Source organism: Myotis lucifugus, unplaced genomic scaffold (genome assembly GCF_000147115.1).
Source record: "Myotis lucifugus unplaced genomic scaffold, Myoluc2.0 scaffold_142, whole genome shotgun sequence".
In the NCBI taxonomy this organism is placed as follows: domain Eukaryota; kingdom Metazoa; phylum Chordata; class Mammalia; order Chiroptera; family Vespertilionidae; genus Myotis; species Myotis lucifugus.
Window position 1 is genome coordinate 3050349 of NW_005871190.1, and position 72089 is coordinate 3122437.

General features: G+C 37.4%; 1 pseudogene; it reads left to right on the forward strand.

The window, feature by feature from the left end:
• The first annotated feature begins 22585 nt into the window (after positions 1–22585).
• LOC102427981 lies at positions 22586–24019 on the forward strand (annotated as a pseudogene).
• The last annotated feature ends 48070 nt before the right edge of the window (positions 24020–72089 follow it).

Genomic DNA, 72089 nt, shown 5'->3' on the forward strand with positions numbered 1-72089 from the left:
AAATCTATTCCAAGGAAGGAAGCCCAATGTATAGCTTTTATGGGAGAATACTGGTTCTACTAGTAGCAGTGAATGTCTGTGGATGAATCACATTAGAACTCCGATAGCTGGATACATGTCATTTGAACAAATGATAAGTATCCAATTGAGTTACTTTATGGGCCCGCTACAGGAGTGGGATAGCCTGTACTAGTATTGCTTCAGAGAAGAAAATCATTCATAAAAATTCAGCAGCCTGAGCTTTAATACAGATACTCTGTAGCAGTAAAAAACAAAACATTTAGAACAACACACACACACACACACACACACATACACTCCACCTTGGTGAGCTTGTTAAACTCTAATGAACCTCAGGTCTGGCATCTTCAGAGAATATATCCCTTTGTGGATTTAATATATCCCTAGAGTTTTTGGATAATTCAAGATGAATCTATGCAGGAATAATCTCAAGAGGGAGTTGTTGGAATTCTTAATGAGAATAAAAATAAAAGATATTCAATCTTACTTGTACCTGGAATTATAAACATTTTACAATTGATTTAATTGGATATGATACTTGCATAAGAAGAACAATCAAGAAAAGATAACATTTATAAAAAATATAAAGCACAGTCTTTGGGCTTAATCATATCTGAGTTTGAATCATTATCACTTACTTTGGATAAATTATTAAACCTAGAGAGTTGCCTTTTGATAAATAAACTGTTACATTAATATAATGAATTGGAGATTACCTTAAGAAAAATCAAGATTCTGAGCCAGACTATTAAATGGAAATATTTTTTAAAAAATACTTCTTTCTCAAAGGGGTGGGGCAGACATGGAAACAGAAAATTAAAAATTGAGTCACAGGGGACACTGTAGCTGTGTGCAGACAGTGTCTGAGATGCCCAGGAAGAGTAATGTATTCATTTCAACTGTACAGATTGCCTTAACCATGTTTTCAGCTTCTGTAAATTTGATGTTTTACATGCACCCTATGTACATAATCTGTACATGCTTTGTCGGGACGACCCAATATGCCGCAGTCGCCTCATCTTGGCATTATGCCCCCTTGCCTCCCTCTTCAGGAAGCATCCTCCTCCTGGGGTGTGCTTTTCAAATAAATACACACCGACTAATCTAGAGCATATACTCCAACTCACTTCTCTTGTGGGGCCCTCATTCTCTGGGTCATTATACTATACCTTCCCTAGTCATCCTAGCACCAGACAGAGCCACTGAAATTATTCAAACTAGCCAATCCTAAGACTGTTGTTTACCCCCGTTTGCCTGTTCATTCCTTTGAAAACCGCAACAAACATTTTGCCCACAGTTTCCCCAACCTGAATGCCACCAAACTTGCTTTTGTCCTATGTGGTCCTTAGCATCGCGTGTCCTTGCCTTGTGGGAAATATGACTAATAAACTGTATTTTCAATGGAAATCATCTCCTGATCCATTGACCTTACTATTTCTTAAAATTTCTATTAATACTCTATATTTTAAAAGGATATACTTTTAGCCATTGATGTACATCAAGGGCTATAAGGAAAATGAAACAAACCCCAATAATCCAAATTTCTTGTTCAACTTTGTTTTTAATTTAACTTCACATTTAGTTTGCTCATAGCTAGACAATGAACTAATTAGATTTCTGGTCTACTAATAGTCATTTTTCTTATTATATATTTTAACCATTTTTCTTATTATAGTGGCCCGGTACACAAAATTTGTGCACATTAAAAGGAAATTAACTAGAGGAAATACTTTAATATTGCTATTTGCCCTTTCTCTATAATAGAAGTGTCCAGCTGGCCCCCCAAAACAACATTTGGTGCTGTGGATGGCAGAATCCTCTCCCTTTCCCTTTGTTTTTTCTGCTTTTCCCATGAACCTATCTGTGCTCTGCCTCAAAATCAACACAGAAGACAAAATCAGATGCTGTAATCTGCATTTTATAGTGCCATTTGAGTACAAAGAGGTGTTTTTCAATCTTTACTTTTTTTTTTAATCAATGCAGCTCAAACTTGCGCCCAACATTCCAGGAGCCAGGCCAACAAGGTGCAGACACACCTTTGCTAGGTGCTGTCAGGCTTCAGGGAGGGGGCAGGGAACACGGCAGGTGTTGCTGGAAATGAATCAGCTCTCCTCTCTACATAGCAGGAGTCTTTTCATTATAAACTGCAAAGCAGCAGCCGTTTTCCATTACCCCCAACCCCAGCCATCCTCACCCAGGGGGTAGGAAGGGGCTGGGAGGATATTTACTCTTGGCTCTTTAATTTCTCTTATTTAACGGAGCCCAGTGACAGCTGCTTCTCTGAGCGCAACGCCAGCCGGCTCAGGGCTAGCCGCACCTGGAAGGCAAGTGGCAGAGCTGACCAAGGGCTTTGACCAAGGGCTTTGACCAAGCCCGAGTGCGCGGGTCACAGCAACCTTGGCAGGTGGGCTGCTCCTGAAGACTCTAGGCCCCTCCCAGCTCCCTGCTCTCCCCCTTTCACCTACAGGCATCACCGGTGTGGTGTGCCCCAAGGCTTGGTGTGCAGATGCCAGGGTTTCAGGTTCAAGATGCTCTGCCTCCTCCTGGCACTTTGAGGCATAAGTGCCAGCAGGGACCTTTCGACTCGGTCTTGGTCTTTGGTCACTTGAGGTTTTCTGGACTCTCTAGTCCAGGGACAGCCAGAACCTTTGCCTCTGACCAATGTCGTGCCTGCATTCTGCCTGGGGTACCCCCAGCCCCAGGAAAGCATGGGGGCATGGCCAGCCTGGGTGAGGAGCCTGAGGGGGTGGGGGATTGGCTAGCCACCACACCCTCAATTGCAGTGGAAGAGGCTGATCAGGGATGGGGCCAGGGGAGGGGTTGGACAGGGCAGCCATCTTGTGACAGCATGAGGGTCAATTTACATATTACCTCTTTATTATGTAGGATTATTAGCTTCTATTATTTTATATTGGTTTCTGTGAATTAAGCTAGATATGTTTGCCCACATGAGACTGACTTATCCCAATAGTTAAGAATTCATTTTGGCTGAGGATCATTTGGATAGTGGCAAATTAACCATTACTACCACCTTGGGGAAGATGTCTGGCAGCCTGCTACATTCTCCTTGGTTCATGGCAAGAACTTCTATTAAAACTATTTTAGAAATAATTGAGGTAAAATTGGTATTATTGCTGCCCAGAATAAGCATTCATTATCATGATCCTCATCACTATTACTGCTATCTTCTATGTGGAATTAAGGTATCGATCATATTAGCTCTAAGCTTTCTTTACTTCTGAATAGTGCATGTGATTATTTACTAAGTAATTTCTGTGGGAAGGTTGGTTATTCTGATCTAAACTGTCATTAGTCATAAGTACATCAGACTGGCTGATTTTCTAATATAACATGAAATGTGTTTCTTACATATAAATAGAAAACATATATATTTATTTACAAATATAACCACAAACAATATCAGGGAAAGTAATAAACAATCAAAATTCAATTGTGGATTTCAATGTTGACAAATCAAATAGAATCAGGTGATTTTCAGTAATAGAAAATATAATGTCTGAAATGATTTAAAATAGTTTTCATTAAAGGTTAACCTCTGGAAATATAAATGTGACAATTGAATAAGTATCTTTTAAGCATAAATTTCTGCCAATGTTTTAAAATTCATTATGTAACTGTATATCATATGTGTAAAATCACTATATACATTATATGGGCCCAGTCAATGTGGCTTAGTGTGGTTGAGCATTGACCCATGAACCAGGCAGTTCCTGGTTTGATTCCCAGTGGTCAGGAAACATGTCCAGTTTTAGGGCTGATTCCCCAGTAGGGGCATGCAGGAGGCTGCCAATCAATGTTTTTCTCTCATCGATGTTTCCATCTTTCTATCACTTTTGCTTCCCCTCTCTCTGAAAAAATCTATAAAAATATATTTTAAAAATAATTATATAGATAAAAGATAGATTATTATTTATGAGAAACAGGAACAGAATTTGGCCATAAATATTGGCTTCTGTTCTTATATTTAGTACATTTAATTTCTCCATACTTATATTTAAAAAATACATGCATATTTTAATGACCAAAATTGTGGAGCATCTTATAGATATATAAGTAGTTCATTGTACTAGCAAATAGTGAAGTGAAACACATAAAATATTATTCAGACACTACTTTAAAATTATATTTTGGGGGCATTTATACATGACCTTTCTATGATAACATATACATAACTTGGATAATAAACTTTGAATATGTTCACCCCACTCTAAGAGGTTAATAGAACATGGCACTCTCATGATGGAATAACATTCTTTAATTGTTTTTGTTGAATTTACCACTTTATCTTTGTTCATAATTTTCTATCATATTCCCTCAATTGCTTTTATACGTACATCTTTTTTATTAAATATTTTTATTGATTTCAGAAAGGAAGGGAGAAGGAGAGAGAGATAGAAACATCAATATTGAGAGAGGCTCATTGATTGACTGCCTCCTGCATGTCTCCCACCAGGGATCAAGCCCACAGCTGGGCATGTACCCTGACTAGGAATCGAGCCATGACCTCCTAGTTCATAGGTCCATGCTCAATTACTGAGCCATGCCAGCTGGGCTACATACATCTTTTTTCCCTAGTGTCCTTATGGTTTCTCCTACAGTATACACACACACACACATACACACACACACACACACACACACACACACACACACACATGAAACATAAAATTCTTATAAAAATGCATGAAACAAATATGTAGAGTTTAAAACATGTTTATAAATCAAACATCCATTTAGCTACCATTGAGATGAAGAAACAAGATTATTTTTTCACACAGGTAGCCTCTCCATGAGATTTATAATACAGCTAACTTGGTACTTCCAAAATCAATTTTGAAATAACAACTCCTTAATATAGCAGTTGTATCTCCAAAACGGCCTCTCTTTTTTATTCATGTAATTGGTATTTTGACTTAATGCAGGTATCTCCAAATTTGAAGCAGCCACAACAAACCTAAATTTCTTTAATGATTTTAAAAACTATATTCACTTTTAGCTCTGAGTATTACAGTGTTAAACTTCTTGTCTTCTTAGATGATCTGTTTTAAAGTCAAATTGGACTCATAATGAAGTAAAAAATTCAATATGGGAAGAGTATCTTCTCATTTTGGATTAAAAGAGTCACAAGGGTAAACACAATTTTGAGAAAATTAGAATAATATACACCACACAAGTTTGACAATAATGAGTAAACTAAAAGAAAAAAAAAGGGACTATATAGCAGAATGAGAGCTCCTGCCCTCCAAAAGTAAAGAACAAAGATGCTCTTTAGAAAAACTGAATTAAATGTTGCCACCTAAAATAAAAGTACTTTAAAAATTTATTCTACTATAACTGGCTTTTTTTAAGTTGTTGCAAATAACTTTTTTTTTATTGCTGAGTAATAGTCTATGATATGAATATACCACCATTTGTTTAAACACTCAACCAATGAAGGACATTGGATTGTTTCCAGTTTATGGCTGTTATTATTTTTTCCTTTTTATTGAATTTATTGCGGTGACACTGGTTAACAAAATTATACAGGTTTCATTTGCACGATTCTACAGCACATCATCCATAATCTGTACATTATACTTTGAGTGTTCAACACCCCGAGTCAAGTCTCCATCCACCACCATTTATCCCCCCTGTACCCTCCTGAACCTCCCTACATCCGCCCTCTCGAAGGCAATCACCACACTGTTCTTTCATGTCCATGAGCTGATTTCTCTCTTTTTCTCTTTTGCTCAATAGAAAGCACATGTTGTAAATAAATTTATTTTGACTAAAAATTAATGACTTTTTAAAATTTGTAGAATTATATTTTTGAGTAGAATACTACCTAAATCATGTTTAGATTATGTAAAGTAATAGATTATCTATAACAATAAAAGCATAATATGCTAATTAGACTGGACGTCCTTCTGGACATCCTTCCAGACAACCTTCTGGATGAAGCCGCAGCGGGCGGGGGCTGAGGCAGCTGCCACGGCTGTGGGGGCCAATCCCCTTGCACAAATTTTGTGTATCAGGCTTCTAGTAGAGATATAAATAGAAAATGGATAGATGGATGGATGGATTGATAAATACATAGACAGATAGAATTACATATTGAGTTCTTTCAACCTTTCTGTGTTTCACATTGCTTGATATGACACATTTCAGTGTCTATTAATAGAGTTCCCCTTTACCTGCACTCTATAATCTTCTTCATAGTAATAAAAAAGCAATTTTAAATGCAAAGCACATATGTAAATGTATCAAATAAAATGTCCAAAGCTGAGTATGTTTGTATTGAAGAGTGGGGTTACGTTGCCGACATGGCCGACTCCAATCCCCACTACTCTCCATCGAGGACGACTTCAACTATGGCAGCTGCGTGGCCTCCACCAGCACACACATCCACATGGGTAGGTGGCACTCCTGTGGCTCGCCAGGCTCTGCTGCTGTGCAGTCGCCCCGGGGAGGCAGATTTCCGGGTTCCCAGGGATAGTGCCCTCTGTGTCGGACTCCCAGGGAGAGTGGGGACTGGAGAAAAAGCACTTCGCTCCGCCTCCCTTTGGGGCTCCCAGGCCGGAGCAGAGCGCCCATCCTGCACAGGGCTTGGAGGGGAGAGGCGCCCTAGGGAGGCCTCTTAGCTGGGTGCTGAGAAAATGAAAATGGTACCCTTCCTCCTTGAACCCTGTTGTCTTCCGTGTAGAAAGGGACAGATGAAAGCCTCAGCAGCTTTACTGGGGCATCTTTAAGTGAAGATGTTATTTTTTGGTGAAAATAAGTTTATTGTGTAATCATTGTGATGATGATTTTTGTGCTGGAATATTTGTTCTTTAGGGCATATGAATGCATTTTATTTGATGCAGCCTCACGTCCCCCAGCCTCCTGCATCATGCAGCCACACACACCCGCTCCAGCAGGTCATTTCTGTGAAGGCAAATTTGCATATTCCTGCATTATATATAGACTAGTGGCCCAGTGCACAAAATTCGTGCATGGGGGAGGGGGTGTTCCTCAGCCTGGCCTGCACCCTTTCCAATCTGGGACCCCTCAAAGGATGTCCTACTGCCAGTTTACAGGGATCGGGCCTAAACCGGCAGTCGGACATCCCTCTCGCAATCTGAGAATGCTGGCTCCTAACTGCTCACCTGCCTACCTGTCTGCCTGATTGCCCCTAACCACTCTGCCTGCTGGCCTGCTCACCCCCAACTGCCCCCTGCCACCAACCTGCTCACCCCCAAATGCCCCCCTGCTGGCCTGCTCACTCCAAACTGCCCCCCCTGTCCTGATCACCTCCTACTGACCCCCACTGACGGCCTGCTTGCCCCCTCCTGGTCTGTTACCCCCAACGGCCCCACCCCCCACCAGCCTGATCACCCACAACTGCCCTCTTCTCTTGGCCTCTAACTGCTTCTACCTCGGCCCTGCCACCATAGCTTTGTCCAGAAGAACATCTGGAAGGTTTCCTGGAAGGTCTCCCAGTCTGATTAGCATATTACCCTTTTATTAGTATAGGTAGAGGCCTGTTGCACGGGTGAGAGCTGGCTGGTTTGCCCTGAAGGGTGTCCCGGATCAGGGTGGGGGTTCCCTTGGGGCATGGGGTGACCTAGGTGAGGGGCCTGTGGTGGTTTGCAGGCCAGCCATGCCCTGATGGGGTGAGGGTCCCCTCTGGGGGTGTGTGGCCAACCTGAGTGAGGGGCTGAGGGCTGTTTTCAAGCTGGCCACACCCCCTTCATGGTGGGGGTCCCCGCTGGGGTGCCTGGCCATCTTGGGTGAGGGACTGATGGCTGTTTTCAGTCTGGCCACACCTCCTTCAGGATGGGGGGGTCCCACTGAGGTACCTGGCCAGCCTGGGTGAGTGGCTGATGGCCGTTTGCAGGCTGGCCAAGCCCCCCAGTGGGGATCCTCACCCCATGAGGGTGTGGCCAGCCTCAGTGAGGGGCTGAGGGCCTTTTTCAGGCTGGCCACAGCCCCTTCAGGGTGGGGGTCCCCACTGGGGTGCCTGGCCATGCTGGGTGAGGGGCTGATGGCTGTTTTCAGGCTGGCCAAGGCCCCCAGCAACCCAAGCTCCCAGCCCCTCGTTTTTTTCTTTTTTTTTTTCAGCGCCTCCTTGAGCAGAGGGAAGCAGGTATCTGGGATTTATTTATCTTCTATAATTGAAACTTTGTAGCCTTTGGCAGAGGTCAGGGCTGGCCAGGGTGGGCAGGAAGCTTGGCTTCCTCCATCGCCACGGGCAACCCAAGCCTCCTGCTTGTTCCAGCTCCATGGCCGCCGCTATCTTGGTTGTGTTAATTTGCATGCTCGCTCCTGATTGGCTGGTGGGCGTGGCTTGTGGGTGTAGTGGAGTGACACCAATTTGCATGTTTCTCTTTTGTTAGTGTAGATGTTTATAAAGTAATTTTCATATTTTTGTTAAAATTAAATAAGTACTCAGATTTAAGAGCATCTTAACCTAAAAAAATATGCTTTTAAGTGAATATTATTATATTAAAATTAAAAATTATTAGATAGCTCCTTAGCAATATAGTACTAGATGAATTTTTGAATAAATGCTATTTTCCATGGTAAGAATTTTAATTCCCTTAGAAACATAGTCTTGAATGCAAATTTTATAGCCTCCTTAGAGAAAAAATAGGAAAACATATAGGGAGTAAAAAATATAGAATTTGCCCACATAGACTTAATTTTATAAAAGGAAAATTATTATATCAAAAAAATTCAAGACATCCCTTAGAATTATAAGTATATACAAAGCAGTAAATTCATAAGCCACTTTTGTGACTACAAAGTGAAATAAGATATACACCTAATCAATATAAAACTATCAATGCTTTTATTTATAAACTAGAGGCCTGATGCATGAAATTCATGCAAGAGTAGGCCTTCCTTACCCCGGCTGCTGGCACCAACTTTCCTCTGGCACCCAGGACCCGGGTTTCCCTCACAGCCCTGGCTTCATCCAGAAGGACATCCAGAAGGACAACCTGTCTAATTAGCATATTATGCTTTTATTATTATAGACCAGAGTCCCAGTGCACAGATTCTTGCACAGTGGGGTCCCTTTGCCTGTCCTGCACCCTCTTGCAATTTAGGACACATTGAGGAACGTCGGAGAGCCGGTTTTGGCCCTACACCCACAGGCCAGGCCGAGGGACCTCATACTAGGCCAGGCCAAGGGAACTTGAATCCATGCACTGGGCCTCTAGTATGCATATAAGATCTTTGGTTAATCTCTTTCCAACCTCCCTGCTTCCCTCTGAGATTCATCAGTCTGTTCCATGTTTCTATGCCTGTGGTTTCCGCTCCTGTGTTGAGTGTTTGCCTCCTGATGGTCAGTGCACATCATAGCTACCAGCTGGTCAGACCAGTTGGCTGGTCAGCCAGTCACTTAGGCATATATATATATATATATATATATATATATATATATAGAGAGAGAGAGAGAGAGAGAGAGAGAGAAGAAATTGGTATAGTTCTAGATGCAAAGATTTGCATCTGTACAAAATTTATCAAGCAAATCCCAATAAAATGTAATTGTAATATGGATATGAAGTAAGGTTTAATTGTACAAACCAGGTCTTTCTGTCAAGAGTTTCATAGCCCAGTAAAATTACAGAATATTTTCATAATTTACTCCATTGAAAGGACAATGCTAGTAAGATATTATTGCTGCAACAACTTTAATAAGAAGGGAATTAAATAGTAGGAAAAGTATCTTCACAATTCTCTTTTACAGTATTCTTTTGATATGCAAACTTGCATTCGTCTGTGTCGGATGATATCACAGCATGTAAATAATGAATATATAACTAATTAAATATTATTAAAATATGATATTAATAAAGAAATAATTATATTATTTTTATTAATATAAATAATAACATCATAAATAATGATAGAAATTAAAAAAAATTTGTTCAACTCTCATTTTCTCCTCAAAGGAGTAATACCTATAAATGGGAGAATTATTTTGTCACAATATAAAGTTTTTAAGATGCCTATTGAATATTGCCAAATTGCTTTTCGGGGAGGTTGTACATCTAAATTGCCAACAAATATGAAAGTTAGTATCTATTTTGTTATACCACATTAACATTTCTTTGCATATAAAATTTAACATGTGTACCTCTTAGAATATTAAACAAATGAGAATTTTATTAGGTACTTAAATTTCTTTAAGAAATATCCTGTGTTTATTTCTGTGCTTAATTATAATATTTTTATTATTATCATTGGATTTTGAATGTCCAAACTTTGTTATAATTGCTGAAAAATTAGAGAATGCTTTTTAAAAAAAAATATATTTTTATTGTTTTCAGAGTGACGAAGGGAGAGAGGGAGAGAGATAGAAACATCAACGATGAGAGAGAATCACCAATTGGCTGCCACCTGCATGCCCCACACTGGGGCCTGGGCTGCAACCTGAGCATGTGCCCTCTCCAGGAACTGAACCTCCTGGTTCATAGATCGATGCCCAACCACTGACCCACCCTTTTCATATGATTTTAAGATATATAATTTAGAAGATAATGAACCATAAAATTTAACACTAAATTAGAACAAAGAAAATAACATTTAAAAAATAGTATGACCAAAATGATTATGCTTCTTTATGCTAGCAACAAACCCTTAGAATTCAATATGGAAAATTAGTCTCTTTAAAGTAGCAATAACAAAAAGAATAAAATAAAAGTAATATATGTGCTAATAAATGAGCAAGAATTACCAGACCCTAATATATATTAGGGAAATTTACAAAGCAGTGACAATTATTTAAAAATATTTAGAAAAATAAGCATGCAACAGAGAAGAATAACAGAGCACCATAATACTCAACGTCTAGATTTAACAATCATACCTATACTTCACTAAACAATTTTATTTATTTTTTCTAAAAACTCTTGTGTTCAATGAAAAACTATCAAGTAACAAAGCATTAACTTTAATTGAAAATATTATAATAAGTACTACCACAACTATGAAGTCCAAGCAATTGTCACTGATTAGAAAATATTAAAACCAAGCAACATACTTAATAGAAGTAGTAAACAATAATTGGAAAGTAAATTAAAACACTTTGTATATAAAACATAATGTAGTGATAAAACATAATGGCTAATAGTGAGTGGAAGAAGGTTATGAGGAATATTATTTAAATTATGCATTATTTTATTGCGTTATTATACAATGTTTTCTACATTGACTTTTTTAGCTTACAATAGACTCAAAGTTATTTTGCACTTAAAATGAACTCAAGAATAAAGCTTAACACAGAAAAACTACCCTTAGGGCAAAATAAGAGCTAAACAGCAAGAATATTTTGTAATGCATAAAAATGGTACATATGGAAAATGAACTGGAAAGTCATGTAAGTTACCATTTCTCCATCCCTTTCAATTGGTCTAAGTATGCAAAGCACAACATTCTGTATTTATGTGAATACAGTACACAATCAAAATATGTCCCATGTGATATTTTCTGATAAGAAACTGGTATGTTGAATAAATTGGAGAGTGTGCTTATTCCTGATGCTCAACTCTTAAAAGGTGATTTTTAAAAATTTATTGTATTTGGGAGTATAAAAATTACATTTGTTTTTTAAAAGAAATCAAGAGGAATTTATGTTTGATTAAAAAGCAAGTTTTTAATCGCCACATTTTTTCAATTTATTTTACTATTTTAAATAGGGTACCAAATATTATGACACTTCACCAGTATGTAGTTTGCCATGCACCTCCAAAAAACTCTGACAAGTTTGTATAAACAAAATACATCTAATGTTCTTAAGACTACTTTGATACTGTTATCTAATACTAGAGGCCTGGTGCATGAATTTGTGCACCAGTGGGGTCCCTCAGCCTGGCCTGTGGAATCAGGCCAAAGCTGGCTCTCTGACATCCCCTGAGGGGGTCCCAGATTGCGAGAGGGTACAAGCAAGCCCTAGGGACCCACTGGTGCATAATCAGGGCCAGGGAGGGACATGGGAGGTTGGAGAGCTGGGGAAGGACCACGAGAGGGCTCCAGGGCATGTCCAGCCATCTTGCTCAGTCCCAATCGACCAGACCCCAGCAGCAAGCTAACCTACCAGTCAGAGCCTCTGTCCCCTGGTGGTCAGTGCACATCATAGTGAGTGGTTGAGTGGCCTTAACATATTATTAGCATATTACGCTTTGATTGGTTGAATGGATGACCAGACAACTGGCCACCTAGCATATTAGGCTTTTATTATAGAGGATACAGTCTTATACTAACTTTTCCCCAATTACCCCCTCAACTGCTTTTTAACCATTTACTTCAGTAGTGGTATGTTGCCTATTGGAATATTTGTTTAGTAGAAAGAGGTTAGGCTTCATTGGATTTCCAGATGTCAGATCTAATATGAGTGAGCAAATATTATAGGCAGGCATATTTTTTTTTCCAACATTGGGATTACCTGCCTTTTGAAATAATGAACTTCAATTATTTAAGCAAGATATGACTTTGCTACCCAAAGGAAGAGACAATTTAATTGAAAATTAAAATAATGGGAGAGCATTCATCAGACTAACATTAATCAAAACAATGCTAGAATGATTATATTAATAACGGAGTAAATTTCTGAGCAAATGTACCAGATCCCATGGACACTGAAAGGATAGTAAAAGAATACTATGAACAACTCTGTAACTTCAAATTCTTAACCCAGATAAAATAGATCAATTCTTTGAAGGACACAATCTTCCAAAACTTACACAAGAATAAATATATAATTGAAATATACTTCTGTCTAATAAAGAAATTGAATCAGTAAATAATAATCTTTCAAAAACAGAAAGCACTAGGATGAGATGGGTTCACTGGTGAATTCTACAAAAACATTTAAGGATAAAATTATACCAATTCTCTAAAATCTCCTTTAAGAGATAAAAATCAGAGGGAATGATTTCTAACTTACCCAATTTGGCCAGCATTATCTATCCTAATACGAAAATCAGAAAAAAAAAAGACTTTACAAGAAAAGAACTATAGACCAATCTTTCTTGTAAATATAGATGCAAAAATCCTCAACAAAATATTAGCAAAATGAAACCAAGTAAATATAAAAAGACTTATACATATCCAAGTGGGATTTATTTCAGTTATGCAAGGATGTTTTAACATTCAAATATTAATGTAATTCATCACATCAACAAACTAGACATGAAAGTTTATACAATATCAATAAAAAAGTATTTTTTAAAAATTCAACACTCATTCATGATAAAACAACCAGCAAGCTAAAAATAGAAAGGTATTTTCTCACTTATTAAAGTCTATCTACAAAAAATGTGTATACACAGCATCTACCATACTTAGTGGTAAGACAATTGAATTTTTGCTATTAAGATCAAGTACAAGGCACCCAGCCGGTGTCGCTCAGTGATTGAGCATTGACCTATGAATAAGGAGGCCATGGTTGATTCCAGGTCAGGGCACATGCCCAGATTGTGGGCTCAATACCCAGTAGGGGGCATGCAAGAGGCAGCTGGCCAATGATTTCTCTCTCATCATTGATGTTTCTCTCTCTCTCCCTCTCCCTTCCTCTCAGAAAATAATAGACATATATATATTTTTAAAAAGATCAGGTACAAAGCAAGAATGTCCCCTCTCACAATTACTTTGCAACTTCTCAACAAAAAAAATTAAAAATTTTTAAAAAACCTCCTGGAATTAAAAATAAATTATAGCAAGCTTTGTTGGATAAAGGTTAATATACAAAAGTTAATTGTTTTCCTATGTATCAACAGTGAACAAGTGAAATTTGAAGTTAAAAACACAATAACATTTATATTAGTATCCAAATAAATGAGTACTTAGGTATATATCTAACAAAATATTTATAAGGTCTATATGAGGAAAACTACAAAACTCCAATAAGTTAAATAAAAAAAGAATAAATAAATGGAGAGATAGTTCATGTTCATGGACAGGAAGAGAATATTTCCAAGATGAGAGTTATTCTCAAATTGATTTACAGCTTCAATGCAATTGCAATTAAAATCTCAACAAGTCATTTCATCAATATACTGATCTAAAGTTTACATAAGAAGGCAAAAGACCCAAAATATCCAAAACAATACTGAAGAAAACAAAGCTGGAAAATCAACAGTCCACAATTTTAAGACTTGCTATAAAGGTACAATAAACAAGAACATGTAGTAATGACAAAAGAATAGACAAACAGATCAATAAATATAAGCAACTGATCTTTGACAAATGAGGGAAGGCAAGACAATGGATTAAACATAGTTTCATCAACGTGTTTTGCTGGACCAACAGGACATTCACATGCAAAAAAGTGAACCTAGATACTGACCTTAAACCCTTCAGAAAAAATAGATTACACATGTAAAATGAAAAACTATATAACTAACAGAAGATAACATAGAAGAAAACCTAGGTAATCTTGGGCATGGTGATGGTTTTTAGATACAACACCATAGACACAATTCATGAAAGAAATAATTAAGTTGGACTTCATTAAAATAAAAAGTCTTCTATGTGAAAGACAATGTAAAGAGAATGTTTAAACAAACTGAAGACTGGGAGAAAATATTTGCAACACATATTTTTCATAAGGACTACTAATCTATATATATAAAAGCCAAGTGACCGGAATGACCGGTTGCTATGATGCACACTGCGGCAGCCAACTGGTCTGATTAGAGCCCCAATCAGCCACCCAAACCTCCCGCGGCCCCTCCCCCCAGCCATCCTGGCCCCCAATTGCCCCCCCAATCGGGGGGGGGTGCTGGCTGGCCAACTGCCTGTGGCAATTCCTCCCTGCCGACCCCATCAGTCCGCATAGGGGGCGGGGCCGCCAGCCCCCACCCATGCACAAATTCATGCACCAGGCCTCTAGTGAAAATATAAAAAGAACATTTAAAACTCAGCAGTAAGGGGAAAAAAAGCACAACCCTATTAAAAGTTGAGCTGAAGACCTTCACAAACACCTCACCAAAGAAGATATACAGATGGCAAATATACATATAAAAAGATAACCCACATCATATATGATCAAGGAAATGCAAACTTAAACAATAATGAGATGCCACTACATACCTATTAGAATGGTCAAAATCCAGAACAGTAACACCACCAAATGCTGGCATGGTTCTTATACCACAAGAACTGTCATTTGTTGCTGGTAGAAATGCAAAATTGTGCAGCAACTTTGGAAGACAATTTGGAGGCTTCTTACAAAACTAAACATACTCATACCACACTTAAATATAAATATAGTCTTATCTAAGAATCATTCTTCTGGACATTTACTCAAAGGAGCTGAAAACTTATGTCAACACAAAAAACCACACATGGATGTTTACAGCAGCATTACTAATAATTGCCAAAAGTTAGAAGCAACCAAGATGTTTTGTGTTACATCCAGACAATCAATTATTTTTCATCACTAAAATGAAATGAGCTACCGAGCCATGTAAAAAACACAGAGGAGCCGTAACCAGTTTGGCTCAGTGGATAGAGCGTTGGCCTGCGGACTGAAAGGTCCCAGGTTCTATTCTGGTCAAGGGCATGTACCTTGGTTGTGGGCACATCCCCAGTAGGGGGTGTGCAGGAGGCAGCTGATTGATGTTTCTCTCTCATTGATGTTTCTAACTCTCTATCCCTCTCCCTTTCTCTCAATAAAAAAAAAAATAATAATAATAATAAATTATATTAAAAAAAACACACAGAAGAAACTTAAATGTATATTACTAAGTAAAAACAAACAAACAAAAACAAAACCCCACAAATCTGACAAGACTTCATACTGTTTGATTATCCTATCTAATAAAGAGGGAATATGCTAATTAACCCTCATGCCATCACAAAGATGGCAGCAACCACAGCCAATAAGGAAGGAATATGTTAATTGACTGCCCCGCTCTCAAATATGGCAGTGCCCACAGCCACAAGATGGTTGCGCACGGCGCCCATTCCCCTCAGCCTCACTGTAGTGGCAGGTGCGTGGCAAGGCCAGGCCCACCCCTAGGCAGGCCCGGCTGCTCCACATGCCTGCCTCCAGAGTCCCCCAGTTCCCTCAGCCCTCCAGCCACCCAGGGCCGACCTGAGGCACAGGCAAGCCTTGGATGGCAGCTGCCCAGCTGATGCCCGAGGCACAGGCAAACCTTATATGTCAGATGCCCATCTGCCCAGGGCCGCCTGAGGCTCAGGAAACCAGGTCTGGCCGAGGCTTGCACTGCTGGGAGTGGCAGCAGCAGAGGTGTGATGGGGTGTCGCCTTCCCCTGATCTCTGGGTCACCTCCCGCTCCTGAGGGTTCCTGGACTGTGAGAGAGGGCAGGCCAGGCTGAGGGACCCCCCCTCCAGTGCATGAATTTTCAAGCACCGGGCCTCTAGTAACTATATAACACTAGAGGCCCAGTGCATGAAATTCGTGCACTCAGAGAGGGGGTTCCCCACTTGCGAGAGGACCCCAACAGTGCACGATCAGGGCTGGGGAGGGATGCAGGAGGTTGGGCATGTCTGGCCTGTCTCACTCAGTCCTGATTGGCTGAACCCCATCAGCAAGCTAACTTACCTGTAGGAGCATCTACCCCCTGGTGGTCAGTGCACGTCATAGCAACTGGTCGACCAGTTTACTGTCTGCCCCCTGGTGGTCAGTGCATGTCATAGTGAGCAGTGGAGTGGCCTTAGCATCTCATTAGCATATTATGCTTTGATTGGTTGAATGGTACCCGGACGACTGGACACTTAGCATATCAGGCTTTTATTATATAGGATTCCAGAAAATAAAAATTATGCAGACAGTAAAAAGATGAGTATAGAGGGCACCCGGAAGAGCACCTGAGCAAGGGTCATCGGCTGAGTCCAGTGGTGTTGGCAAAGCCATGTCCTGGAAAACATACCTTGCCAAAAGGCAAGAATGTTGTCAGTCCTGACCTATAGCTCAGGCTCCAGGTGGTGGGTGTAATTATCTAAGTTCATCCAGCGCCAGGTTTGGATGCAATCATCAGGGTCCAGTCAGGCCTGACGACTACAATAAGCCACAAGAATGAAGAATTGCAGCTTGATCTTTAAACATGATTTCACATAATTCCCTTTGTCTTAAACTTTAGTAAAACTTCCTGGCATTATGCTGTATATAATAAACGCGCTTCACTAACTCTGGGTCACTGTCTCTCCATTCAAGAACAGTGTCCCACCTGGTCCCAGCTTTACCCACTGTCTCTATCTTTTTCTCAATCCCCAGTCATCCCTACTCAGGACTCATTCGCTCTTTAGCCATGCTGTTCTTGGCTAGAGAAGCCTCATAGATGAGTGGTTGATAGGGTTTGGAGTTGGGGAGAGATAAATAGGCAAGATACAGAGGATTTTTAGAACAGCAAAAATAATCTGACACATATATCCTAAATAATAAAGGAGAAACATGTAAATTGACCGTCCCTCCACTATACTCACCAGCCAATCAGGAGAGTATTCAAATTAACCCAACAAAGATGGCGGGTTAATTTGCATATGCAGGCGCCGAGCAGCCTGGGTCCTGGGAACATCCTCAGGACCCTGGCCGCTCCTAACCTGTAGGCCTGCACATAGGGCCTGAGCAGCCAGGGTCCCAGAACGCCCCCAGCCACTCCTGGCCTATGGGCGCAGGTGCCAAGCAGATGGCGGGGCGAACAGAATAGGCCTCCCTGCGATCACTGGCGCGGTGAACAGGCCAGGCCTCCCTGTGATCGCTCGCAGGGTGAACAGAACAGGCCTCCCCACGATCCCTCACAGGGCGAACAGAACAGGCCTCTCCGCTATTGATCGCAGGGCAAACAGGCCTCCACACGATCGCTGGGGGGGGCGAACAGAACAGCATCCCCATGATTGATCGCGAGGTGAACAGAACAGGCCATGCCTCCCCGTGATCCCAGGCAAAGAAGCTGTTCTGCTGACCAGCCTACACTATGGACCTGTTCGGGTGGGTGGCGCGGAGTCCAGGGCCTCTAGCCTGCAGCCACGGGAAGTCTCCCTTTCCCTAGAGTTAGGAGCACCAGCCAGGTCCACCCAGCGCCAGGTCCTGACTGCGGGAGTGAGTTCCTGCAGGCTGGGGTTTGATCCCTAAGCATTAACAGTAGGAGACCAGTGCCTTTGTTATTGCTGTGTGTCCAGGTTTTAATTGGACAAATGCCCTGTGGTCCCGGATGCCAGCTTAGCAAAATCTTTTAGGAGCAGAATTCTGTCTGGGTTTCCCCAAAGTCCCTCAGTCACTACTCACCCCTCTGTAAAGTCGCAGAACAAGTGAGGCCCCTTAAATAAAAATCAGAGGTCTCTAGCAACGGTGGGCCTCTCTCATCACAGTCATTTGGACTGGATGGCATTTGAGTATTTATCTAGGCACCATGACAGGGAACACACAAGCTCAAGTCATGATCTCTGCCCTTAAATAATTCACAATCTTATTAGAGCGAGTGGATAATAAAAGTGCAGTAATGATATCAGAATGTAAGGCAACAATACAGAGAGGAACAGAGGCAATTGCTAGGATGATTTTCCAACAATTAGTACAAAGAGTATGTGCTGTGAATTAAATAAAAAAATATGTGTGGAAGTAGCTGCTTCACGAGTATAGGATCTCTTCCTATTTTAATGGAAACTGAGTTCCATGTGAACTGTGTACTATGCTATGATATCTGAGGCACAGGACAAGGGAGACCCTAAGTGTACTATGCTTTGATATTTGAGTCATTCATTATTGTTCAATGTGATTTATTTCTGCACGCCTCAGTTTTGTAATAGCTAAGTTACTAGAATAATACATCTTGCTATAAAATATTACTAGAAGAGCAAATGATCAGGTGACATTTATTGTTATTTTATATAAATGAACACCATCTCTGTTATGCTAAAGTGATAGGTATTATAGAAATATTCAGATAGGGAGACCTAAAGGCTTGATTACAAGTGAGGCTTACTATCACAACCCAAATTTATTGCTTAAAAAAAAAAAAGCAGGGAGCCAACTAGAAACTGAACCAAATATAAGCCCTTGAAGGGCAAATGTAAATTGGATAAGCTTTGCTATTACAAGAGCAAGAAGAAAAAATTCAGATGCAAGAATGAGAAGCACATTGAATTCACTCTAAGTTGCTGTTAAAGAAAAAGAATGATATACTATGAAAATACTTAATACAGATTGTAAAGAGAGTTGTTCAAAGAGGATTTCCTACAGTAGGTGGTATTTCCATTAATTTTTTTAAATGTGAAGAGGTTAGCTAGATAAGAAAAAGGTGTAGGGGTCCTAAACAAATTGCAGAGGGTGCATGCAAGGCTGAGGGACCCCCCCACCCCTGTGCACAAATTTCATGCACCGGGCCTCTAAAATATATATATATATATATGTATAAAATAAAAGTGTAATATGCTAATTAGACTGGACGACCTTCTGGATGACTTTCTGGATGAAGCCACAGTAGAAGGGGCTGAGGCAGAGGCCACCACCATGGCAGCGGGGGCTGAGCCCCTTGCACAAATTTAATGCATCAGGCCTCTAATATATATATATATATATATATATATATATATATATATATATATCCTATATAATAAAAGGGTAGTATGCAAATTGTCCCCTTGACAGGGAGTTCATCTGGGAGTTCGACCAGGGGGCAGGGCCGGCTGGGCGAAGGGAGTACCCAGCCAGCAGTTGGCAGCTGCTAGGGACCCTACCAGTGCATGAATTTTGTGCACTAGGCCATATATATATATATATATATATATATATATATATATATATATATATAAAATTATACTTTTGTCAAAACCCACAGTGCACAACACAAAGAGTGAACCCTAAAGTAAACTATGGACTTTGGGTGATTATGATGTATCAATGCAAGTTCAACCTTAATTAAAGAAAAAATAATTACAATTCTCTATGAGTGATATTGATACTGGGTGAGGCTATGCCAGTTGAATATAGGAAATACCTATGCTTCCATCTCATTTTTTGTGTGTAAATATAAAAGTGATCTACAATTTGTCTTAAGAAATCAAACATATAATTCATCATTAGTATTAATTTGCTAGGTCTTCTATATCAAAATACCACAGATTAACTGGCTTAAATACAAAAAATCTATTTTTCACAGTTCTGGAACTTGGCATTTAAGCTAGGTGTCTACAAGGTGAACTCAAAGAGGCTCACACCAGAACATATCATAATTAAAATCCCAAAGGTTAAAGTCAAAGAGAGAATCTTAAAATCAACAAGAGAAAGACAGTTAGTTATCTACAAGGCAGTTCCCATAAGACTGTCACCTGATTTCTCAACAGAAACATTGCAGGCCAGAAGGGATTGGCAAATATGTATTTGAAGTGATGAAAAGTTAAGGACCTACAACCAAGATCACTCAACCCATCAAAGCTATCATTTAGAGTCGAAGGACATATAAAGAGCTTCCCAGACAAGAAAAAGCTAAAACAGTCCATCACCACCAACCAGTACTACATGAAGTATTAAATACATATCTAAAAACAATTACTTAAAATGCAAATGATTAAATGTTCCAATCAAAAAACATAAGGAGACTGAATTGATAATAAAACAATACCCTCACAGGTGCTGTCAATAAGAGATTCACTTCAGATAGAAAGACACACAGAATGAAAATAAAGGGATGCAAAGAGATGTTTCAGGAAAATGTAAGAAAAACAAACAAAATCTGGTATAGCAATACTAATGGAAGACACAATAGACTTAAAAAAATAAAAGGCTACAACAAGAGATAAAGAAGGATCCAGCAACTTCACTTCTGGGCATTTATACAAAGAAACCCAAATACTAAATTGAAAAGGTATATACATCCATATGTTTATTGCAGTATTTTCAATAATCAAGATGCAGAAGCAACCTAAGTGTACACTAATAGATGAATGGCTAAAGAAGAAATGTTGCATAATACAATAGGATATGTTTCAGTCATAAGACTGAAATCTAACATCTGCAACAGGATGGACCTGGAGGGATTGTGCTTAGTGAAATAAGTCAGATAAAGACAAAGGCCAGATTATTTTACTTACATGTGGAATCTAAAGAACAAATAAACATACAAGCAGAACAGAAAAAAACTCATAGATACAGAAAGCATATTATGGTTGGGAGGGGAGTTGGGGGAATGAATAAAAAAATGAAGGGATTTAGAAGTATAAATTGGTACTTACAGAATACTCACAGGATGTGTATAGCAATATATATTAGAGGCCCTAGGCACAAAATTCATGCAAGAACAGGCCTTTGCAGACCTGGCTTCGTCTGGAAGGTCATCCGGAAGGATGTCCGCACAGTTGTTCTGCTATTCAGCCGTTCTGTCGATTTGCATGTTACACTTTTATTATTATAGATATAAAAGGCTAATATGCAAAGTGCCCCCTTGGGAGTTTGACAGAGAGACCGGGAGTTCACTCGCTTGCTATGAAGTGCACTGACCACCAGGGGGCAGTGTGGAACGAAGGAAGGCCTCGGCCAGCAGCCAGAATGCCCGATTGGCCCTGATCACCGAATTTCATGCACCAGGCCTCTAATTATGAATAATATTGTAATGACTATGTATGGTATCAGATGGGTACTAGATTGATTGAGGTGATCACTTTGTAAATGATATAAATATCTAAACATGGGGTTATATAACTGACACTAATATAATATTGTATGTCAACTGTAATGTAAAAGTAAAATTTAAATAAAAAAAAATGATCACAGTGTCTCTTACAGGTTTGATTTCCACTGAGGCCTCCCTGAGTTATCATGTGGTCTTTTTTTTTCCCTTTTTTTCTGCATACGTATTCCTAGTGTTTCTCAGTGTTCTAATCTCTCCTTAGAGGAACACAATCAGATTGAATGAGGCCCTAATCTCCAAACACAGTCACATTCTGTGGTACTGGGGATTGGATCTTTAACATATGAAATTTGAATGTGGTACAACTAGTCCATAACTCCACCTTAACAATAAAAACATCGCATTATCATCTCAATAGACACAGAATAAAAAAAAGTCTGAATTAAACTTCTGGTCCTCATTAAACCTCTCTGAGGCACTGGTTGGGGAGCTCAGTTTGTTGGAGCCTCGTCCCAATATGCCAAGGTTACGGATTTGATCCAAGGACAGGGCACGTACAAGAATACCAATGAATGCATAAATAAGTGAAACAAAAAATAAAGATATCTTTCTCTCTCCCTTACTCCCTTTCTCTAAAATCGATTTAAAAAACACACAACCAAAACACTAAGGATGGTGGCTTTGGGGAGCAGCTGGCCAAGGGGCTTAAGGCCGGAGTGATCGCTTGAGCTGTGAGGAGAGTCTTAAAGAGCTTCCGTCTATGTGAGTGGACAACTCGTTTAGTCCTGAGAGTGAATACTTGGGAGTCTTCGATCCAAGAGCCTCCTGAGGCATGAGGAGTCTATCTGCGATCCAGGCTGTCACTGCTGCTGTGGAGCTCGGAACCCTCCGCCAGGAGGCGCAGCTGGCCAGCCCCAGGTCCCTGCCTCCATAACGAGAGCCGGAGCCACTCTTTGTGTCGCAGCTTTGCAGATTCCCATTGGCAATGGAAACTGATCTCAATTCCCAGGACATAAAGGATCTGGAGAAGTTAATTAAATTTTTTGCCCTCAAGACTGTTCAAGTGATTGTTCAGACTCAACTTGGCGAGAAGAATTGTACTCATTCATCTTCATCCCCAACGAGTTCAGATTGGTTCAATTTAGCAATCAACGACACGCCAGAGGTTACACATGAAGCAAAGAAGGCTTTGGCAGGGCAGCTGCCTGCTGTTGGGAGACCTATGTGTGTGGGGATCTCACTCAAGACATCGGAGGGACATTCCATGGAACTAGAAATTTGGTGTCTTGAAATGAATGAAAAGTGTGATAAAGAAATCAAAGTTCCCTACATGGTGTACAACAGACTGCCCTTGCTGCTGAAGTCTCTTCTGGCTATAACGAGGGTGACAACAGCTTATAGGCTCTCCAGGAAACAGGACATGAATATGTCATATCCTACAGGATATATTTTGGTGAAGTCCAGCTGAATGGTTTAGGGAAAGGTTTCCAGACAGTTCGTGTTGGAACAGTGGGTACCCCCCTGGGCACCATCACTCTTTCTCATGCTTATAGAATTAAGTTGGCATTCATGACACCAGGCAATTTGAGAGGACCCACCTATCATGGGGATTACCACTGATCACATTGTGGACCATCCCTATCCCAGCTCCTCGCCTATGGCCTATGTACCCCGGCAGTTACAAAACTACTGGCAAGGACATTGGAGAAACATATCTTTCTGTGGAAGATTCTCAAGAAGTGTGCACCACCTCTTTCTCCACCTCCCCTCCATCCCAGCTAAGGATTCCCTGGAAAGAAGGTGGGGTACCCCTGCTCCCAACCAGCCTGTCTATGGTGCCCAGGCTGATCAGGAGAGATTGGCAATCTGCACCCTTTCTGATGGGGCTCACTGTGCTGCCACACTTTCTAGCAGCCAGGACACTGAAACTCTCAAACAGCAGTGAGGGATGGGCCTCTCCCCACGATGTCTTGGAGAACATCTTTGCCTGAAAAGTGGGGGCTTTTTTCAACAAACCCATTAACCAGGTGGCATTGACGAGTTTGGACATACCTTTTGCCATGTTTTCTCCCAAGAATTTAGAACTGGAGGAGGCCAATCCCATGGAGAATCCTCCGGATTCCCCAGAAACTGAGTCTCTTCTCCAGGGCAGCCTGCACTCTGATGGCTCCAGCGGCGGCAGCAGTGGCAATACCCATGGGGACTTTTTCACGGTTGACTTCAAACTGGCTTTTTCTAAAGATGGCAGTCTTGCTATGGACTTGGGGGACCTTCTATCCTGAATTTCAGAATCCCCCTCAACTGAACATAGATATTGGGGCACAGTCCATGGCTGAGGGCTTGGACTTGCTACCAAAGAAGCTGGCTGTGCCTGAGAAGAACATCTGAGAATTTGATCTTTCTGGAAACTCTGCAGTAAAAGTTGGTGTCCTGGAGTAGCAGCAGCACCCCCTTTTTGTGGCCCCAGGAGACAGAGAGCCTCCCACTCATGAGCTGCTCCCAATTCTCGTCCTGCTCCAAGCCAGGTGGAGGGAAGGCTGGTTTCTCCCATGGGGACCCATAAGTCCCTGCTCTTGCCCCTCCTGGAGACTCCATGGCAGTTGTCAAGCCCAGTTAGAGCATTTGAGAACAATTCCCTCTGGCCTTGAAAATGGTAGGACTCTGTAACACAAGGGCCCTCTGCAGGGCCTGCTGCTTCCACCGCCCATCAGCATCTGTTCACAAAGGTGCCCTCTCATTCTTCCCACTGCTGGCCCCACTCTTGGTCTGCCCCACAGCTGGCCCCTCGCCTGCCTGCCATTATCCCAACCCTCTGACATTCCAGCTGGTGGCTCAGAGACTGGCATGGAGTCAGAGAGAGGAAGGAGACAGTGCTGGGAGGAAGAAGGAAGGGCTCTTCCAGCTGTGTTGTCTCCTTTAGTTCTGGTATTTTCTTCCTCTCTCCTTCCTGCCCCTGTGCCTGTACTTTTGGCAATATGATAGGCCTCTTCCCAGGATGAGAACTTGAAAGTCAGCCATTCCCAGCCTTGAAGGTTGTGCCAGCCGCTCCACTAACAGAGGGTCTGAGCAGCCCTCGTGGCGGCCTGTGCTCAGCTCCTCAGCTACATGGTACTGAATCCCGTGTTGCTAGGGTTGGGAGTCACAGCAAAGGTTCTCTTGCTTCTCTTCCCTCCCCCGTTGCTGCTTCTTGGTTATAGGACATGGTAAATATTTATTACTTTCAGAGAAGTCAGATATTTCATAGAGAAATTTATGTTTGAGGTTAGATGTTTTCACTTGGGAAGGTGAAGGGCCTCTTCCGGGGACAGGGCCTCCTCCTGCGGAGGTTCCTCAGATTCCAGGTTTCTGCTCTGGGGATCTCCCTTCCCATATATAGAAGGTGGGAGCCAAGAATAGGGTTGGCGGGGGCAACAGACCTCCCAGACTTGCTGCATTTGCACTGACAACAGGCTTTACCTACATATTCCCAGTGGAGCTTCGGATCGCTCACGCGCCTGCAGAGTGACTGGCTTTGCTCTGGCAGCCTGGGGAGCCTTGGGCACTAAACATGGTGACTCCCAAGGGCGTTATGTGTTTCTCCCCATGGGCCTGGGGAAGTCCAGACAGGCCCCTCCTGGGGTACTTGCTTCTGTTTCTCAGGGCTGCGTTATGGGCCTGGCCACCACCCTCCTTTAATCCTAGGGTCTGTACCCTGGCCTGAGGTTTACTGGTTCCTTTTTGAGAAACTAAAACTGGGCACCTTATTGACTTAACCCTTCAGAAATTGTACTTGGGTAAGTCAAGTGCCTGGCCTCAGCTACCTATGCTGTCTGTCTCTCTCCCAGCCTAACTGGTAGTCTTGGCCATGGAGACCTAGGCCTGCCCCTTTCCTCCTGACCCACCAGGGGTATTCACTGGCAGTGGCTGTTCTGCAGTGGGACACATGGCCTTCAATTGCTTGTTAGTAAATGCATGTGACATTGTTTCCACCTACGAAGCTGATCTCTGAGGGCTGGAGTGGGCTCTGATGGTGTCTCTGTTAGGCCAAGCCCTGCCCCTGTGCATGTGTTCTCTGCCACAAAGAAATGTTCCCAGCAGTGGTGTCCAACTGGCCCCCCTATCTCTTGGCCAGAGCACACCCAGGGCCTGCTAAACCAACCCAGGTTTACCCCCACGGCCCCAGTGCTGAGAAGGTTGGGGGCCCAATGTAAGTTATCCGTTCCCTGCCCCTCAACCCTCAGCCCCAATGTCTCAGCCACTACCCTCCTTTTGAGGCCAAGTGTGGAAGGCCTGTTAGCTGTTTTCCTCTTTGACTCTTAATGGCCTGTATAGGCAGAATCCTTTCTTCAGGACCCCCACAGTGAGAGGCCAGGAGCCCTGACTTTGAGTTGAGCCAGGAAGGAGCAAAGAAATGGTCAAGGCCGGCCCTTGCCCCTCAGCCCTGTACAATTAAAGGTATGAGCCTAGATTGACCTCTGCAGAACTGGGGGAGGGCTGGGACCAGTCATCTGTCTCCAGGAGGCAGAGTCCCTCCCTACCTCTAGCCTACCTTGATTGGAAACACTGAGTTATACTTTAAAACATATTCAAGATATCTCCAATAATTTTTTTTTCTGTACTTAACAACAACAACAAACAACCTCTTCAAAAACTACAATAGAAAAAACTTCTTTAATCTATGATAACCTGTAGCTAATATCACATTTAATGATGATAAACTGGTTGTTTTCTCCCTTAAATCAGGAACATGACTAGCATGTTTACTATGTTTAGTTCTAATTAACATTATACTAGAAGCTCTGGTAAGACAATGAGGGAAGAAATAAAATGCTTCCAGAGTGAAAAGGAAGAAGTAAAACCTCCTTATTTACAAATGACATAATTAATAGAAAATCCACTGACATGTACAAAAAAGCTACTTGAGTAAACACATTGAACAACATTGCTGGATACAAGGTCAATATTAAAAAAATGTATTTCTTTATATTAGCAACAGATAATTGAAAAATAAAATAAATACAATTTATAATAGCAACAAAAATAAGAAGTCACAAGAAAAAATATTGGAAGAGATAAGAGAATCTCTACTTTGTAAACTATAAAATACTGTTGAGAGAAATTAAAGACCTACATAAATGGAGAGAGAGAGATGTGCTTATGGATGAGAACACTTAACATTTTAAAATATTTAATCTCCCCCAAATAACAATTAGATTCAAAATTATCCTATTTAAAATCTAATAGCTGCCTTTAAAAAATACACTTATTCTAAAAATTCATGAAGAAATTCAAATGACCTAGTTTAGCTACAAAAAACCCACCAAAAAACAAAAACAAAACAAAAAAGACAACCTTAAAATTAAAAACAAACAAACACAGATTTGGAGTACTAACTGCCTGATTTCAAGCTTTATTATAAAGCTATAATAGTGAATAGAGTAGAGGTAAACAATTAGCACAATTAAACAACTGAATGTCCAGAAATAGTCCCACACACATAAAAATTGATTTCTGCAGAAGGTGCAAAGGCAATGCAGAGGAAAAATTATACTGGAGCATTTGGACATCCATATGCAAAAATGTAAACTTGGATTCATACGTCACAATATATACAAGAATTAACTCAAAATATTATGAACCCAAATATAAAACTAAAACTGTACAATTTCTAGAAGTAAACATAAGAGAATATTTTTGTGATCCTGGTTTACACAGAGATTTTTTAGTTATAACAGCAAAAATATTATTCATGAAATAACAAATTATTCAATTAGACCTCACCAAATTAAAAACTGCTACCTGAAAGACACTGTTAAGACTATAAAAGATAAGCCACATATTGGGAGGAAATATCTGTAAAACACATGTCTGAAGGACTTCTATTCTGAATCTATAAAGTAAATGCTAAACTTAATAACAAATAATAATAATGGAATAACAATATTGTGAAAGGATTTTACCAGTCATTTCATTACAGAAGATTGACAGATTGCAAATGCATATGTAGGAAAAAGCTCAATATTATTAGTCACTAGGGAAATGCAAAATTAATTCATAATATGATACTACTACAGAACTACTAGAATCGTTAAAAGGTAAGACTAAATATATCTATCGTCAGGCATGTATGGAGGAACTGGAATTCTTGTATACAGTAGTATAAAAGTAAAATAGTGCAACCACTGTGAAAAATTTTTTGTAGTATCTTAAAAAGTTATGTACTTAGCTAACATGTGATCCAGACAGTCCACTTCTAAGTATTACCCAAAGGAAATGAAGGTATATGTCCATACAAAAACTTGAATGTGAATGTTTATAACAGCTTTATTTGTAATTTCTGGAAAAAAATTGAAATGTCCTTTATCAAGTTAATGAATAAACAAAATTTGATAAATCTATGGAATACATTACTCCTAACTACAAAGTAATGGACTATTGCTACACACCACAATGCAGACAAATCTATCTACACTAATAAAAGAGAAAGATGCAAATTAACCATCACTCCATCCCACAAGCCATGCCCACCAGCCAATCAGAGTGACTATGCAAATTAACCCAACTAAGATGGAGGCGGACACGGAGCTGGAGCGAACAGGAGGCTTGGGTTGCCCCCGGCGATGGAGGAAGCCAAGCTTCCCGCCTGCCCTGGCCTCCGCTCAAGGCTACAAAGTTTCAATTATAGAAGATAAATAAATACCAGATGCCTGCTTCCATCCCACCCTGGAAAAAAAAGAAAAAAAAGAAAAAAAGGAGAGGTTGGGAGCTTGGGTCGCTGGGGGGCGTGTGCTTAATTCATTTTATTAGATTTAAGAGATGTTTAATCATTACAAAAGTTTTCTTACTATGTCATACATAAAATGGAACTGTTTCAAAGAAAATTGAATATATTAAAATTGAAATATAGTTTAAACTATTTAAGGAAATATAAGTTATAAATTGAAAATTACTTAAAGAAGTTTAATCTACTTAACTTGAAGTAAGCAAACATGAATAAAACAGAAATGTGATTTTCTTCATTAGATTTATAAATATAATAACATTATTTATAAACTGTATTTAAATTATTAAAGCATACTAAAATTATAGATCTGTATTAATTAATGACTATTAATTTAAAACTTGAATCCTAATCTGTGCAGAAAGGTAACCTAAGATTCAAAAATTTCACAATACCATTGGCCACTGACTATGTGAACAAGAATTAACCTCCAAAAGGGAATATATACATATAAGACAGCAAAGCATTCATATTTAAAGTTCTTTTTAAAAAAATATATTTTATTGATTTCAGAGAGGAAGGGAGAGAGAGATATAAACATCAATGATGAGAGAGAATCATTGATAGGCTGCCTCCCACATGCCCCTACTGGGGGTCAAGCCTGCAATCTGGGCATGTGCCCTGACTGGAAATTGAATCATGACCTCATGGTTCATAAGTTGATGTTCAACCACTGAGCCATGCCAGCTGGGCCATATTTAAGCTTCTTGAGCCTTACTTTATCATGTTTGCAACATGCCCTTTATTATGACTCTAACAATGCACAAAAATAAATTATAGAGTCTTCCATGGTTAGTGTTTTGCTATGCAAGGCCAGGAATTTATGTTTTTAATAAATGAATGTGCTATGAACTTTTTGCTGGGTAAGAAAATAAATAAATCTCTTACCACTTGGGACAGCATAGATGGACCTGGAAAATATTATGTTAAGTGAAATAAGCCAAACTGAGAAAGACAAATACCACATGATCTCACTTATTGTGGAATCTAATGAACAAAATGAATTAACCAACAAAATAAGACCCAAAGCAGGAATACATGGAACAGACTAACATACCTCCATGTGGGGTGGGGGATGAGAAGAGATAAATCAAAGAACTGATATACTTACATGCATAGCCCATGGACACAGGCAATAGGGTAGTGAAGACCTGGGGAGGGAGGTGGGGCTGGTAGGAGGGGGAGAAAGGGAAAGAAAATGGGAGATATTTGCAATACTAGCAACACAAAAATATATTTTAAAAAAGAAAATGAATGAAGAAAGAATTTACAGAAGGAAGGAGGACCCTTGAACTGGGTGTCCTAATAAGAAGAAAACTTTATTTATGATTTTATTTGTGATTAAGGAGTTACTATGGTTTTCCTAAAGAGGCATATTTGAATTGTTCATTTTAGAGATTTGATGACAGCAGAATCAAAAGTTCCTGTTGCTGAGGAGGCATTAAGTAAAACATATCTGTTAACTTTCTCAGGAGGTTAAGAAACTCTGGGATAAAGTCATCAGAAGAAAAGTTATATGCACAGTACATAAAGCCAATCAAAGAAATGACCAATGTCTTTTTTGAGAGATAGTTTCTAAGAATTTAAAATATGTCAATTATTAGGAGTGGTGGGGGAGAGAGTTTAAACAATGGCAGAGACCTCAAAGCCTCGTATGTATTTTATTGTGTTGTTTTTTATTGATTGATTCTCCTAGAAGGTGGAGACAATTAGGTTAGAAGCAATAATGGGGAGCATCGTTTGAGGCAGGGTGGGGGTTTGACAAGGAAAAGATGTTTTAGGGAAGAAATAGTTTTTAGTCATGAGAGAAGGAATAGGAATTTGTTTTTTATTAGTGGGTGATTAACTCACTGAAAGTGTAGTATAAATTATTGTAAGCAGAGAATATTGGGAGGTAGTGGATGAACAAAGGTCATGATTGAGATACAGGATAGTTGGAAATATTTGGCCTAGGAATTAAGTTTTGAGCACTGCTTTATTAAAACATGAATAAGAGGCCTGGATATCTGGTTTAAAGAGTTTTGTTGAGATCATCTGAGTTTTATATTTCTGAGTAACAAATCACAGCTAACGTAGTGTCTTAAAACGGCACCTATTAATTAGCTCACATTTCTGTAGGTCAGAAGTCCTGGTGGGCTTGATTGTTCTCTGCTGAAGATCTCATAATACCGGATTCAGAATTTCAACCAGGCTGAAATCTTATCTGGAGTATCTGGGGGAAATTTGCTTCCAAGCTCATTCAAGTTGTTGGTAGAATCCAGTTCCTGGGGTTTTACTACTGAGCGCCCCCTTTCACTACTGGCTCTCAGTCAGGGGGTGCTCTCCTCTTCTAAAGGCCATGGCTCAGTCCTTTTCATGGTGCCCCTTCCATCAGAAAAAACAAGAAAAATACATTAGAGCATCCCCATGCTTAGAATCTGTTTGACTTGTCCTTTTGCCACCAGATAGAGATACTTCTCTGCTTTTAAGAGCTCACATGACCAAATGAAGCCTACCAGATACTCTTAAAGGCCAACTGTGCCACAATTTAAAGTAACATAAATTACCAGCGTGATGTTTCACCATATTCTCAGTTTCTAGGGTTTAGGGTGTGATATTTTTGGAACATAGTTTACAAATTCTGCCTACTATAAGGTCTTTGAGGAAAGTCGGAATTGGACTTGAAGGCTAAATTGGTGCAGCTCATCTACACCAACAGTCTTAACCTGGAGTACACATTTGAATCAATCATTTACTCAGGCTTGGGATCTTCCCCAGAACAATCCAGTTAGAATTCCCGAGAATGGGGACTAGGGATCAGAACAAAGCTTCCCAGTTACCTTAACCTGATGGTGGCCTCAGCAGTTTCAGATTAACTTAGTACAATATATGTGGTAAAAACAACAGAAACAATTTGAGCTAACTAACAGCAGATATTCTCAATCTCAGTTGACTCTAATTAATGTTTTCCCAGTGTCTCTTTCTAATTTCAAAGATTCTGAGAGTTCTAATTAAGTTGAATATTTGTGTGCACATTATGGCCCACATTTGAACAATGTACATATGCACATAGGAATCAATCTACAGATGGACATGTAGGTCTTGCCAAATTTGGAAAATCCCTTAAAAACATTCAAAACTTGCTGAAGCATTAAATCATTTTCAAAGGTGGCTTATGCAATAGAAATAGCAGATTTCTGAGTGAGACAGTGGATCCACTAAAATACCTATAAAGCACTAGGGATGTTATTTGATATTTTGTAAAGGAGTATATAAGTCTTGATTTAACTGAAAGGTTTTCTACTTAAAATTTTTTTTGGAATTGTGTTTGTCAAGTCAGAGCTTATTTTGTAATAATTCTGAATAGTTTTAAATTATTTCCTAAATTTGAGTTAAACCTATCTGATTATGCAGAGATAAATCATTTAATATTTGAAAATGACTGATTTCTAAGGAAACATCTAAAACCATCACTAACAATGGCCATAACTTATCAGCATGTAAACATATTGAATATATTAAGATTATTTGCATCCTTGTTCTATTTGAATTTGGAGGTATGTGCCATATAGCAAATACATAGCTGACCTGTTTAAGTTTTGAAATATTATTCTAAGCTTCTGAAAAAATAAAATAGAATTCAGCTAGTTAAGCTTCAGAAAGCATACACTTCGCCACTTTATTCTACAAACTCCCACAGTGGTAGAGCTAGCTGTTAACAAAACTACAATGTGGAATAAAATGCCTGCAGCCCACATGTAAATGAGAATTATTCATTTAGATTTGGGAGGTGACATTTTAATTAAAGGTATAAAATTTGAGGGGGCAGAGAGTATTTAAGACATTGGCAATATCATGAAGTCTTTATGAGTAGTTTGAAACACTGAGACTGCATTGTTATCTTTCTTTCAGAAATCTCAAAGGGGTGTTCATTTTCTGCTCCCTTCATTATCTTATCTCTTACCTATTCTTAAAATATCTTAATTTGACTTTTATCTATCCCATAGAAATATATTCTCTGCATCATTTTTTACTTTATTGAAATTATTGTGCAAAAGTATATAAAATATTGTTGTCAAGTTGTGTTACACAAAAACTGTATGTATTTGCATGTTTACCATAAGCATACAAGGAAATTAAATGCTCACCAGCATTTAAAAAATTATTTCATTATTTAGAGTTACTACTTGGTATCTTTTTTCATGACTTTTCTCATAACAGATTGGAAATTTCTCAACATAAAGGGCATTTAAATAAATTACAACTAATAACATACCTGGTAAAATATTGAAAACTTTTCCATTGTAACTGGAAATAAAATGTATGTTAACTTTTACTACTTCTATTCACAATTTTACTGCAGTATGTAGTCAAGTGTAATAAGGCAAAAAAATCATAAAGTTACAAAAGCTAGAAATGAAACTGTATTTATTCACAAGAGACCTAACTATTTACAAACATTATTCTGAAGAAACTCAGGATGCATAGCAGAACTAATTAGTAAATTTATCAGTCTTATGATAAAAGGTCAACATACAAAAATCAATTGTATTTATTTTATTTCTATGTAAAATGATTAGATATAAAAAAACACACAAAATATTCACATTATTAAAAACCATAAAAAGAAAAATGTGGGTTAAACTGACCTTCTAAAATATATACCAATGTCCTAATTCTTAGAGACTATGAATGTTACCTTATTTGTAAAAAGGGTTTTATAGATGCAAGTGAATTAAGGATCTCAAAACAAGGAGATTATTTTGGATTATCTAGATATTACCCAAATCCAGAAGTGTTCTTAGAAGAGAAGCAAAGAGGAAATGTGAAAGTGGAATAGGCTGGAGAGATGTTGCCACAAGCCAAAGAATGATAACAGCCAACAGAAACTGGAAGAGGCAAGAAATGGAATCTTTCCTAGAGTCTCCAGAGAAAGTGCAGGCCTGCAGATAGCTTAATTTAGACTTCCCACCTTCAGAGATGTGAAAGAAAATTTTCTCACTGTAAGATACCAGATTTATAATAACTTGTTACAGTAGTTCTAGGAAACTAATATAATAAGTAATAATTTTATAAAATGGATATAACATAACATTGAAAACTATAAAATATTGCTATAGAAAATTGAAGAATAACTAAGTAAATTAAGGAAAATAACATATTGAAATATTTATAATTGCTGTTATCATTATCCTCAAATTGATCTACAGATTTAATCAACTCTAAGAAAAATCCCCAAGGGCTTTTTCTTCCCGCATATTTATTTTATAATGTATATAAAAATTGATATAGAATTCTGTTTTTTTTATCCTTTGGTTCACTGTAAATATATCATCTCACTGCCTTCTGCCCTCCAAGGTTTCTGCAAAATAGCAACTGATATTCTTATGAGAATCACTGTACATGATAAGTTGCTTTTCTCTTACTACTTTCAAAATTCTCTCTTTTCTATGTGTGTCAATAGTTTGATTATAATTCATTTCAATGTGGTTCTCTGACATTTTTCTTTTTATAATTTCTGGAGCTTCTTTTAATTGAAAATCCATGTATATCCTCAAATTTAATTAATTAATTAATTATAATTAGATATCTTAATTATGTAATATCCTATATAATAAAGAAGTAATATGCAGATTGACCCTCACACCCTCACGTCATCACAAGATGGCCACACCCACATTGTCACAAGATGGCTGGCAGGGGAGGGTAGTTGGGAGCGATCGGGCTGGCAGGGGAGGGCAGTTGAGGGCAATCGGGCTGGCATGGGAGTAGTTAGGTGTCAATCAGGCCAGCAGGGGAGTGGTTAGGGGGTGATCAGTCTGGTAGGAGGGCGGCAATTAGAGGCAATCAGGCAGGCAGGCAGGTGAGTGGTTAGGAGCCAACAGTCCCAGATTGTGAGAGGGATCCTAGATTGGAGAGGGTGCAGGCTGGGCTAAGAGACAACCCCACAGTGCACGAATTTCGTCCACCGGGCCTCTAGTAATTATATATATTAATTTCTCAAATAATCTACCTCTTTCTCTCTTTCTTCACTTTCTAAGACTCTTATAATGTGTATATTTAGTCCAATTTATGATATCCCAAAAGATCCTTAGGTTTTGTTCACTTTTCTTTAATCTTTTTTTATTTCTGTTCTAAAAACTCAATAATTTTAAATGTCTTCAAATTCACTGATTATTTTTTGCTGCATGTTTAAATCTGTTGTTGAATACCTGTATACCTATAGTGCTTTTTTAAAAAAATAATTTTATTGATTTTTTTACAGAGAGGAAGGGAGAGGGATAGAGAGTTAGAAACATCAATGAGAGAGAAACATCAATCAGCTGCCTCCTGCACACCCCCCACTGGGGATGTGCCCACATCCAAGGTACATGCCCCTGACCAGAATCGAACCTGGGAACCTTCAGTCTGCAGTCAGACGCTCTATCCACTGAGCCAAACCAGTCAGGGCCCTATAGTGCTTTTTAAAGTTTAATTTTTATATTTTTCAACTCCAGAATTTTTCTTTGGCTCCTTTTTAATTTTTTTTCTCTCTTTGCTGAAATTTGCATTTTAGCCATATACTGTTCTCCTGATTTCCTTTAGTTCTTTGTGGTTTTTTTTTGTTTGTTTATTTTTGTTTTGTTTTGTTTTGTTTTAGCTATTTGAACATATTCAAGACAGAAGTTTTAAAGTCTTTGTCTGGTTAGTCCAATGTCTATATGTCTTCAGGGACAGATTCTGCAGATTGATTTTGTCCTTTGAATGTACCATATTTTCCTGAGATTTTGTATGCCTTCATAATTGGGCACTTGTGTGCCAGGTGGGTATAGAAATAAAAAGTACAAATGCTTTGTAAGTGTATGATTTTCTAGCCCCTATGCTCTACAGCTAAAACTAATACAATATAATATCGAATGTAAATTATAATTGAAAAAGATAGGAAAAAAATAGGCATTGAACAAAAGCCAACTTTCCCTGTTTTTGCAGACTGGTTTTGTGTGGGTATTATTTGGGTATTCCTTGATCCTGGGGATCAGCCTCAGGTAAAGACTTAAGGTATTTCAGTTCTTCTCTGATCATGCATCTTGTCCAGGCCTTTGTGTGTCTTTTGATTCCCTGGGTACGCAGCTGCTTTTGAATGTTTAACTTTCCCGCAGATTCTCCTCAGTGCCTTATCATCTACTGTATAACTCCACCTGGAATCACTTACCCTAGTCTGCAGCTTTCTCATGCAGCACTGCTGCTTCTCCTTGCCTGACATTCAAGTTATACAATTGCCCTCAACCTCTTGCCTGAGCTCCAAGTTAGATAAATCAGATATCAATCCTTCAGACAGCCCCAGACAGATTGGAATATTATAAATAAGGTGTTTTTTTTAACATTTCCATTTAAAAGAGAGTTGGGAACTTAGCTATTGTTTCCTCTAGAACAAAACTGCACTGTACTGAGAAGAGGAGGGTGAATAAAAATGACATACATTTCCTATTTGTTGAATGTGGCTTTTTCTTGAGTGGGTGTTCTCTTTACTGCTCTAGACCTTTCACTGTTTTACAGAGCTCTTATAAGGTTATTTTAGCCAGTCTCTAATTTAGTAGTTTTTATTTGTTTTTGCTTTTTAAAATATTTTGTGTTTTTTTTTTAATGTTAATGAGGGCTTGGAGCTTTCTAATAACAATGTTACTGATATAATTCTGAAAATTGTATTTTTAATATTTTATGTTTAACCTAGGACTTCTTTATATGACTTATTTCTCAGCAAATGTTAAAAAGTATTTAAATTAATTAAGTTACCATCACTTATTTAGTATGTATCAGGACCTGTATCAACATTATCATTTTTAATTTCCTATTGTAAAATGAAAAAAGAATGGAGGTGCAAATAGTTAAAGCAATTTTTTCCTAGCATTAATTTTTTGTTACTAACTGTAATACTGAATTATTCTTAAATATTTCATAGGATTTTGTAATAATATCATGATTCTTGAAATGAATTAAGTTTAATGCATAAGGTATTGCAATTGTTCAATAATTTTAAATTGCTGTTGTTATATTTATATGGCTATATAATGAATAATCCAGATTTTAATATCACTTTGACACCAAATTATGCTTTTACTATTCTATATTTTGAGCCAATATTTCATATAATGTTGAGAAACTTAATATTATTCTCTGTAATAATAAAAATTAATGTAGATTTGGCAGCCATGTTGATGCAAATACTTTATAATGTCTATGGCATTATAAAAAAAATACAATGAAAGAAGATTCAAAAGCACCTTTTTTCTGGTTGGGGAGGACTGAAAAGAAGAACAAGGGTAAAAATTTCTTCAGAATATTATGTTTACTACAGATTTATTTTCTGAAAATACTTTAGCTATGGGAAAAATGTGATGATTGTTATTTTAATTTTTCATAAGCCACATATTTTTTCTTTCAAGTAAGCTATATATATTTTTTGTCACACAGAAAAGAATGTTAAATTGTATTGTTAAATTTTTCGTGAATTTACTCCATGCTTTTTTATACTCTCTGTGACATTTAAAATGCCACAAACTTTTTAAAAAGGTAAAACAAAGACAAGTATAAATATGTTTAATATATACACTCTTCAAATGCAAATAGACTTTGCATAACTGGGCAAAATTTACTGTAGCATATTTTGAATTTTTAAAATTAGATGTTTTTTACATTCTAGACATGTAAATATTTAAATCTAAAAAACACACAACCATCAAATTTTTAAATGTTGCTTTTATGTGCAATACTACACATTTGGCACTTAAAACTAAAATAAGTATGATTCAAATGAATCAAGTTCTAATTAATGTGTATAGTATCTCTACCATTTTCAATATAAAACATTTGTTAAATAAATGGTTGGTTAAAATTTTTCAGCTAAACAGAGAACACCATTTTTTTATCTTGGCTAGACTTCATGACTGTTACTACAATTAATTCAGAATTCTAAATTAAATTATTTATGAAACTGAGTCATAAAGATTTCTTTTGTTAGATGGCAGAGAAAAGGAGTTGTTCATTATAGGGGAGTGGAAGAATGGGCAGTAGCTATTAAGAGTTTGAAGTGTAATTTAAGATTATAGTCCAATTCTCTCTGGCTCAAAAAATTTAAGTAACTTCCTTAAGTTGTCATCAAATACTAGATTTCAGAACATGAATGCCCCAATAAACATTTCATTTTTCCACCAATATAGTCTGTCTTCAAGTGATATATTTCCTCTTACTTCTGCCAATATTTTTTTTCTGGGATTATCATGAAATGAATGTATTTGATATCTACATAAATATTAAAAGATTAACAAATTTAATGGAGAAAATTAACTGACAAACCAAATAGATCCAGAGACATGGAAGCATGCAACAGATGAGGATTCTCAGAGGGAAGGGGTTGGGGTGAGATCAACCAAAGAGCTTGCATGCATATATGCAAAACCCATGGACACAGACAGTAGTGGGTTGAAGGCCTGGGTAGGTGACAGCAGTGGGGAGGAGTGGGGGCAGTGGGGAAAAAAGAGGGACATCTGTAATACTTTTAATAATAAAGATAAATTTTAAAAGAAAGATTAACAAATCAGTCCTGGCAAGGTTGTTCTGTTCGTTGGAGAGTCATCCAATGCATCAAAAGGTTTTGGGCTCCATTCCCAGTCAGGGCACATACCTAGGTTGTGGGTTTCTTACCTGAGCAGGGTATGTACAGGAGGCATTGCCTCCTATTGATATCACTCTCTCATCTCTCTCTCTCTCAAAATCAATAAACATATCATCCATTGAGAATTTTAAAAAGAAAATGATAAAGATTAACAAATCATCAGATTTACTTCTTTCGCCTTTCATTCTCTTTTAAATCCAGCCCAAGAATACTTTGTCTTTATCTCTCTATTAAATCTACATATGTCAAGGTTATGAACTATCCGTAGGTGAACTGATTAATTTCTGATTTTTATTTCAACATCTTGCTTGCTTTTCAGTGGTATTTGACACAACTGATCACTCCTGCTTTCTTTAAATGCTTTTTCACTTGGCTTCCAGTACACCTACTCTGCTAGATTTCCTTTTATTTTACAGACCAGTGTTTATGTTTCTGATTTTCTGAATCTTTATCCGTGTCTCAAATGCTGAATGTTAGAATATTCCATGGCTTAGTCTTTCTACCACTTTTCTTCTTCATTATAGTCTATAAAAGTATTCACTTCAAGTTACCTGACTTTAAGTAGCATGTATTCACTAATTCCCAAAACCTTTCCTCACCCCTCAGTTACCAGTTTTAGGTGTGTTTGTGTAACCACCTGTGAAGCACAGCTCATATCAATAATACAGATCGCTCTATTTTAAAATATAACTTGAAGTAACCACTATGACTATAACTATAATCCTTGTACAAGTCCTTAACTCCTTTATCTAAACTATTTCAATATCTTCTTTACTAGTCTCCTTACTCACACTAATAACTCAATGTAGCCTTCTCCATAGATTAGCTAGAATATTATTAATCAGTAAAACATATTGCATTCTTTGTTTGTTTATTAATTTAATGTTCTAAAGTGGGTTTTAATAAAATTAGAACAAAATTCAAAGTACTATGAGGCCCGCCCTGTCGGTGTGGCTCAGTTGTTGAGTGTGGACCTGTGAACCAGGAAGTCAGTTCAATTCCAGCCAAAGCACATGCTGGGGTTGTGGGCTTGATCCCCACTAGGGGACCTGCAGGAGGCAGCTGATCAATTATTCTCTCTCATCTTTGATGCTTCTATCTCTCTCTCCCTCTCCCTTCTCTGAAATCAATAAAAATATATTTTAAAAGATCTATGAGGCCCTATATGATATGGCCTGTATTAGTTTCCTATTACCGTTGTTACAAAGTAACACAAATTTGGTGCCTTAAAACAATAAAAAAATTATCATATAGTGCTGGAGTTTAGAAGTTCAAAATGGGTTTCACTGGTCTAATATCAAGGTGTCTAGAGAACTATTTGTGTGTGTGTGTGTGTGTGTGTGTGTGTGTGTTTAATTTTTTTTTAATTTAAATTATTTATTATTGAAAGCATTACATATGTCTCATTTTCCCCCCATTGACCTCTCCCAGCCATTCCCTCCCTCGGCTCCCACACATGCTTTCACCACCCTGCTGTCTATGTCCATCGGTTATGCTCACATGCATGCACACATTATTTCTTAAGGAGCCTCTAGGGGAGAATCTGCATCCTTGCCTTTTCCAGTTTCTCTTGGCTGCCCTCATCCCTTGGCTTCTATCTTCAAATCCAGAAATGGCCAGTGACTCTTTCTCATTTTGCATCTGATACTGACTCTTCTGTCTCCCTCTTTTACTTATAAGGGCCTTTGTGATTACACGGGCCCACCCCGATCACCCAGAATAATGTCCTCATCTCAAAGTTTGCTGATGAGCAACCTTAATTCCATCTGCAATCTTAATTCCCCTTTGCCAGGTAACATGTCATATTCACAGGTTCCAGGAATTAGGATATGCACATTTTTATGGGACCATTATTCTGCCTGGCACATGGCCCTTGGATACATTTTTTACCTCTTATTCTAAAATTCTCTTTCTCCTTTATTTTATGCATTCATACTAATGACCTTTATCTTCTTCCAACATACTTTTTGTTCCCAAACCAGAGCATAGAAAGTTCAGATTCTTTTTACTTGGAATAGTCTTCTTACAGGATTTGAAATGACTCTCTTTCATTCAGATTCTGCCCAAATTTACATCTCAAGTTTTCCTCCATCATCCTATTTATAATTCTCTTCTGCCCCTTTAATCTTTTCCCAGTTAACCTTTCTTATTATTTAGTTAGCCTGTATCTAATAGTGCATATCATTACATTGTGTTTTTATATGATACTGTGTGTGTGTCTCTGTATGTGTATATATGTAAATTTCTCAAATTAGAATGTAAACTAATTGGGAGTAAGAAATAGTTCCTCATTATTTATTCAACATATTCTTAGTAATTGAATCAATATTTGTTTATGGTAGGTGCTTCATAAACCTTTATGGAATAAACACCTATACATAAAGAATACTTTGAATTACAAACTATCATCTGTTAATTCATTTGATCTATTATTAACCTTTTGAGTAAACAAAAATTCAAAGAGAAAGTATGACAAGCTTACTGAAGCACTAGAACTAGGAAACTAATATGTTGAATTATTGTTCAAATGTACATCAATTTACCTCTGAGATATGATTCAATTTCTTTACTTTTGGTATCTTAGAAAATGTTAAATATAATTAATACATATTATAATGGAAACATTGATAATGGTGATTCATTTTTGTGTGAGAGACTCTCACTTCTCATTTTGTTGTTCAAAAGATATAACAATCAATATATAATATTTTATATTAAACTAGAGGCCCGGTGCACAGGTAGGGTCCCTAGGCCTGGCTGGCAATCAGAGCTGATCAGGTTTCCCACCTCCCCACCTCCCTGCTCCCTGTCTCCTTCTTCCCTTGCCACCTGTGGGCTACCACCATGCAGTTTCCCCTGCCTCCTCCTTCCTTCACTCCCTCAGTGTCCTGCTGCTGCCACTGGTCACCTGCCATGTTCTGCATCAGCCCCTGATGGTCAGCACATGTCATAGCGAGCAATTGAACTCCCAGTCTCCTGGTTTAATTCCTGAGGGGACACTTTGCATATTAGCCATATATATATATATATATATATATATATATATATATATATATATGACATTGGTTAATAATATTTTATAAGTTTCAAGTGTTCATTTCTATGATACACTGTGTGCCCACTACCCAAAGTCAAATCATCTTCTGTCACAAATATATGGTAATGAAATATAATATTAAAACAAAAAAAATAACTTAGAAGTCAAGAAGAAAAACATTAAGAAATTACAAAGAAAATTTAAAAAAATAGTATCATAGTCAAGATCTGTGAAAATAACTTTAGTTCAGAGAAATCACAGGTAAATCAAAACTAGATAAAGACCTGAAGAACTGGAAGTTAAGATATTAACATCTGCCTATGAATAAGGAAGAAGTACTTTATCTTTTGGAACACATTCCGAATCTGTGTTATCACATCAAGACAGTAGCTACAAAAAAGCTGTTGTATCAGCAAAATGAAATTCTGAACTCCTTGTTTTATCCTTGAAACCTGCTGACCATTCAGGATCATAAGTAAAGGACACTGAGATATCAGAGCCCTAATCATTCATCGTGCTTGATAATGAATTCTAAATACATATAATCTAAAAGGTACAGGTACAGGAACTCCAAATAAGTTTACGTGACATGTAGTGAATTTGTAAAACTGTAAATCCTTACTAAGTGCAAAAGTAAACTCAGGGATTTCGCATTAAAACAAAAACATGACAATAAACTTGAACTCAGAGTAAAAACAAAACAAAGAAAAAGAACAGCATAGAGTAGAGTCAGGTTATTCCAGAAACAAAAAGTGTATTTTAATAGAAAAGTGAATAATGGAAACTTGAAAGTCTTTAAAATAAGTATATTCAAAATATTCATATGCATTAATCATAATTCAAGAATAGATAATGAGAAGTAATCTAAATTTTGAAGAAATATATTTGAATAAGAGCAAAATTTCAAAAGTTGAAAACATACTCACTAAAATGAGAATTCCAAGAAAATGCCGAAGTGGGAAGTATCAGAAATCAGTTTCCCACTAGACAACAATTGCACTGGCCAGATTTCTCTGATATAACTGTTTTGGAACTTTGGAGTCTAATGAATGTTGGAAATTTCCAGGGGGAATAGACAGTAAATAGCAGTTAATTTCATCAATTTAAACTTCCAGCCTAGTGGCTGTTACCCACAGCCCACCTCCAGGCAGGCAGCTGTGTGCTGGTTGCTGGACCAACTAGTACATAGCTTGCAAGTGCCAAGGTAGACAAAAAGGAACTTGTCCTGCACATATAAAGGATCAGTGGTCTCATCACTAAATGATGCTTTTGATTGCAGAAGTGCAGAAAAAAAGTCCAGCAGCCATTATTGTTGTTCCTTCAGGGATTGTTAGAAGCCCTTCCTCCTTTGGTTAATGTGCCTTGCAAAGAGAATTTAAAGGGTCAGTGTCCATTTTCCCAAATCCATTCATTTTTTTCTTGTTCCCTTTTAGGAGCTAGGGATTCCAAAACATCTCCATATACTGGAGAAATCAGAGAGTGACTATACACGCCCAGGGAAAGGTACAGCTCAGAAAATACCTGATATGACCTTAAGTTTACACCTCAGGTTGATTCTTGGACTAGAGACAGACTACAATAATAAAAAATAATAATAAAAATAAATAACAAATAAAAACAGTGAACCCTGGAGTAGTTACATCACTAGGTTTAAATGTCCAGTTTTTTACAACAAAAAGAGATAAAAAAAAGCATACAAAAAATAGGAAAGTATGGTCCATTTAAGGAAATAAACAAAAAGAAACTGTCCCTCATATAGACTTGATGACGGATCTTTAGACAAAAAGCTTTGTCTTAACAATGTTAAGATCAAAGTCATTAATCATCTGAGAGATGCAAATCAAAACAACGATGAGTTACTATCTCACCCCTGTCACAATGGCTATCATCAGCAAATCAACAAACAACAAGTGCTGGAGAGGATACGAAGAAAAAGGAACTCTCTTTCACTGCTGGGGGGAATACAGACTGGTGCAGCCACTGTGGAGAACAGTATGGAGTTTCCTCAAAAACTTAAAAATGGAACTCCCATTTGACCCAGTAATCCCACTTCTAGGAATATACCCCAAGGTATGAAAAACACCAATCAGAAAGGATATATGCATCCCTATGTTTATAGCAGCACAATTTACAATAGCTAAGATTTGGAAACAACCTAAGTGCCTATCAGCAGATGAGTGGACTAAAAAAATAGTGGTACATCTACACAATGGAATACTACACTGCTGTAAAAAAGAAAGAACTCTTACTATTTGCAACAGCATGGATGAACCTGGAGAGCATTATGCTAAGCGAAATAAAGCCAGTCAGAGAAAGATAAATATCATACAATCCCACTCATTTGTGGAATATAATGAACAATATAAATTGATGAACAAAAATAGACCCAGAGGGAAGGTAGGGGAGGGTGGGAGAGATAAGAGATCAACCAAAGGACTTGTTTGCATGCATATAAACATAACCAATGGACATTGACAGTAGGGGGTTGAGGGCATTTGCTGGGGGGTGGGAGTGGCCAGGGAGAGATCAATGGGGGAAAAAGGAGACATATGTAATACTTTAAACAATAAAGAATTTTTTAAAATGTTGAAAGAACTAAAAGAAGATGGAGAGAGATTCAAGAAAAAAATGTCTGAACAAAATAAAATTAGCAAAAAGAGATATATTAAAGAATACTCCAGAGTCTGCCAATTAAAGAAGTTTGGCTTGAGTTACAAGGTTTACAAATTATTTTATCTATATTTCCTATCTTAGTCATTGCACAGCCTTAAGGCCATTCAAATGATAGGGAAAAGGAGTATTGAAAAAGAAATTCACAATGATATCACTGAAATATATGATGAATGTTCAATCTAACATATCTGGAAAGGTACCTGCAGCAATTTAGCAGTTTGAATGACAAAACAAAAGGAGAATATTTTTGCCCCTTTTGAAATAAAAGGCCTTCAGTGTGGAGGATACCCATATTATTCATGAGAACAGAATAACCTATTCTAAGGATGCCAGTTATACAACTTCCTCTAAAACCTCAGAGTTTCCTGAAGTTTTGAGAGAAGAAAAAAGGCTGTGATGACACAATGGAGGCTATTCAGCAGCTGATCAAAAGAAAGTTCACATCACCAACACTGATTTGACCACCTCCACTATTGAAGGCACGATTTGCCCATCTTCAATTCTCCCAAATTGTACATAACACAGGATTACTTTTCCCAGAGAGCAGGTTGTTAAACATTTACCAGTAAACCACTGAGGCATACCACAGTCATTTCTAAAATTTTCAGGACAGATGTTGGGAGGGTTTATAATCCTCCCTGGTGGTGGGGAATGATTTGTGGTTAATCTTTGTTCTGCTTCTCAAAATTAAAGGAGACCAAGCTCTCCTTGGCAGCAGATTACTCAGCCTGCTTTCTGCATATTCAAGGTTAGGAACACAAGAGTCCATTTTCATTCTCAAACTGCCTAGATTGCAGCTTCTTTAGAAAGAACAATTCTTAAAAAAAAAAAAAAATCCAAAGGTATTGTACTTCTTTAGTTCCAACACATTCAATGTGCCAGAAACAAAATGCAATATTGTAGATACATTATTTACACTTCTTTGATTACTAAGACATGTGTCCTTTTCTCTATTTCTTTCCAGCTATCTTGACCTTTTTATGTGTGAGTGGGAAAAACACATACATATTCTCTTTTCCCTAAGGCATTTTGTACATTTGTAAAGATATAAATTCAAGTAAGCTCTATACTCTTAACTTGATATTTGCTCTGAGACACTTTAATCCATGGTTTTAAAAGTGATAGAAAGCAGATCAGCAGTTGTCAGGAAAGGGGGTAAAAGAGGGATGGGTTATATAAGGAAAAGGAAACTTTTTTGTAGGTATTGGTATTGTTTATATTCACGTTCATGGCAATAGGTTCTTGGATTATATACATATGTCAAATCTGAACTGAATATATACTTTGATAATATTCAAGTTAATGTATTTCATTTTTACTTAAATACATTTTGGGAGAAAAATAATAAATGTAAAGTCCATACTTTGTTTTGATCTTTGCAACCAGGCCTTTTCAATTTTATTGTTTTGTAGTTGTATGGTGGTGGCAGAGAAGGGTGGGACAAATTGTCACATAATTGTCACTTATTATTGTGTTTGTCTTCTTTATCTTTATTTATAAATGAGCTACTTATTTTCTGAAGTCTTCTCTCTTGTTGGTGCCAATAATAACAATATACAATATCAACATTCTTCTTTCCAACATCAGCACCTTGAGCTACATTTAATTAAGTCAAATATTGCACCATTGCCCAATAGGGATAATCATCATCCAAGCTTCTAGCATCTTCTCTAATACTAAGCCTTTAGACCATATCCACATTCACATAGCACTTCTGGGAGGCAACATATTTTTCAGTCAAAATAGCCTAGGTTATACAGTGTAACAAATAACTTACAAAATATTGAGTATTTTAAACATTAAAATATTATATCTTATTAACTTCTGCACTTAGTGCTATGGCCTTAGAATAGAAATTTACGTAGCAGATATCAAAGCAATAGGGAGGATACATGTGTGTACATCATGGGTTGGCAGGTACTTTAATACTTATTCTTACTCTGAGATTCAAATAACCAGAGCAACTGCTATCTAGAATATTATCAGTAGCTCTGTGTATAGACAAGTTGTAGAGATCAGTGTGCCACAAGAGGTATGGAAGGATTGTAGATATTGGTAATGACAAGGTCTAGAGTATGACCATAGGGTTGAGGGTAATGGATATTAGTGAGATTACAGGACAAGATCTTTAGAAGCCAAGGCATTGGACTTATCTAGATATATATTAAAAATGATAAGAATTAATATTGGAATAAAACTTGGGAGAGTAATATAAACCATGAGATAAAATTATTGAAAAATGAACTAGAGTGAATTGAGCTCATAAATATTCACTGTTGCTTAGAAATAGGAGTGGTAAGGACAACAGTAATAGCTACCCACATTTTTATCTATGGTGTGTCAACAATTGTAACTATATTTTAACAAAATTAACATTTATATTAAAATATTCTCTATTCTTTTCACTAATGTGCACACAGTTTAGGTGATGGTTAAGTTTACATTTTAGCTCATAGATTATGGTACATTGAAACATGATCATAAAGTGACATGGATGAGAATAGAGATTTGGATCAGAAGTAAATGATAACACTGCAGAGTTGAGGAGGAGTATTTTTATTTGTAGTACTAGGAAATGAAAATTGTATTAGAAATATTTTTTTAGAAGAAAATGTTCAAAATGTTGAATTGACATGGCTCTTATTACTCATGGATCTGAAGATCTGATACTACTTTCTATAGTACTGGAATTGGTTGGAGGTAAAGTCTGCATCCTATTATAGACAGACACCTATTTTCTTATCTTTTCTTGCAGTGACAGCATGGATATACCTCTGAGACTGGACCAAATACAATCACATTGGACAACACAGAGGCCTATGTTTCACTCAAGAAGGAACAGTGGAACCTCTTTTTAAGTAGGCACAGCAATATAGTCTCTAGCATCCAGTGGAGGTGGCTGTAAAACTAGTATACAATGCCCAGCATTTGTGGTGTTGCCCGCGCAATTTATCAAGTCTGATGCTCAGAGCAGTGGCGCTGTACTCCTCTTCAGGTTCCTTTGTGGCATACACTTGTCTGAGCTGCTGATTCTTTCCTTTCCTATACATCTGCTCATTCTGATTCCCTTTCTTCTGCCTCCCCTCTGATATATTTTATTTTTAAATCAGGCAGTTTATCTGTTTCCTTGCAATTAAGAACATTGACTGTTAGGAATCTCAGTAGTATAATAAAGGGGAGGAGAAAACATTCATAGAAATAAAGTCTGAACATTTTCCAGAATAGAAGAAAGACATGAGTCATCAAATTAAAAGATCACATCAAGTTTCAAGCAGGAAATACAAAAACACTTTCACACTGAGACTCATCAGACTGAAATTGCAGAACATCAAAGAAAAAAGAATACGTAGAGAGAGCTTTAAAAAGACTGACAGACTGACATATCTAGTTTGTTACAATAGACAATATAACTGAAGACAGTAGAATGCATTCAAAACAATAAATTCAAAATAACTGTCAATCTAGAATTTTATTAGCCATTCAAAAATGAGATGATTAAAAATGTTTTTTTCAGACCAAGATAATAATGTTTTTTTCTCATAGGCCTTTACTAAGAAAATCATTAAAATATACACTTCAGAAAAAAAGAAAATTGAAAAAGAAATAATTTGCTATTTTTTAAAATGCTAATAAACAGGAAAATTAATCATATAATGTGGTAAATAAGTATTCACTACAAATATTGAAATAGTAGACAATATCTACTTTAAAACCAACATTAAATATACTTTCCATTTAAAAATACATCTATTTTAAGTGTACATTTTGATGCATTTTTAAAACTTATGTTTTAGGACCACTAGAACATTCAAGATACAGAACATTTCCATCAAGTGAAAAGTTCCTCTGTGTACCTTCCAGGTCCATTTCTGTGTAGCTATATAAAAAATATGCTCAGCTCCCTGAAAAGAACATGTTACAGGGACCACGATTGCTTGACTGCCTACCTTCTAGATTCACAAATGCCTTCATGACAAGACTATGCTCCAGCAGGCAACTCCCAGTGAAGAACTAAGACTGCAGAGATGCTAAGCTGGCCCAGTCCTGCAGGACAGGGACTCCAACTATTGCCCACTGTCGTGGGCACAAATAAAACCAAAACTGCAGCCTAGGAGCCTGTAGCATCAGTTTCATCTTATTCTTTACAGGCATTTCCCCAATAAATCTCTTACATATTAAATTCCACTTGGTGTGTGTTTCTCAAAGGACACAAACAGACACATGTACTAATCAGAGTGGGCAAAGAAAGAGTTAGCAAAATAAGGTTTTAAAATTGGCTCATTTATCTGACTAGAAAAGATCATGTTTAGATTTGCTTTCTATAGTTTATTTATTTATTTTTTTTTAGTATTTTTGATCTAAGTTCAGTTGGAATACAATAGTATATCGGTTATATTAGTTTTAGGTGTACAGTGTATTGACTCAAAATTTTTATACCTTACAATGTGATTGATTACTAATTCTAGTAATTATCTGTCACCATGCAAACTTATCTCAAAAGTATCTACATATATATAAAAGCCTAAGCAACCAGCCGATGGGCCAGTAGCTATGATGCTCAATGACAACCAGGAGGAAGATGCTCAACACACAAGCATAAAAACTTAGAACAAAATGATGAATCTCAGAGGCTCTGGTGATTCCCTGAGACCCCGCCCCACCCAGGTAACAACCCCACCCAAGCTGTGAGCAGAGGCTTTTGCATATGACTGGCCTGTCCTTTTGCAACCTAAAACCTAACAAACTGCAGCTGGGTCAGAGAGTTCCAAAGCTTCCAAAAGAAGGCCCAAGGCCCGGCAGCAACAGCTTGCCTTGCTTCACAGCTGGGCCTCATCTGGGTACTTCCAAACCCCAAACAAAGAGGAGGAATCTGCAGATCTCTCTGTAGCTCCTGCTGGGTGGCCTCAGTAAGTGGCTGACTTTGCACCTTCTTGGAGATCCAAGAGCCAGTGTACCCATTGGTCAGTGTGAGACCATACCAAATTACATCTCTTCACATCCATAAGCAACACACTCAAGGGGCAGACTCAGTGAGCACCAAAGCCTCACTGAAGCAAGTCCTGCCCTCTAAGGGTGTCTTCAGCACATCAGTTCTTCCATTGTAGACACAGATGGTCCTCACAGCCAATTGGCCTGTAGGACAATTCCTCCCAGTGATACCAACAGCAATCAAGGCTTAACTACAACAAGACTGCACACAGCCCACAAAGGGGTGCACCAAGAGTGTCCACCTCAGGTGATTGGGGAGGCTGAGCCACTGGGGCCTATAGGACACCTACCATAGAAAGCCATTCTATTAACACAGGGAAGCAGCCAAAATGTGGCGACAAAGAAACATGTCACAAATGAAAGAAATGAAGGAAAACAAACTATTGGATATAGGGTTCAAAACCATGGTTATAAGGTTACTCAAGAATCTTCTAGAAACCTCCAAGAAATTTAGTGAGACCTCAAGGATATGAAAAAGGACCAATCAGAAATTAAGCATACACTGACTGAAATAAAGAATATTATACAGACTCCCAACAGCAGACCAGAGGATCGCAAGAATCAAGTCAAAGATTTGAAATATGAAGAAGCAAAAAACACCTAACTGGAAAATCGAAAAGAAAAAAGAATCCAAAAATATGAAGATAGTGTAAGGAGCCTCTGGGACAACTTCAAGTGTACCAACATCCGAATTATGGGGGTGACAGAAAAAGAGAGAGAGCAAGACATTGAAAATCTATTTGAAGAATTAATGACAGAAAACTTCCCCTAACTGGTGAAAGAAATAGACTTACAAGTCCAGGAAGCACAGAGAACCACAAACAAGAGGAATCCAAAAAGGACCACACCAAGACACATCATAATTAAAATGCCAAGGGCAAAAGACAAAGAGAGAATCTTAAAAGCAGCAAGAGAAAAACAGTTAGTTACCTACAAAGGAGTAACCACACGACTGTCAGCTGATTTCTCAACAGAAACTATGCAGGCCAGAATGAAGTGGCAAGAAATATTCAAAGTGATGAATAGCAAGACCCTACAACCAAGATTACTCTACCCAGCAAAGCTATCATTTGGAACTGAAGGTCAGATAAAGAGCTTCACAGATAAGAAAAAGTTAAAGGAGTTCATCACCACCAAACCAGTATTATATGAAATGCTGAAGGGAATTCTTTAATAAGAGGAAGAAGAAGAAAAAGGTAATGATAAAAATTATGAACAACAAAGTGACAACAAATACATATCTACCAACAAGTGAATCTAAAAATTAAGTGAATAAAAAATCTGATGAACAGAATAAACTGGTGAATATAATAGTTTCATGGGCATAGAAAGAGAGTGGACTGACAATTCTTGGGGGAGAAGGAAGTGTGGGGGGTGTGGGAAGAGATTGGAAAAAAATCTTACACCTATGGACGAGGACAGTGGGGGGGGTAAGGACATGGGGTGGGAAGCGGGTAGAGGGGAGCTATGGGGGGGAAAAAGAGAAACAACTGTAATAATCTGAACAATGAAAATTTATTTAAAAAAATATGTTTCTCTAAAATTGTGCATTCCTCTTGAATCCAACATCTCAGAATCTAGTAGACACACATGGTGCTACCCAATGACTTTAGGTATTGTGCATATTGTAATGGGCAATGCATACTTGAAGAAGAGATTACTGTGAATTTATGTCCAAAGGTGGTTATATATATATATAGATGTTATATAAACAGTTGATCCAGTATTATCTTATATAATAGAAGCCTAATATGCTAAGTGTCCGGTTGTCTGGTCATCCATTCAACCAATCAAAGTGTAATATGCTAATGATATGCTAAGTCCACTCAACCGCTTGCTATGACATGCACTGACCACCAATGGAAGACACTCCAACTGGTAGGTTAGCTTGCTGCTGGGGTCTGGCCAATAGGGAATGAGTGAGATGGGCCGGACATGCCCTGGAGCCCTTCTGTGGTTCCTCCTGGCTGGCCAACCTCCTGCATCCCTCCCTGGCACTGACCATGCACTTGTGGGGTCCCATGGCCTGTCCTGTGCCCTCTCACAATCTGGGACCCCTCAGGGGATATCAGAGAGTCAGTTTTGGCCCAATCCTGCAGGCCAGGCTGAGGCACCCCACCAGTGCACCGGGCCTCTAGTGATTTAATAATTCTGGACAGCCATTTATTCAACAATATTTTTTGCAAATCTATATTGATACTTGAGTTTGAGGGTTTTATTTTTTTTATATAAGAAACGCCTTAAATAATTCTTAAGATTTATACCTTAGAACAAAGTAGAAGCCTGGAGAGAGTAAAAGAGCAAGGGCACTATTTACTAAAGCAGAAGAGACTTAAATAAGGTTGTTAAAGGAGTTTAGATGTAGTCCAATTTGTTTATTTTCTCCTTAGATTCCATTATTATAGGAGCTGTATTTGTAAAGGTGTTGCTGTGACATATGTCTGACATTTCGCTGCCAATGGATTCTCCTAAGATTTTTATAGTTTCCCATCTTACACTAGAACTTTATCCACTTTGAGTTTATTTTTGTGTATGGTGTAAGTTGATGGTCTAGTTTCAATATTTTTTGCTTATATCTGACCAATTTTCCCAACACCTTTTATTGAAGAGACTGTCTTGACTCATTGCTCTTGCCTCCTTTGTCAAATATTAATTGAGAATAATGGCTTGGGATCATTTCTGGGTTCTCTGTTCTGTTCCACTGGTCTATATGTCTGTTCTTGTGCCAGTACTAGGCAGTTTTGAGAAGAGTGGATTTGTAGTATAGCTTGATATCTGGTATTGTGATCCCTCCAACTTTGTTCTTCTTTCTCAGGATTGCTGTGGCTATTCAGGGTCTTTTTTTTTTAAATTTTTTTATTCCAGATGAATTTTTGGGGAGTTTGTTCTAGGTCTATGAAATATGCTGTTGGTATTTTAATGGGGAGTGAATTGAATCTATAAATTGCTTTGGGTAGTATAGACATTTTAATGATGTTGATTCTACCAATCCATAAACACAGTATGTTCTTCCATTTTTTTATGTCTTCCTCTATCTCTTTTTTCAATGTCCTGTAATTTTCTGAGTACAGGTCTTTTAACTCCTTGGTTAAGTTTATTCTTAGGTATCTTGTTTTGGGGCAATGGTAAATGGGATTTTTTTTTTCATTTCTCTTTTTGAGAGTTCATTATTGGTATATAAAAAGGTCATAGATTTCTGGGTGTTAATTTTGTATCCTGCTACATTGTCAAATTAATTTATTAAGTCTAATAATTTTTTATGGAGTCTTTGGGGTTTTCTATGTACAATATCATGTCATCTGTGAATAATGACAGTTTCACCTCTTTTTCAATTTAGATAGCTTTTATTTCTTCTTCTTGTCTGATCACTATGGCTAGCACTTCTAGTACTATGTCAAACAGAAGTGGTGAAAGTGGACATCTCTGTCTTGTTCCTGCTCTTCGGGGAAATGGTTTTAATTTTTGCCCATTGAATGTGATGTTGGCTGTAGGTTTGTTATATAAGGCTTTTATTACATTGAGGTATGATCCCTCTCTTCCCACTTTGCTAACAGTTTTTATCAGGAATGGGTGTTGGATTTTGTCAAATGCTTTTTCTGCATCAATTGATATGATTATGTGATTTTTGTCTCTTAATTTGTTTATGTGATATATCACGTTTATTGATTTGCAGATATTGTACCAGCCTTGTATCCCTGGAATAAATCCCACTTGGTGTATGATCTTTCTAATGTAATGCTGAATCTGATTTGCTAGACTTTTGTTGATGATTTTAGCATCCTATATTCATCAGAAATATTGGCCTATAATTCTTTTTCTTTGTAGTGTCTTTATCATCTGGTTTTGGGATTAGGGTAATGCTGGCTTCATAGAAAGAGGTTGTACATAAAAATAAAAAGCTTCTGCACAGCAAAAGAAACCATCAACAAAACAACAAGAAAGCCCACTGCATGGGAGAACATATTTGCCAATATTGTATTTGACAAGGGTATAATCTTCAAAACTTATAGGGAACTCTTACAACTTAACAAAAGGAAGATAAGCAATCCAATAAAAAAAATATGCTAAGGACCTAGATAGACACTTTTGAAAGAGAACATGCAGAAGGCCAAGAAACATATGAAAAGATGCCTAAAGTCACTAATCATCAGAGAGACCCAAATCAAAACAACAATGAGGTACCATCTCACACCTGTCAGAATGGCTATCATCAACAAATCAACAAACAAGTGCTGGAGAGGATATGGAGAAAAAGGAACCCTCCTGCACTGCAGGTGGGAATGCAGTCTGGTGCAGCCACTGTGGAAAACAGTATGGAGTTTCCTCAAAAAATTAAAAATGGAACTACCATTTGACCCAGTAATCCCACTTCTAGGAATATATCCCAAGGTATGAGAAACACCAATCAGAAAGGATATATGTATGAAACCCTATGTTTATAGCAGCACAATTTACAATAGCTAAGATTTGGAAACAGCCTAAGTGCCCATCAGCGGATGAGTGGATTAAATAGCTGTGGTACATTTATACAATGGAATACTACGCTGCTGTAAAAAAGAAGTAACCCTTACCATTTGCACAGCATGGATGGACCTGGAGAGCATTATGCTAAGTGAAATAAGACAGTTGGAGAAAGACAAATACCACATGATCTCACTCATTTTTTCGAATATAATGAACAACATAAACTAATAAATAAAAATAGATCCCAAGACATAGAAGCATTGAGCAGAGGGAAGGCGGAAGGAAGAGATCAACCAAAGGACTTGTATGCATGTATATGAGCATAACCCTTGGACACAGACAGTAGGGGGGTGAGAATATGGGCTGGAGGTTGGGAACGACTGGGGAGAGGTCATTGGGCAAAAAGGAGACATATGTAATACTTTAAACAATAAAGAAAAGAAAAGGAGTTTAGAATTGAGACAACAATGAAACACTATTAACAGCAACAAGGGAAATATTACTAGTTTGGTTAAGACTGGCTATTTTTTACTTTATATTGTCAAAAGTAAATTTGCAATTCTAAAGAATGTTGTTTCAGAGATTGTTTTTATAAGAATCAACTTAGTTTATTTCCATTTAAGCACTTTTTTTGGTTCAAAAACATGCCTTCTAAGTTATCAAAAAATGTACTGAAAGAAAATATGGCTAAAATTCTTAAATTAAGTACAAAAATATATTCTAAAATAGTTAATAAATATTGTTATTTATTTTATAGTCACACATAGTATATTGTTTTTTTGTAAAACAAATGGGCTCCCTCAAGATAAATACTGCAAAAATAATTCCTGTTCAAGCAAGAACAAAATTGACAGTTAGGATTAAACTCACATTATACTAGAAAGGCAAGGGATTTCAACTTGAGCCTCAAGCAACTAGAAGTTCTAGTTAGAAATGTGTCAGTAAGATTAAATAATTCAGACTTTCCTCTGGGTAATGTGGACAAGACTGAATTTTCAAACATACTTTATTGTGAAAGAATGGTAGTTAATATCAGAAAGTAACTTTTATTCGACATACATTAATAAGGCCTTATTATGTGCCAGGAAAAGCTTTAGGTTAGTCTAATAGCAGTACACTGAACCAAAAACTCTTTTTATTGTGAAGTTTATATTCTGGGTAAGTCGACTTCTAAGCCAAAATATAAAATTTCCAATGCAATGCAACTTCATATACTATCTTTCAAATATATATACATATATATAAAATATTTTTTCTAGGTCTTGGTAAAAATGTAACTAATTTTTAATTATAAAACCAGGACCATGTGAAGATACAGCCAGAAGGCAGAGTCAGCAAGCCAGGAAGCGAGAGCTCTTACCAGAAACCAATTCTTCAATACTTCTAGTGTCCAGAATGGTGAGAAATAAACTTACGTTGTTTAAAAAAAAACCCAAAAAATAAACAAAAAAACCAAATAATTCTGTTATTTCTAAACATAATTAGTTTCCTCTTAAACAAAAAATAATATTTCCTAGGAAATGTTTTATCATTTGTGTGTGTCTGTATGTAATTCACTAAATTACAACTTAGTGTTTTAAGAAATTACTATAAAATGTAGTACCAAGGTCTGGCTGTGTTGGCTTAGTTTTTGAGCATTGATCTATGAACCAGGAGGTCATGGTTCAATTCCTGGTTGGGTCATAGGCCCAGGTTGTGGGCTTGATCCCAGATCATGCAGGAGGCAGCTGATCAATGATTTTCTCTCTTCAATGATTTTTGTTTACTCTCTCCTTTCTCCCTTCCTTCCTCTCTGAAATCAATTATATATATATATATATATATATATATATATATATATATATATATATATATAAATATATATATATTTAAAATGTAGGACAAAAAAAGGAGTTCATTGACAGCATTATTCAAAATTCCTGTATTATCTAGTGAATTCTCTGAGGTAACAGCTTATTTTTATTCATTTCTGCAATATAACATGGTTTTAATTATAAAGTGCTATGCACTCCTCTAAATTAGTACTAAAAATTAGCAAATTTAAAAGATTCCATTCACATAGCAGATTGTCAGGGATAATAGTAAAATTAATGACCAAATTATTCTATTTGTGGCAGTACATATTTTTCCCCAAAATTATATTTATTGATTTCAGACAGAGGTAGGGAAAGGGATAGAGAGATAGAAACATTGATGAGAGAGAATCATTGATCAGCTGCCTCCTGCATGCCCCCCACTGAAGATCGAGCCTGAAACCCAGGCATGTGCCCTGACTAGGAATCAACCTTGACCTCCTGAGTTAATGCTTAACCACTGAGCAACAATGGCTGGGCTCCAAAAATTATTAAGCTTCACATTTATAATTAAGTTTATCTATAGACCATAGGATAATATCTTATTTTAGGTAAATAGATGTTTAAGTTTGTAACCTGGACTTTGACAAGTCCTTACTTAGCTAAGAAATTTGAATCATTTGGTTAGTGACAGGAAACACAATATTATTTGCAACTGTCATTATCAGTTTATGATTAATAATAAGGCATGTTAATTTAAATTTTAATTTACTAAAAAAAGTGAGTTTTAAAAAAAAATCAATTTTAGCCCTACCTGGTTTGGCTCAATGGATAGAGCATCGACCTGCCGAATAAAAGGTCCCATGTTTGATTCCAGTCAAGGGCACGTGCCTGGGTTGCAGGCTCGATCCTCAGTGGGGAGCGTGCAGTAGGCAGTCAATCAATGATTCTCTCTCATCATTGATGTTTCTATCTCTCTCCCTCTTCCTTTCTCTCTGAAATTAATAAAAATATATTTTAAAAATAAATAAATAAATTTTAAACTACAGAAATATAGGCAAAGAATGAATGAGCATGTCATGCTGTAGAAATGTTGTTGTTGCTGACTGTTGAGATAGATTATACCGAAATGCCTTGCTAAGTTGGCTAGTATGGTTAGTGATGGACCGTCAACTTAACTCTACCTTTGCTTGCTTTTCTGGGTTTCATTTAGACCTTTAACATCATTTCAGCACACATTTTTTGGTTCAGTGCCTTCTTGCTAAGCAGCTCAGAATTTCCACCAGGGTGCCTATGGGCTCAGTGTTGGACCTAGTGAAACTTTCTTTGATGAATAATCTTCTGATAAGTGTGACTTGTGTGGCAAACACACACTTATTTATGGCTGACATAGTCTTGTGTCAAAAGAACATACATTGAAGTTAGAGTTAATAACCTGCCACTTGGTATTATACCTGAATTTTTGCTCCTTTGCAGTTAAGGTTGTATGAGTGTTTCCATTAAAAATTGATTTTCAGTGGTTTGTAACTTAACTGCAAATGATCTGTCTATGAGAGATGAAAACTAACATATGAGTGCATCCCTTAGGTCCCAACATAAAATTAAATTTGCATGGTTGTTTTAAAGTTAAATCACAGTAAGTTAGGGGTGACAATAAAGAAGCCATGGGTTTAGGAGAATATTGCAAATTAAATTTAGGTTGTATTCCTTTTATTTTTAATTAGCAAATACTATTAATTTAAATAATCACTTTGATTTCATAGAAATTATAGAAACATCCAAATGCATAACATTTTTTTTTTCATTTAAGAATGAGTAGGTTTGCCACGTGCTAGCTATCAATATTAGGAACATTCTACAAAAGGTATGTTTTGGATTTTATTGTGATATTCACTTTATATCAATACTAGGGGTCTAGTGTACAAATTCATGCACCTTGGAAGCACTGTGGGTCAAGAGGCTGCGGTGGGCACAGGGGTGGGTCTTGGACCATCCTCCATGTTCCTGCCCAGCCCCTCCCACTATGGCGTCCAGTCCCCTGTCTGCTAGCAGCCCCACTCCTGCCGCCGCTACTCCCATGTGCTGATGGTGCTGGCCCCACCTGCACCCACTGATGGTGTGGAGCGATTGGGGCATGTGCCAGCAGCAGGTGCATTGGGGCATGTGCCAGCAGCAAGTGCGAGCAACAGCTGCTGCCCCAATCACCCCTCAGGAGCAGAGGGAGGTGGAGAAGCCCTCAGGGGCTTTCAGGGCCAGGAGCCACCGCTTGCACACGCTGACAGCACCGAGGGACTGGGACTGGCACCAGGCACTGACAGTGGTGTGAGCATTAGCTCTGGTGTCAGCTGCAGGTGTGAGCGGGGCTGATGCCAGCAGTGGGTGTGAGCAGGATTGTCACTGGCAGCGGGTGCAAGCAGTGGCTGCCACCCTGATCACCCCTCAGGGGCGATCAGAGCCGGCAGGTGCTGCTCACACCTGCTGATTGGGGCTGGCACTGGGCACCAGCAGCGGGTGTGAGCGGGGCTGGCACTGGCAGCAGGTGTGAGTGCCCGGCGGGACCATGGCACATGGGAGCAAAGAATTTTCAGTAACCACCAGAGGCTTGCCCCGATGACAGTGACTGGGGCCCCGCCTTGGTTTAGCGTCCCCGCTCACCTGCTCCACCACCCGACCGTGGCCTATGACCGCCATGTTCTGCATGTGCCCCCTGGTGGTCAGCGCACATCATAGCGACCGGTTGTTTGGTTGTTCAGTCTATTTGCATATTAGGGTTATATATAGATATCTTTTAAGTTATAATTTTAAAATAATCATTTGAATCAATAAATAATTATTTACTTTCTTTCCATAAGATACTTTATTAGGTGCTGAAAATTCAAAGATAAATGATGCTATATCTGCCTGGAGGACCTGCTAGTCCATTATGATAGAAAAGAAAATATCACATAACAATGTATAAATGATAAAGGCATATAGAAAGGATGTCAGAAAAGGGAGGCAGGGCTGCAAGTTAAAAGTGGAGGATTTCAACTATTTGTCCATGAGACAAATGAATTTTGAGGGAATAACTTTAGCAAAGCTATATATAAGAGAATGCAAATATGTTTCTCAATAATGTAGGGATGCAATTCAGAAAAGGGAAAAAATTAGGATAAAAATCAGGTTTGAGGCCACAATTTCATCATTAGGCAATAAGCTATCACTGACTGTTTTTAAGTGAACATTGTTCATGTTGGAAGAATATTTGAATAAGATTAACCTGGAAATACTGTAAATTGGCATCATTGTATTTTGTTTAAGATTGTTGACTTAGGTCATATTACTGGGTTTCAATCTCAGCAGCAATATATCCTTGCTTATAAACATGAAAAAATCTTTTAATTCTCTAGACCAGGGGTGGGCAAACTTTTTGACTCGAGGGCCACAATGGGTTCTTAAACTGGACCAGAGGGCCGGAACAAAAGCATGGATGGAGTGTTTGTGTGAACTAATATAAATTCAAAGTAAACATCATTACATAAAAGGGTAAGGTCTTTTTTTTTTTTTTAGTTTTATTCATTTCAAACGGGCCGGATCCGGCCCACAGGCCATAGTTTGCCCACGGCTGCTCTAGAGTATAATTGATTTAATGCTGAAATGCAGATAAGAGATGATAAAATATAGTGCCCCTTGTGTAAAGTTGTAAGAATTAATGAGAGAACACACATAGCACTTGGCACTATGTTTGAATACATGATAAGTATTATTTGTTGTTACTAAGATGAAGAAAGAAAGGGAAAGAAAATATAAATGACAATTTTGAAATAAATACAATTGTTCAAGATAGAAGTATTGATAAACCTGTATGAGGGCTTTAATCATCAGGAATCAAAATAAAAATATGCATTAAATATAAAAAGTGTAAAGGTGGAATATGCAAGACTAGACAATAGATTGGAGTTAAGTGGTGAGAGAACTAGAGTAAAATAATAATTTCCAAATTGTATGCCTGGATAACTGAGTATGAAGGTAGTTTCATGATCATAAAATGGACATCATTAATCTTAATGATATGGTTAAGGATGACTAATATAAATGTTAAAGCTTCAAGTATTCATTGGACATATAACTGTCCAGAAGATAGTTGTAAATAGGATGAGAAACCTTAGCATAAAGTGTCTCTTAAAATATATAAGAATGAAATAGAAATTTACAGTTGTAATATATGTAGATTCACAATCACCATTTTAATTCTTCATTGCCCATGTTTATAATACTTGCATTATAACACACATAAATAAAATTTACATGCAAACTAACTGCAAAAAAGTTTTTAAAAATATATGTAGAATTGAAAATAGTACTATGTAAATAATTTTAATCAATTACAAAAATATAAATAACTACAAAATTTGAGAGGTGATGAGGTAACTTACAAAGATGAACTATCACTGTGAACAATAAACAGCTCCCCCCCCCAATTTTTTGAATTTTCTAGAAACAAAGAAAAGCAAAGCAATACATTTACAAAACTTATAAGTAAGTGTCTTTAATAATTAATATCCACAAATATCAAGATCACAGGGAAATCAATATTCTCCTCCAACACAATATTCTGGACATATCAGTGATGTTCCTACAACATTAGCTCCTGAATCTGCTTTTGTCATTTTGGATATAGCATTTCTATCTGTTATGTAAGCAGCAAATTCAAATGTGAGTGCTCTCAATTATTTCCTATGACTCTAATTTATTTTCAGGCACCAGTTATCGAAGAATGGTTTCATTAAAATATATTTAAAACCCATCCCTTATTTTCAATGATCAATCCTACTACCAAAATTTAGGTGTAAATAACATTGTGCAAGAATAATTGTAGGTGTTTTTAAGATTTTCTTCATGTCTCTAAAATGTCCTTTGTCTAAGTTATTCTTCATTCTGTTCTAAGAACAATATTTTTAAAGGATTCACAATGCTTAAATAATGTATTTTTTCATAATAATATGTGTATTGTAAAGCAGAAACCAAGAAGCATCATAAAAGGGAAGATTCAGTCTTTGGTATATTTATTCCCATTGAGGAAATAATAAAAACAATAAAAGTAATTATAATATTACTAAAGGAGAGTTTACCCCTTTGTCCCAATGAGAAAAATGTGGCCATTGGCAAAAATAAAGAAAAGAAAGAAAGAAAGAAAGAAAGAAAGAAAGAAAGAAAGAAAGAAAGAAAGAAAGAAAGAAAGAAAAGGAAAAAGAAAGGAAGGAAGGAAAGGAAGGAAGGAAGGAAGGAAGAAAGAAAGGAAGGAAGAAAGAAAGAGTAGAAAGAAAAAAAATATGGCTAAGAAACCTAAATACATAGATAAGTTTCCTTTGCTATTATCAATTGCAACCTTGCAGTACAGATTGATTAACCTAAATCTAGTCACTTTGTTTGATTGGATGGCAGGTAGTGGTAAAGTATTGAGAAAGTAAGTCAATCATTAAAGAGAGGCAAAGAATAAAACCTCATGAACAAAATAAAACAAAAAAATGAACAACTATCACCACACACACAACTCTGATGAATTAAATACAAATCAATTTGAAATGAATTCTGTATCAACATCTTCTTAAAATCGCCCAGCTAGCAAAATCACTGCAGTGAAATACAGGAGGAAATGCCTGCAAAAGGTGAATGTATGCAGGAAGTATAGTGAAATGCATTAAGAAAAAGTAATTGAGAGAGATAAATACAGTTTAAAATGCTATAATTTTCTGGTATAAGTTGTAGTAAATTGACAGTTTAATAGAGCATGGTTATAACAATACAAGACAGAAAAAGGAACAAATCAAGATAACCAAAAATTGGTGGTATAGAAAGAACACAGGTTGTAAAACCAGAAAATCTGAATTTGAGTTCCTGCTTCATTGCATACCCGCTGTACAACCCTCCACTTACATCCCCTCTTACAATATCTATTACCAAACCTATAGGATGAAATATAAAAATATGTTTGAGCTATCCACATGATAAATAAGGGTTCCTGAAGTTAAATACTAGTAGCTCCAAATCCCATAGTAATATCACAGCCAGGAGGGGAATTAAGCTGGTTTTACTCTAAAGTCTATGCTCTTTCCATTACTCTAAAACTTCAATAAATAAAGCAGCAAAAAAGGGAAATGTTTACATGAAAAATACACAATTCTTGGTAGACCCTAAAGATCAGTGTCCAGGTATTTACTTTTTGTTTCACTCACTAAACATTTATTGAACAACTACTATAATTCAAACATTGTGTCAAATAGTAATAGGTGACTGTCTATGGTGGAATCCCAACTACATGAAAGAAAGCAAGGGATCCAGGATCAGTTTTGTTTTGTTTCATTTTAAGGGTGGTCACAGAAATGGTACATAAAAAGGAATGCCTACTCTGAGATTAGAGGTGATGGCCTAGGCATCATTGGAAATAACTGATTGTGCAAATAGACTAAACAAATAGTGAGTAACTGGTATATTTCCTAGTTGAATTCTTAAGGTATATTTATCAAGCAAATATTATTTTTCTGCTCATAATAAAACTAGAGGCCCAATGCACGAAATTCGTGCAAGGGTAGGCCTTCGCAGCCCCGGCTGCCTCACGGCCCCACCTGTTTCTCATTGTATTACTTCCCAAATCATTTGTTCTGGAAATAACCTGATCTGGCTAATATATTTGTAACTGATAAAGGATATTTTGCTTTTGCATAATCTTTAAATTTTACTACATATAAATTTACCTTCCTATAAAATAAGTAATAATACTTGACTAACATCATGGCTCACAGATGCTTGAATGCAAAAGACACTATTACTGTTGTTATGCAGCCAAATGATATTAAAATACAAATGTATCTTAACACCTCCCCTGGGTCATTGTCCTATATGTTTCCACTCTTCTCCTTGTTAGACAGCCATGAGTAATAGACAGCCATGAGTAAAATTTCATAGTAGATCAAAGGCTACTAAGCACAATGTGTGTGCTTGAAACACACCCTGTAAGGCAAAAATTAGTTAAGCTTCTTGGTCTTTTCCTCCTAAATTTATAGAAGGTCTATGCTTTTTGTAAGTATATTTTACTTTCATGGGAGTATAACTTAGTTGGCATATATAAAACTACATGGAGATATTGAATGTGTTGGAAAGATAAAATATGTTAGCTTAAAATCTAATTTTTCACATGAATTACTTGCCTTAGTAGAGTGGATGATTCTTTCTTAAATCATGCATGACAGAATTTTATTTTCTCTTTTCAGCCATTTGCTACTATGTTGTCAGTTTTGTTTTTTTCTTCTGATATATGAGGATAAGGTTTTCCACCTTATGTGTCTGTTTGTAGATTAAAAATCAGATATACCAAGACCATGGGAAAAAGCAAGTGCTCAGCTCTCAGTCACGTATGTTAGCTATCATACACATTGAGAGCTCTGATAACTTACCAAAATAATTAGGATAAAACTAGTGTGAATTTACATTTCAATCCCAATGAAGCAAAGACACCTGAAAATGTCTGGTAGAGCCCATGCGTTTTGAGGTTCCTTTGTTTGTCCTGACAACTCAAGCTGGAAAACACATGTGTGTTGAGCAGTGTCTACTGACCATTACTTTAAAAAAACCTTTTACTATAAATAAATAAATAAATAAATAAATAAATAAATAAATAAAATAAAATAAAAAATAAAAAAAACCTTTTACTTCTACTGCATCTGACCATTTGAAACATACCAAAATATGCAACTCTTTCTACTTTAATGTTAAAAACTCATGACAAACATCTATTAGCCATGAAATATGGTAACACCATACCTTTCCTTTCTTTAATTTTCACCTTGGGACTTCAGAAAAAGAGAGATGATACACAACTTTTAAAGTATTCTCAATTTCTTTGCTCAGTAAGTGTGGCTCAGTGGATTGAACATCGTCGGTTTGATTCCAGGGGTGGGCACATCACTGGTTTTCAGGCTTCATCCCCAGGGGGGTGCTTACAGGAGGCAGCTGATCAATCTTTTTCTCTCTCATCAATGTATCTCTTTCTCCCTCTTCCTTCTTCTCTCTCTAAAATCAGTAAAAACATATTTAAAAAGTATTTTCATATTCTATTATAAAAATACAAAATATATAAATATTATTTCTAAAGTAATAGAATAGCCACTGAAAGTAATAAAGTTAAAAATATGGAGGTGGACTCTCTTAGATTTCAAAGAAAAATATATACAATCCTATATAATAAAAGGGTAATATGCAAATCGACCCTAATGGCAGAATGACCAGAATGATCGCTGACCCAGTCACTATGAGGTGCACTGACCACCTCTTGGTCCTTTTCCCTGGCCAGCAGGCTCCGATTGCCTGATGGCCACCGACTACAGGGGGGGGGGGGGGCGCTGACTGGCAGGCGGGAACAGACGACCTCTTGGTCCCTTCCCCTGGCTTTCAGGCACCAATCATCCTATGGCGAATGGGGAACCAGGGGTGGGTGGTGGTGGGGGGCAGGCTGGCTGCAGGCAGCTGGGGAAGATGGCCCTGATTGCAGGCCAGGCCTAGGGACCATACCTGTGCATGAATTTCATGTACCGGTCCTCTAGTATGTACATAGTTGTGTGATAACAAATAAAAATATGATCAGTTTTTCAAAAAGTTATTTATATTATCCAAACTAAAATTAGCAAATTCAGTATAACTATCACAGTTTCAATAATTCAATATTTTTATTTATTTGCATTTAATTTATACAGGATAATCCATTTAAACTCAGATTAGATGCTTTGTTAAAAAATGGAGCATATTGCCCAGTTGGCATGGCTCAGTGGTTGAGCATCAACCTATAAACCAGGAGGTTGAGGTGCGATTCCTAGTCAGGGCACATTCCCAGGTTGCAGGCTCAATCCTCAGTTTGGGGAGTGCAGATCAATGATTCTCTCTCATCACTGATATTTCTATCTCTCTCTCCCTTTCCCTTCTTCTCTGAAATCAATAAAAATATATTTAAAAAAAATAGAGCATATGATTACGGTAGTAGTGTTTCATCTAGAATTCCTCAGAAACAAAATGACAACTCTCTATTGAGTTATATGCAGCAGAAAAAAATTATTGTAAAGTTTATAAAAGTGATAGAATTTTGATGCATTTTTCTGTGCTTACTTGAGGATATTATCTGGCATACATTGTTGGTAGCTTTCCAAGTGTCTTCCTATTCCCCTTTCTTCCTTGCTAGCAAAAATAAATAAATAAATAAATAAATACATAAATAAATAAATAAATAAATAAGTAAGTAAATAAATCAATCACTTTATATACCAGATGGCCATAGCTTCCAAGAAAACATTCTGGTTCCAGGAAATAAGTTTTGATAATTTAAGACTAGGAGTGTGTCACAAGAATGAGGATATGATGCATTTCTGGCCAATGTGTCACTAGGTGACGTGTGCTAAGGCCGCTATAAAAAAGATAGAAGATGTGATATAAGTTAACTCCCTATGTTACTGCAATTTCTGTAACCACAGGAAAACAGCGAGAACATACAATCTATAACACTAAGGATAACAGAACAGAAAGATCTCAGGGGCGGGTAGAAAACCTGAGTACAATACTTGACAAAGTAAAGCTGTCCAATGAACCAATCCTAGAACTGAGACTTTTTATGTAGGAAATGATATAGTCTTACTGTTTAAGCCATTTATGGTTTGCATTTGTGTTAACTCCACCCAGAACCACCCTCTCTATTTTAGGTGCTTTGATAAAAAAAGTAAAAAGATAAATAACATCATTCATTCAAAAATATTTTGAGTACCTATTCTAATTGCAAATCACTGTTCCAGGTGCTAAGAATGTATTTAGATCAAGACATTCCTCTAGCCATATTCTGGTTTTCATAACAATTAAAACAAAAATATATAAAGAAAAAATAAGTACACATTAAACTTTTAAAAAAAGTCAATGTAGGAACATAACATTGTCTGCACAACTCTTAACTAGTTTTAAAAGGAATTAAATGAGATAATCTTGTAAATTTCCAGATAGTCTTTGGCACATGGTAAGCATAGAGGTAACTAATCCTTTCTAATAAAGAGAGAATAAGCTAATTGACCCTCACACTGTTGCAAAGATGGTGGCACCCACAGCCAATAAGGAGGGAATATGCTAATTGACTGCCACGCCCTCACAGATGGTGGCGCCCACAGACACAAGATGGCAGCGCCCAGTCCCCTCAGGCCTGCCAGGGCAGCAGACATGCAGCAAGCCTGCCTCCAGAGTCCCCCAGTCCTCTCAGCCCCCAGCCGCCCAGGGCCAGCCCGAGGCTCAGGTGACCAGGGCCGGCTGAGGTATGCGCTGCTGGAAGTGGCAGCAGCAGAGGTGTGATGGGGCATTGCCTTCCCCTGATCGCAGGGTTGCCTCCTTGCGGCTCCCGGACTGGAGAGACTGTGAGAGGGGGCAGACCGGGCTGAGGGACCCCCCCCCCCCCTCCAGTGCATGAATTTTCATGCACCAGGCCTCTAGTAATAGTAATATTTGAATGATAAATATTACTAGGAAGAACTTTTGAAATATAATGATGAATTCTGAATTGAATAAGAAAGTTCTTTTAAATATTAGAAAAAATATGTAAAAATGTAAACACATGTTTAAACTATAAATTTTAAATCAAATGTTGCTTTTGAAAGGAAATGACTGTCAGCTTGAGCTACACTTAAAAAATCCTGACCATTTAAAATTTGAGCACTGTAATAAAAAATGTGCAGTCTCTTAAATTATGGTGGTCTTATTCAGACACTAAATGAAGTTCCATGAGTTGGGAGACTATAGAACTCCAAATATGCCTTACAGGAAATATTACATCTGTAGTTTCTCCAGGTAGCTTTTCTTTTTTGCATAAGCAACATTAGTAGCCTTCTCTAAAATGTTTTTCCAAAATCTTGCATAGGCAAGTAAAATTAAGGCACTCTCTGATTCTAGCAAAAGAATAGTAGTGTCATAAAAATAGTAGTATCAATGAATATTAATTTAATATTAATGAATCACTACCCCATGGGTGGAAAGATAATCCTACCATAGACTATTGAATCCTTCATCAAAACTACCAAACATCAGAATTTGCATTTCTGTTTACATTTCCTTCTGTCATAATTGGTAGTTTGTCACTATTTCTTAACTTGCTTGAAGGCATTTTTCTAACTGAATACATTCTGCAAGTACAGAAGAATCCTCACTCATCAAGACTGTCAATTTAGCCAGCTCCCCTTTTAGTTTTTCTTGTTAGTTACTCTCCCTTTGCTTTTACTTACTTAAGTCATGCCAATAACTCAGCAGATGCACTGACAGATATTTGACTGACGTGTAAATTTATTCACAGAAAAGAAAAGAACATTTTTGTTCTCAAGTTTTATTTTTATCCCTGTGTGCCATCTTTATTTGACAGATTATAAAGCTATATCCATATTAAAAAGCATCTTTAAATAAAAAGCAATTTGCCATATCAATATTGCCTTCCCACCTCTTTTATTTCCATGGTCTTAGAAGGCTCACTGAATATAACTTCTCACATTTAGAGACAGTAATCCAAGTAATGGTGAATAGCTACCCTTTTTTTATTTTTCTTTTCTTCTTTTTTTATTCTTTTTCGGAGGAGGGGGTTATTTCTGTCTTATTCAACGAACACAGGGAAAATGGTTTGTTTTCCTGTATCATGGAAACAAATGGGTTGAGGATTGCCATACACTCTGCTTCTACTTTTCTAAAATGCTTTAAGAGATTACAACTCATGTGCATAGGAAATAAAATAATCAAATTCAACAACTTAAGAACAGGAGTCAAGAAGAAAATCTGAATTATATCTTATTTAAGAAAGACCTTTTATAAAAGTAGAATCAAGCTCTCCGTTATATGTCAGTGAAATGAAAAAAGAAGTTGTTCTCTAATTAAAATATATAGGCTTTATTTGTTTTTCTTTAACAATTTTAGGTATGGAAGTTGAATATTGCTTTTTGTAAGATGGTATTTGAAAATACATATTTTCTTTATATTTAAAGAATGTATATTTAGTGTAATTATCATTTGAGAGAGAATAATAACCCAGACCAACATGCTCATGGAATCAGTCATCCTGGGTGTTAGAAATGAGCTGTGTAGCCACATTCACTGCACACCTGTTTAGCCAAAGGCAACAAACACACACCACTCATGGATAGTCTAGTAGTTCTGAACACAAGTAGAGTAAATAATATGAATATTTATCAGATGCCACACATGCCCTAAAATGACATTTTATTCCATTAAGCTAATTCTTTCCATGAGTAGTAATGCTCAAGTGGTCCTCTCCATTTTCCAAATCACTTAATTCTTTCTAAATGTCTTACAATTTAGATATTTAGGGGTTATTTCAGTCAATATGATAACTGATGTGAATAAATGAGCACTCCACCCAGTATTTGTTAGGTATGTCAGAATAGTTTACCACTTACGTAACTTTTCATAGAGGTATTTAATTTTGTAGCATGTTTATTTGACCCAGAATCAGTGTTCTAGAATCAAGAAACATCAAAAGTTTCACATATGGACTTTACATCATCATAATGTGAATTTTAGAGAGGTAAGTCAAAAGAAACATGTGAGGACAATTAACATGAATTAATACGATACTAGAATTGAAAAAAGAAACTATAAAGGTTACAAATTAATGTTTTAACATTAAATCTTTAGTGTGTAGTGCACATGTTGCTAGCATAGAGTAAGCACTTAATTAATGATTATTAAGTGAATGAACAAATAAGTATATGAAGACCCCAAACCTACATTTTAAAAAGACTCATACAATTCACTGTCAGGTTAAGTTCTTAATAATTTATCTTTTCAATTTGCAATAGTTCATTGATCTTAAAACTAAGTAAAATAATCATTAGTTTATTACTTTCATCTGGGTAACTCAGCAGCAAGAAAATGTATGCTTTTTTTTCAGAGTTCTGTTATCTGTGTTACTCTTCACATAAGGTTAAAATCGCTGCTCCAATAACTTACTCACATTTTGAACAACTGATTAACCTGTTTTAAAGAATTTGTGAAAAGAAAGGACCAACAAACAACAATCATATTTATTTGGACGTTATCCTTTGAATATATGTTGAGTTATTGAAATCTGTCTTCAGAGGGCCCAAATGAAATCCTAACATGAGGCAAGGAAAACATGTTACTAACAATACAAGAAGTTAGTTTTTTCTGATTCTAGATTGGCAAAAGAATCTGCATCTCAACTTTTAATTACATTATTTTTCTTATTACCTGGAGACATAATTGTGAGCTGATACCTGTCAAGTTTTCCCGACCCTTTCATTCAGCTCATTCTTCTGCTATATTTGTAGTCACACACCAGCTGTGCTCATAGAACAACTGATTTCCTGGGCATGGCCGCAAATTCTTCTTGATGTACTTGGATAGGAGTTTTACATACAAATTACTGAAGCAGTCATTTCTTTTGCATGAAAAATGAGTCCAAAACCTTCACGATACAACAAAATGACTGATTAATTATAATTTCTAAGAAAAGCTGACTTGGAAAATAAATGTACCTCATGATACCTATGCATTCCTAGATCCTTAGTATTTAAAGCATTTCCATCCCAAATCCTGAGATAAACCCATCTCATTTGTGACCATTTGTGTAGATAAGTGCCTTCATGTAATTATTTCTTCTTATTGACATTGCTGTAACACTATTTGTTCACTCTGACTTTAGTATAAACATTTCTTTTTTTTCTTTTTTAAAAAATATATCTTTATTGATTTCAGAGAGGAAGGGAGAGGGAAAGAGCGACAGAAACATCAATGATGAGAGAGAATCATTGATTGGCTGCCTCCTGCACATCCCCTAATGGGGATCGAGCCCGCAACCCAGGCATGTGCCCTTGACCGGAATCGAACCTGGGACCCTTCAGTCCACAGGCTGACGCTCTGTCCACTGAGCCAAACCAGCTAGGGCATAAACATTTCTTGTTTAATGTTTCTACAACAGTTCTTCCTCAGAAAACTATTTTCTGAATAATTTGAGAAGTATTAAAAAAAATAATGGCCTCATAGAGGAAGAAAACATTGTTTTATAAAGGAGTTGAATACTTTATATGCATTAGTGTGACTTTTTAACATTTATTATGGAATATTTATTCATTGCAGAATAGGAGAGTAATGAAGAAATGTAGCAAAAAGAAAAATGTATATTTAACAAGTTTGCTCTTTCTGTTTACTTTCTTTCAGTATATGCATTATCAAAATATGGCTATAGTTATAATGTGTAAGTGGGTACATCTTACAAAAACATATTACCATTTTTCCATGTTATTACATATTTCCATTAGTGCCTACTTAATATTTTTCATTGCACTTTTTTATGTATGCTACATACAAGGTGGGGCAAAAGTAGGTTTACAGTTGTGAGTATACAAAAGTGTGTTCTTATATTATTATTATTTATTTATTATTGTATTATTTCCATATGAATATCTGTAAGCCTACTTTTGACCCACCCTGTATTTCTAGTCATATTTGAAGTTCCACAACTTGTCCTTTCTTTTGTAATTAAAACTGTGATTTTTTTCTTTCTTGTTTTTTCTAACTTTTATTCCTAGAAATTCCACTCTCTTCAATATTATGTCTTATTTTTATAACGATTTTATTTCAAAATATTTAATTATTACATGCATGTGAAATTAGTTTAACTGCAAATTGTTGATAAAAATCCTAGCTAAGTTGAAAACCAAGATGGCAGCATAGGTAACCGCTGGTACTCGCTGCCTCCTACAACCACATCAAAATTACAACTAAAATACAGAACAACGACCATTCAGAACTGCCTGAAAGCTGGCTGAATGGAAGTCCTACAACTAGAGAGGTAAAGAAGAAAGCATGTTGAGACTGGTAGGAGGGGCAGAAGCACAGAATGGGCTGGACCAGCACCCATGCATGCTGCGTTTTTAATCAGAAGAGAGATCATCTCTGCAGAGACCCTCCCGGAGGAGCAAGGGGTCCCAGGCCTACACCAGACCCCCAGCCCAGGCTTTGAGAGTTGGGAAAAGAAGTCCCAGTAACTAAGGGCTGTAAAAACCAGCAAGGATTTTGTCTGAGTGACAAGGAGGCTGCTGAAGACCCAGGAGTCCCTCTTAAAGGGCCAGTGCATGAACTTACATGGACTCACTCCCTCTGAGCTCCATTGCCCAGTGCAGGGCAGTGAGTCTGGGGGAACCAGACACATACGGGGAGGAACTGGATTACCTGCCATTAGGGCAGGAACTCGGGGGCGGCTTTCTCCCTGCCTTGCTTCACAGCTGGGCTTTGCCTGGGCACTTCCAAACCCAATACAAATAAGAGAAATCTGCAGATCACTCTGTAGCTCCTGCTGGGTGGCCCCAGGCAGTAGCTGACTTTGCACCTCCCTGGAGATCCAAGAGCCAGTGCAACCAGTGGTCAGTATCAGACCTTAACAGATTACAACTCTACACATCCATAAGGGACATACTTAAGGGGCAGACTCAGTGAGCACCAAAGCCCCACTGAAGCAAGTCCTCCATAACGGTGTGTCCTGCACAGCATCTCTCCCACTGTAGTCAAAGCTAGTTCTCACAGCCAATTGGCCTGTAGGTCAATTCCTCCCAGTGACGCCAACAGCAATCAAGTCTCAACTCCAACAAGACTGTCCACACTGCCCACAAAGGGATGCAGCTAGAGTTCCCAACACAGGTGACTGGGGAGGCTAAGCCACTGGGCCCTATAGGACATCTACTACACGAGACCACTCTACGAACTCAAGGAGACATAGCAGCTCTACCCAATACATAGAAACAAACACAGGAAAGCAACCAAAATTCGGAGACAAAGAAACATGTCACAAATGAAAGAAATGGAACAAAACGAACTACTAGATATAGAGTTCAAAACCAAGGTTCTAAAGTTACTCAAAAATATTCTTGGTATCTCCAAGGGGCTTAGTGATATTTTCAAGGATCTTAGTGAGAATGCCAAAAATAATTGGAAAAGGACCAGTCAAAAATTGAGCATGCACTAAGTGAAATAAAGAATAATGTACAGGGATTCAACAGTAGAGTAGAGGATTCAGAGAATCAAATTAAGGACTTGAAATATCAGGAAGCAAAACAAACAAACAAAAAAACAATCAGAAGAGCAAAAAGAAAAAAGAATAAAAAATATTAAGATTGTGTAAGTAGCCTCTGGGACAACTTCAAGCACACCAATATTCATCTTATGGGGATGCAGGAAGAAGAGAGAGAGCAAGATATTGAAAACCTATTTGAAGAAATAATGCCAGAAAACTTCCCCTACCTGGTGAAAGAAATAGACTTACAAGTGCAGGAAGCACAGAGACTCCCAAACAAGAGAAACTCAAAGAGGAACATACCATTTTAATTATGATGCATTTTAATTATTCATCATAATTAAAATGCCAAGGGCTAAAGACAGAGAGAATCTTAAAAGCACCTACAGGGGGGTGCTCATATTACTGTCAGATGATTTCTCAACAGAAACTATGCAGGCCCAAAGGGAGTAGCAAGAAATATTCAAAGTTATGAATATCAAGGACCTACAACCAAGATTACTCTACCCAGCAAAGCTATCATTTAGAATTGAAGGTCAAATAAAGAGTTTCACAGACAAGAAAAAGCTAAAGGAGTTCACCACCACCAAACCAGTATTACATGAAATGTTGAAAGGTATTCTTTAAGAAGAGGAAGAAGAAGATAAAGAAAAGATAAAACATATGAATAATGATATGGCAATAAATACATATCTATCAACAATTGAAACTAAAAGTTAAAATAAACTGATAAGAAATCTAATGAACAGAATAAACTGGTGAATAAAATAGAATCAGAGGAATGGAAATGTAACAGTCTGATGATTATCAGAGTTAATGGGGGTGGGGGGATGAGAAGAGATTAAAAAAAGATTTATATGCATATGTGCATCACCTATGGACACCTGGGGTGGGGCGGGAACTGGGTGTAGGGGAGCAATGGGGGGGGTAAAGAGTGACATCTATAATACCCTCAACAATAAAGATAAAAATAATAATTACAAAATAAAATAAAAAAGAAATCTGCAAAAATATAAAACCACACACAAAATAATTCTAGCTAAGTTAATATATGT